A 72,089-nucleotide genomic window follows, 5' to 3' on the forward strand; every position below is an offset into this window, starting at 1 on the left:
TTTAGCCCAAACTCTATTAATCCACTAATACAATGCTAAACCCGCTAACTGTTTATCATTTAACTAATTACAAGATATCCAAAGACCAAATCTAAGCTGTTGTCACAAATATGCACCAACAAACTCCCCCTTGACAATAGCTTCATAAATAACTTTGTCTTCAGTCTTCTTGCAATCTTCAAGTAATCTTGTACTGTCTTTGGTCTTTGGATAGCTTCAGCTTCAATAGCTTCTATCAGCAACAGATACCAATTGTAGAGCCTTCAAGAGCCTAATGCTTTGATACCAATTGTAGGTCCCCTTATGACCCAATGTGGGTTATGTTTAGCCAAAACTCTATTAATTCACTAATACAAAGCTAAACCCGCTAACTGTTTATCATTTAACTAATTACAAGATATCCAAAGACCAAATCTAAGCTGTTGTCATAAATGTGCACCAACAAAAAATTTCGAAACCCTAATTTTCAGGTTTCAAAGATTTCGAAAATTCTTCCTGTTTCTGCAGCCAATTCTGAACCGAGCCTTCAAGAGTCTAAAGCTCTGATACCAATTGTAGGTCCCCTTGTTGTATGGATCTTCACAGAATTGTCAATCCAATCAAGAGTGCGGAATCCTCTTGATCAGAATATCACAGAATGAGTAGAAACAGAAATCAGCAATTCACAATCAAACCGGTCTTTATTGATTATCAATCTTCACGAATTACAATCAATCAAGACCACAAATTCATCCAAACCCTAAAGCCTTCATGAATTCACTCACACCAACTGTTTTGGCTGATTAACCTAAACCCTAATGCAAAGCCTTGTTTATATAACACAAGGTTTGCAACTTGGGCTAGGGTTTACTACATGGGCAAGCCCAATTCGTCCCCCTATGACCCAATGTGGGTTTTGTTTAGCCCAAACTCTATTAATTCACTAATATAAAGCTAAACCCGCTAACTGTTTATCATTTAACTAATTACAAGATATCCAAAGACCAAATCTAAGCTGTTGTCACAAATATGCACCAACATGCTGAAAAACCGAATGTAACTAACCCCACTATATGTGATTGCGAGCACATATCATGTGACGCGCTAAAAAGCCGAATGTGACTAACTGAATATGTTATATGTGTATTGTTTGAGATATATAGATATCGTTTCACCTGTAAGACTATATTTAGTAGAGAGTATTAAAGTTGTAAGACTATATTTAGTTAAAAACTACATCGTTTATGAAAGTGTGGTTTAGTTAAGAGCTTTCTGCCTACGTAGTGCTGAGGTGACACTTTAACTAGCAACTTTAATACTCTCCACTAAATATAGTCTTACAGGTGAAACATAGGATGAAGAATAAATCTGTCGATTGGTTTTATTATAGTCCATTTAATCATGTTGTCGCTAATAAACATGATCACCTGTAAGACTATATTTAGTGGAGAGCATTAAAGTTGCTAGTTAAAGTGTCACCTTAGCATTATGTAGGCAGAAAGCTCTTAACTAAATCACACTTTTACAAACGATGTAGTTTTTAACTAAAAAAATTAAAGAAAAATATTAAAATAAAATTTAAATGTGCGATTAGTTGGTTTTGAGTTGGCCCCACACCCCTCCCTCCAACACCCATTACTACGCTAACAATGGACTCTTTAGCGCTAGTGTGTTGGCAACAACACGTTGCATTTGTGTTAGTTTTATGTATTTTTTTTAGCATTTTAACGCGTCGTTTTGTATAGATTTATTGTACTTGTGTTGTGTTGGGTTTCTTTTTTCAGGTTTAACGGGTGCTAAACGATGGAAATTAAGCGTAAATGAAGAAATTTGGAGTGCGCAGGTCGAACGAGGACTAGAAAACAAAGTGTTGAAAAAAGGCCTCCATTGCACCACACAGGTGAGGAGCGTGGAGATATGGACGTTGAGCTTGACATAGGAGCGACACAAGACAAAAATGCCATTGTGGACCTCCATCGCGCCATGTGATAGAGGAAAAGGATCCCCGCGTGTCGCAGGGAGATTTGTCGAGGGAAAAAAACAATTTTTAACCTAAATTTCCTTGGGGATTAAGTTATATAGAAATAATCATTCTTTTATGAATCCAGAGTAGAGAAAAGCCGATTTTAGGAGTTATTTCACCACAATCTTCCGAATTCTTCATGTTTGTTCGTGCCGATTCAAGATCTAAAGCTGTGATGAATACCATGTGCGGCTAAACTCCTAGCGACTTCCCATGGATGAACGATAGTTAGGTTTTTCCATAAATACTCTATTTTTCTGATTGTTATAACTGATATATCTTGATCACTCGTGTTTTGATTTGATAAACGTTATATATATTTGAATTTCTTGTCTTTTATCAAACGTATTGGTGGTTTCTTGCTTCGTTAGCGGGTTGGTAATTAGGTGGGTAGGTAGTATATCTTAACGGATCATTAGGTTTCTACAAATCCCCAAATCGTTCAACCGGCACATCCATGGGATTGAAGAACTAATTCCACCGGAAAAAGAATTTGACACCGACAATAGCTACAACAACATCTTTCACTTTTCGTCAACACCGTTAACAACAACCTTCGTGATGGGAGTTATGATGATAAGAGGGGTGGAGAGAGGAAGAGTGGGGTGATAGTGGTTGGTGGTTGTAGGGGCGGTGTAGTGTAGAGAGAGAGATATCGAGAGAGGAAGAGTGGTGGTGGAAGGAGGTTACTGACGTGTTGCAAAACACATGCTTTTATCGTGTAGATTTTCTACAAATTTGTATATATTTAGAGTCGTTTTAGGGGTTTTTACGGTATATTTGATTAGTTTGTGTAAATGCAGGTCCCAGGAGGAAAAGGAACTAAAAAGGAGCTGAAACGATTAAGAAACGAAGAACCGGGAGCCAAGGATGAAGTCCAGGGGCAAAAATAGGAAGTTGAAGAAAAGGACCCTCCCGCGCCATGCAGGAGGGAATGATGAAGCCCGTGCAACGTGCGGGGAGGTTGACCAGGGATGAGTACGTACGAGATTACTACCACTTTGAATATTATAACAATAACCCTCTGTGCCACGCGGAGAGCACAGAGGACTCTCCCGTGACGCGCGTGAGAGATAAAAGTCTGGAAAATCGTGAAAAGTCGATTTTTGATGTGTTTTGGGTTATTTAAGGATAAATACAACCCAAATTCGCATTCATAACTCAATTGACGAACTTAGTGTAACGCCCTGCGTTGCGAAACTTTTATCTTTCGGCAAGTATCTTCATACTTCCTGTCTTGTGATGCTTAATGAAACTATTTGAATCTTAATCATGTTAAACTACGTGAAACTTTTACTCTATTTGATGCTTTTGTGATGCTTTATACATGAACGATATGAATCTTGACTCTTGTGATACTTGACTCTTGTGATACTTTGAATCTTGACTCTTGAGATGCTAGAAACTTGACACTTGATACTTATTGAACGAGAAACTTTGATACTTTGTTGAACGAGAAACTTGATACTTATTGAACGGGAAATTAGCTTAAACGCAGACTTGAAACACGGAAACCTTTGTGTTAATTATATAATTATACCATGTAATGGTTACTCATAATAATATGCAACGCTTAACCTAGCTCGCAAAACGAACCAAAGTCGGAAAATTAGCAAACGGGTCTTGGCTGTCTGAATGGACATCCGATCGGATGACCATCCGCTCGGATGACCATCCGCTCAGATGACCATCCGACCGGATGGCCATCCGACCGGATGGCCATTCAACCGGATGGCCATTCGACCACTTGCACACTTACACCGACTTAGCTGTCAACATCACCTATAAATACACGAGAAACTTGATACTTATTGAACGGGAAATTAGCTTAAACGCAGACTTGAAACACGGAAACCTTTGTGTTAATTATATAATTATTCCATGTAATCGTTACTCACAATAACATGCAATGCTTAACCTAGCTCGCAAAACGAACCAAAGTCGGAAAACTAGCAAATGGGTCTCGGCTGTTCGAATGGACATTCGATCGGATGACCATCCGACTGGATGGCCATTCGACCGAATAGCCATTCGATCGCTTGCACACTTACACCGACTTAGCTGTCAACATCACCTATAAATACACCCCTTGACCCTTCATTCTCACCTTTACTCTCTGCCATTCGACCACACGCACTCTCAGGCACTTTAATCGAGATTCAAGGCAAACTCGTAAGTATTCTTCCTTGATTCTTGTACAACTTTCATCATTTAACACTTCTACACAATATTCTTCATCAAAATCACATGAACACTTCAACTTTTTCACGAAAACTGACTGATTTGGGCCTCTTGAAGTGGTTTCCACTCAGTTGCTTATACAAGCTGTTGTGAAGCACCATTTAACCAAGATCGGCCTCAGATCTAAAGGATTTTCACAAATTTTGAACAAATCTAAAGAAATCTCACACTTTTACACCAGATCTGACGGAATTTCACATGTTTCCGGCTCGGATCTGATGAAAACCACGTTTTACAACTGATTTTCGGACTTCTCTTCAAAACATGGGTGAAATCGGACTCAAACAGACTTTCGACTCATTCCTTAGTCGAAAGCCGGCTTGAAAACTGAATTCCACCGGAAAACGGGCCGATCAACGGTCCAAACATGAACCTCGTCAGAAACGGCTCGTCGGTTCGGAAAGGGGTGGTTCCCAGCTGACCGAAGGAGCTGGGTTTGGTATGTTTCTGTTGTTTGACACATTGTTGCACCGTCTATCTTAACTCAAACTTAGAAAATTTCACAAAACTTCACTCACTGACCATCTGTTCAAATGGACATCCGATCGGATGACCATTCATCTAGATGATCTGATTATGATGACACTTGTTGTTTGTTTTACAGGACACTATGAGCACAACATTGAAAACTTTAACAGATCACAAACACCCACTATTCGAATAGCCAGCCATTCGAATGGTCATCCGTCCGGATGACCATCCGATCGGATGGAGCCCATCTATTCGAATGGTCGTCCGTCCGGGTGACCATCCGTCCGGATGACCATCCGCCAGGTAGTCTGTCAAACACTTTTACTCTATATTCGCACCATTCGACACTCTGTTCCCAACCGGGTCAGCACTTAGAGGACTTATGCTCTGTTCCCCGCACGCAGGCTGATCAACGCTCCCTTCGATCCAATCTAACAGTGTTTGGTTTTAAGCACCCACTGTGAGTATACTCGATCCCTTTTTGTTTTAAACACTTTTGGGATGCAACATGTATTCTATATCAAAAACACTTGACACTTGAAACTTATTTGAAACATACTCTATCCATTTTAACATGAAACATGAAACTTGTGATACTTGAGACTTTTATGCTATGTGAACGTTTAATCCCTGTGTGTAGTCCCGCCTTAACAATTATAGCGCTATAGGAGTAACGCCCGCCCCCTTGAGTCTTGGGGTATTGTTAGGATGAGACATATTAACCTCCCGTTATTCTTTGGGAAAGGCACTTTAATGTGTTGGAAACTTGGGCTATCACTTGGACTGCGTTAACTAGCATGGTGAAACTTGTTATATGTTTTCATGTTGGATATAAGTTTTTAAACTATTATGCTACGTATTCAAACTTGTATGCTCGCCAACATTTTTTTGTTGATTGTATTTTAATACATGTTGCAGGTTGATAGTAGCTGGGAATCAAGAAAACATGCTAGGATGATGCTTAGAAACTCATCTTAGATAATTAGTTAATTTTGAACAATGTTTGAACTATTTGAGTTGTTTTAATACAATTTTGATCGTTGTTGATTTGTGAGACAATTTAGTTTTTATTATGAAATTGATTATTATAAAAACATATAGTGTTATGGATTCTCATGAGCAATCTGATTCGCTTAGTGCCGCACCCCGATGTTTCCACCATCGGTTGGGGTGTGACACTTAGAGCTGCAGAAGGAGAGTAGAAGGCTGATTTGAATCTTTGGGAGCTAAACTTTGAAGATTCAAGTTGCAAAGTGGTTAGACTCGTTAAAGTTTCTTGCTTTCTTGTTTTTGAGTTGATGAACACGATTGTTTGCTACTTCTAAACTGAGTTTTGATCTTTCAAACATGATCAGAAGTTAACTATTCATAGCTATTTTGGTTTGATGAACTAATTGCATGTTTTGACTTTTATTTGGTTGACTTTTATTCAAGTTCTTGTGTTTTGATTTAAAATAGTGTTGATGTTGCTGAATTTGATCATGTATGCTATTGTATGCTGATTGATATTGGTTGGTTGTCATCATTGATGTGTTGGTAAAGAAGAAATTCACCATAGACACATTAGAATCACAAGTTAACTCTTCAATCCGGCCAATTATCATTTTAACCCTATTATTAGAGATAATATAGGTTAATTAATAAAAAAAACCAGTTGATTTAAGTGTGCATCCAATTCCTTTTTTAATAGAATTATAATATAATTTGGGGTTGCTAGGGTTTGTTTAGTCGTTGTTTGGTAGTTTTTGGCAATCGATAGCTCGGGGTTGATGTGTGTCGGTGTGTGTATAATTTAGGTATATATTTTAAACTTTTTAGCCAAGTTTTAAATTTATAAAACACGATATTTACTAACACTAAACACACATTTGGGCAAGTGCACCAATCGTGAGCGTAGTATAGTGTTGGTAAGATACCGAGGTCGTCCAAGGACACAAGAGCTTTTAGTACCAGTTTATCCTCAACGTCTAATCAAATCAAAAAGTTAGAAAAAGGTTTTTAAACTAGAAAAATAAAACTAACTAAGATGCTGAAAAATAAAATAAAAGTAAAAACAGATAGACAAGATGAATCACTTGGATCCGACTCGTGTGTAGTGTAACCTTTAATTATTTCCGCACTTTTGCACTTTTTAAGAGATTATCTTAGTTATTGTAGTAGGCCCCTCTTTTGAAGGTGACGTTACCCTCAACCCAGTAGTTTGAGTCAGCAAGGATACAATCCTAAAGGGTCGGATTATTCAAAGATAATTAATTAAGTTATTAATGCATAATGTGGTAGGCCCCTCTTTTGAAGGTGACGTTACCCTCGGCTAAGTAGTCTGAGTCAGCAGGGATACAGTCCTAAGTAGCCGGGTTAAAGTTTTAATCGTAGCTTAACTTATGAGGGGATCAAAGAGTTTGGACCCTCGCCATCCAATACCGGTGGGCATTGAAGGAGGTCCTACTAAATTTGACCCAGGTCCTTTGCAGGATCTATAAACTGAACAATGGCAAGACTCTTACCAAACCGTTCCCTTAACCCTCGACCAGGTAGCCAACATACCTCCATATAGACCGTGGAGATATGAATGGTGAAAATATTTTATTTTATATAGACAGTAAAATAATGCCAAGACACCACGGACAAACGATAAGGAAGAATCACCTTCAACATAAGAAACTAGTTATTAAAGTCATTAATACATAACCAAATAAAAAGTGCGAAAAGATTAAAAATAAAAAGTATTACACTAAACACTTGTCTTCACCAAGTGATGTAAGAGACTTAGGCAAACATGGCCTTTGATTGTCAAGAATTCTTACGATCAATCTTGGATCCCGAGACGACTCACACACTCTATGATGGACAATGGATGATGGTGGTGGATGATGGTGGTGTGATGGTGGTGGGTGGTGGGTGAAGTGTGAGAGAGGTGGTGTGCCAAGGGATGAGTTGCAAGTGATCCAAGCACTCCTATTTATAGGCTGAACAGAAGCTCGGGCACGGCCCCGTGTCCATTGGGCACGGCCCCATGTCCATCCTCATCTCTTTCTTCATTAATTGCAGTTTGTCTGCATTAGTTGACCACGCCCCCGTGTCCGCTGAGCACGACCCCGTGTGCAGAAGCGTATCTGTACTATCAAGATTTCCCTAGATTCTGCGAAACTTAGAGTTAACCACGGCCCCGTGTCCGCTAAGCACAACCCCGTGGTGGGTGACAGAAGCTTCTACAGCTTCGTCTTTTCTACTGACACTTGGGCACGCCCCCGTGCTCACTGAGCACGGGGCGTGTTCAGCCTTCTGTTCTCTTGTTTTGCTTGGGAAGATGCTGTCGAGAGGTTGGGCATGCCACGTTTGTTCCTTTTCTTGTATTTATGTCAGATTTAGCTTCCTTTTTGCTTCTTTTGTTCATTTGAGCTCATTTAATCCTGAAAATACAAAAGGAAGACAAAAATACACTTTTTCCAACATTAGTACTAAAAATGGTTAGTTTTATGCCACAATTGATGTAATTTATATGTTGCATTTTGTGCACATCAGGGTCTTCTAGTGTCGCACCCCAACCGATAGCGGAAACATCGGAGTGAGACGAAAACAAGATTGCTCGAGACATCATAACGCTAAATGTGACAATATTTAATTAAGAGTTAATTACACAAATGGGTCCTGTGGTTTATACCTAGTTTCACCTTTAAGTACTAACTTTTTTATTTAACAGGTTTAGGTTTTATGGTTTCAATTTTGTAACACCTTTGGGTACTAACACCAAAATTATCAATATAATGACTAAAATACCCTTCCATTCTTTTTAATTTTATCAATGTAACAACTTTGGATACTAACATCTAATTTTATTTAAGTTTAAATCAATTTTACAAAATCTATTTTTTTATTTTCATCTTTTTATTTTATCTCTTAATTAACATAAAATTTAATTAATTTTTTATAAGTAAATATTTATATATAATTTTTTAAGAAATGATAAATAATTTAGCACGATAAAAGTTGCTCAAAATCTCAAATAATTAAAAATTCAATAGGTATAATAATAGTTGGTAATGTGCAAATAAATTATTATTAAGATACTAGGTTAAAACTACGTATGTTACACTTGTTTAATGTATAAACCTTAGTTTTAGTTTTTGTAATTTTAAATATATGGGATTAAATAATATAAAACCAATAACAATAATAATAAAAGATTGTGTCTCATCAGAACTAAAGTGTTTCCTAAGCACATAGATAGAAAAATAAAATAGAGACGTCATGGTTTAATCACACCGTCTCAAAATGTACATTGATCGTGACAAACAAATCAGATTAGATTATACATTTTTACGATTTTACTACAAAATATATTAAATTAGTTGTAGTTATTTTTAAACAGTTTTTCTCGATTATGCTACATATCTTGATATATTAATTTAACTAATTTTCAGATATTATATTCATGTGTTTTCAATATTGGTATGGATTTTAATAGATACTTATTATATCATTTGTTTCATTATTTAATTTATATTTTAAAGAGTTTTTATATATTCAAAATTTTAGTCAGATATTTATCTAGTATTTTTTAGTAATATTATTAATAAATAAAAATGGAGCGGACGTTTTCTGACTTTTTTAATTTATATTTATAAATTAAAAAATTAAAAAATAAATAGATTTTGTGTTAATTAAGCGATATAATAAAAAGATGAAAATAAAAAAAATAGATTTTGTAAAATTGATTTAAACTTAAATAAAATTAGGTGTTAGTACCCAAAGGTGTTACATTGGTAAAATTAAAAAGAATAGAAGGGTATTTTAGTCATTATATTGATAATTTTTGTGTTAGTACCCAAAGGTGTTACAAAATTGAAACCATAAAACCTAAACCTGTTACAAAAAAGTTAGTACCTAAAGGCGAAACTAGGTATAAACCACAGGACCCATTTGTGTAATTAACTCTTTAATTAATTCAAATTGCATAAATGGTAAATCGAAATACATTGTTCAAAACCAAATACATCAAGTAGCAAACAACCATCATGAAACATAAATAATAGTTCATCTTTAAGGTGTATCCACCCTAAATGAGTTTCTTCATACCATCAACTAGCGACCTGCAACATGTATTAGAATAAAGATCAATAAAAGTTGGCGAGTATACAAGTGTGATAACATAGCATAATAGTGAAAAAACGTTTTCTCATATCCAACATGATGAAATGATTATCCTGTTACTAACATACTACACAAGTGTAAGCTATATATCAAACCAGAGTTCAACGCAATTGTGATTACCAAACATCGTCGAAACGAAGATGGTGTAACATAGTTTACTTAACAATACCACTAGAATACGGGCGGGGCGTTAATCATCTAGCGCTATAATTGTTAAGGTAGGCTTGCAAAGTTAATGAGCATATAGACACAAGTATACATAGCATGCGAGATTAACAAGAATAAAACAAGTCTCATGTTAATAGTGATTGTGTGTTTTTGTATAATTGTACATGTTGCACCCAATGTGTACAAAATTGAAAATGGTATCGAGTATACTCACGGTTTTGCGTAGCTTTCCACTAAACTGAGAGCCGATTAGATGAGAGTCGATACACCGCGGTTACCCTACAGTAGGTAAACAAAGGTGTGAGTATTATAAGGTGATAAAGGGTTCGGGTCAGACTTTAAATACGAAAAAGTACGAATAAATCAACTTACAGACCGTTTGTTCCTTTTCTTGTATTTATGTCAGATTTAGCTGTCTTTTTGCTTCTTTTGTTCATTTGAGCTCATTTAATCCTGAAAATACAAAAGGAAGACAAAAATACACTTTTTCCATCATTAGTACTAAAAAGGGTTAGTTTTATGCCACAATTGATATAATTTATATGTTGCATTTTGTGCACATCAAATACCCCCACACTTGAATCTTTGCTTGTCATCAAGCAAAACTCTTTATAATGTGGCTTTACACTCCCAAATGGAATGGGTAGAAGAGAAGGTTTTTGGGCTTGTCATAGAGTGTCGGGATTTCCAAGATTCTTTATTAAGTTCTATTTTTATTTATTTACAATCCTATTCGTCATGATTTATTAAAAACGTTTCATAAGATAAATTACTTATTAGGGCATAACATGCCTTTTTAAATTCCATTTATATACAAGTTCACATACCTCACGGGGGATCACTCAACACTCGGCCGAAGGTGTATTTTTAGTGAATCACTCGAGAGCGGCATGGAACTTACTCCTAACATAAGCTTGCCAAACAATCAATCCTCATCCTTTTTAACTATAAACCTTTGTAAAAATTAAGAGGACTTTTGGGTGAAGGGTTAGGCTTGGGCTAAAGGTGGGTGGTTGGGTTAGTGGTTAGTAAAAGGGCGAAAAGCGTAAAAAAGCGTCGGTTTTTGGAAGACTTTTTATTTTTCATAGCTTTTTATTTTGATGAAGCATTTCTTTCAAACAAAGTTATTTTTGACAAACTTGTTTGTTTATTTCTTTTGGCTTCATCATCTTTTTTTTCAACATAACCAAGTCATAAGAAAAACCGAGCTTTGTTACTAAAATAAAGGGTTTAAAATGAAAAAGGGTTTAGGTGGGTAAAAAGGGTTTTTTGGTTTGGGTTAAGAAATGAAAAGGTTTAGGCTCAAAGGGGTTAACTAGGGGGATTTTGGGTAGGTGGTAAACGAATAAGGGAAATAATGGTATAGAAATAAAAAGGGTTAGTCCTAATGCCTCCATCATTTACTTACTTGGGTTTAAGTTGGTAAGGACCGGGAATGTATCGTCGTGGCAAGTTCTAGAGTCGTAAGAACCAAGCGGTTATTCACACAAGAAACGAAAAATGAGCATTTAGTTTAAAGATATGTATTTGTATGCTCAATAAAGGCTCAAAACTCACTTTTGTGGGAATGGGTTTTTATGTGATCAAGTATATATAATCAAATTTTAACTAAGCTTGTCATGTCGTTCCATAATTTTCTTATGTTGGTTCTTTTTATCACGACGCTATCGGTTGTAAATTTGTAAAAATATAACCTTTTTAGAATTTGAAATTCCCAAATTAAACCTAGACAAGTAAAAAAATGAATTTTTTTTGAAAAAAATTTGGGGTGATTAGCGGTTCCAATAGAGTTTTGTGTAAGGCTTATTAATTAAGACTTGCAAGATTCAAAGTTTTAGCATCCCCCCCCCACACTTAAATTACACATTGTCCTCAATGTGTCCCAAAAATAAGTTTTTAGGTTGATTGAATATGTAAAAAGGTGTGAAAAAGCAAAATTTTATGTTACTGGGCGTCTGGACACGGCCCCGTGTCGGATGAACATGACCCCTTATACAGAGTGCCAGTAACGAAAACTTACAGAAGGTGGACACGGGGGCGTGTTGGCTGGGCACGACCCCGTGTCTGGCAAAAATCTGCAGAATTAAACAAACAGCAGGTCTGGGGAAGTGGGCACGGGGGCGTGTCGACCGGACACGGCCCCGTGTAGACAATCTGCAAAGGTGAAAAACGGGTTTCTGGCTACGGTTTTTCTGCACTGGCTTTAGTATCACTAATGTTTAGTACTCTAAGCCTCGTATGTACCTGTTTTATCAGTAAACACTACACCAAACCATAGCAAACATCCTAAATTACCAAGTTCAACATCCACATCACAAAGTCAAAAGAAAAACAAATGCAGAAAATAAAAAGAGTTAAAGGGAAAGTAAATTGTTCAACACTTCGGCACGCAGGCCAGAAATTGTTTGATAGAAAAGAGGGTTAACCTGTGGGATCACCAACCAGCTACTTCCACCTCCACTCCTCCCGCCTAGTCCATGTCCTCGTCCTCATCATCACCTCCTCCTCCATGCCCCGCCATGTACCCCCGGATGCTCCCAATGTCATCCTGAATGTCAGATATGTTTCTTTCAATTGCTCCGACCCGAGCGTACGTGTTGTTGGCGAGGTTGTAGGTGTTCCTAGTGCACATGAGGTTTTCCTGCAACAAATCATGCAAACTTTGAAAGTTAGGAAAATCGCCTCCTTGTGATGAGGATTGTCCCGGATCACCGTGAGGTTGGTACTGAGGAGGTGGTTGGAACTGTGGAGCGTGAAGGACTAGTGCCTCTTGCGGGTTCCATGCATGCCCTTGGACCCTTTGGAAGCTTACCGACCCGTCTTCGGCTTCATAGATCAAGTTCATGGAGCGGCAGATGTGTATGTCCACTCTTCCCGACCATGGGCTTTTTTCGAAAGATCGGGGCATGTTCACGAAGTGCTTGAAGAGACGGTATATCCACCCCCCGAAGAAGATAGGGGTTGGTGGAGTGGCAAGCATGTTCCAGTGCATGTTTCGAAGTAGGAGGAAAGGAACATCGAGATGTCTGCGGGTATGAATGCAATGAAGAACTATCAGATCTCTCAGCCCGACAACGCCACTGCTATCATGCCTTTGACTAAGAGAGTAGGTGAGAACCCGATGGATGTAGCGGTAAAGAGGGTCCCTCAACCTAGTGCTCTTAGTGCTGCTTGGGTTGTAGTGCCCATCTCCTATTTGTACCCATGCAGCTTGGCGTTCGTTTTCTCCTAATTCTTGTAATCCTCAAGTTTTTTCTTCATTGCCCGCATCCTCCTCCGTATACAGCCCAACTATTGACCCGAACTATGCCATTGAAATTGAGTACTAGGTTCCCCCACATCGGAATTGTACCCCATCATTATCAAATGGGTCGCACCTCGAATTGAACACGAAGGTGCTATAGAACTCCAAGTTATACTCGTGGACCGAACGATGGCGAGTGGTTAGGGTAACTCTTAGTGGGCCGGTAACGAGGTTGTTAAACCAGTCAAGTTGATTCACCGTTGCCAAAAGCTCCATGCATGCTTGTCGCGGGTATTCTTCCGGTCTTGTTTGTAGCACTTCGAATCTAGCCTTAGCATCCAACTCGTTGGCATTGAACCTTGTGAATTTCTTTGACATCTGGAAAAATACAGCAAACAATTAGCACGAAACAGTGGAATTTTCGAAAAAAACTGAAAACAGTTAGCTGGACACGGCCCCGGGTTCAGCGGGCACGACCCCGTGTCCAGGCGTCTGTTACTCAAAAACTTTTTCGACCCGGTCCCGAAAAGTTGAAAATTTTTGGTCCAGTAGGTGCGGTTTTCCCCGAAAATGAAACCCCAAGTGTCGTTTTTCCCAAAACAAACCGTTTACCCTTTGATTTTATCTTTTTTCGGTTCAAAAACAAGGGTTTGGGGTTTTTGTGAGAAATCGGGCAAATCTATGAACAATACAAGTGGATTTACTTCCTATAACACTAATCTAAACTAATGCTAACAGATTTATGCAAAAATTTGAGGTTCGATCCGGATGAAGTTCAAGAACCCTAGATTTTTCCCCGAATTTTTGATGTTTTAACTACATGCAAGTACTTAATCTAACTACTAATGGTGATAGAATCATACCTTGATGTTGTTAGAATGAGAGGAGACGTCAGAATTCTGCGGAAAAATCGCCTGAACCAGAGCGTTTTTGGGAAACGGGGCGTGTGGAATGAAGAAACTGTTTGAGAAAAGGGGTTTATCCCGACAGTTGCGCGGACACGGCCCCGTGTCCAGTGGGGAACTGTTTGAGAAAAGGGGTTTTATCCCGACAGTTGCGCGGACACGGCCCCGTGTCCAGTGGACATGGCCTCGTGCCAAGCAAAATTAAAAAAAAAATTTAGTGCTCGTGTGAGTGCCCTGTTTTCCCAAAACTTGGTTAGAAGACTTACCGATTAAGATGTCATCCCGCTTGTTCGTAACTTACCAGGTATGATGTTGATGCTTTCATTCTTTGACCGTTTAAAGCGAGATTTCTTCCTCTTCGTCCTCAATGAATCCTTGGTAGAGCTTCAACCGTTGGCCGTTGACTTTGAATGGAATTCCATTTCGAGATTTAATTTCTATTGCACCGTGTGGAAAAATATGGGTGATGGAAAAAGGTCCTGACCACCTAGACTTTAATTTTCCAGGAAATAATCGAAGTCGTGAATTAAACAAAAGAACTTGATCTCCTACTCGAAATTCATTAGGTTTAATGTGTTTATCATGCAAAGTTTTCATTCTTTCCTTATAAATTTCAGAGTTAGAGTATGCATAATTCCTTAATTCGTCTAATTCATTCAATTGACAAAATCGATTTTTACCTGCGAATTCTAAATCTAAGTTTACGTTTTTAATTGCCCAGTAGGCCTTGTGAGCTATTTCTACCGGCAAATGATGGCTTTTTCCATAGACGAGCTTATATGGGGTTGTACATATTGTAGTTTTATAAGCAGTTCGAAAAGCCCATAAAGCATCATCTAATTTATCGGCCCATTCTTTTTTATTTAACCCTACGGTTTTTTCAAGTATTCATTTTAAACCTCTATTAGTCACTTCGGCTTGTCCGTTTGTTTGAGAGTGATATGCTGTTGAGACCCGGTGATAGACCCCATATCTTGTTAAGATTTTTTCAAGTTGATGATTACAAAAATGGGTACCTCTATCACTTATCAATGCTTTAGGTGTGCCAAAACGAGAGAATAATTTTTTCAGAAATCTTACCACGACTCTTCCATCATTTGTTGGAAGTGCCTCGGCCTCGGCCCATTTAGACAAGTAATCGACCGCCACAAGTATATATTTGTTTCCTTTTGACGGTGGGAAAGGTCCCATGAAGTCGAGTCCCCACACATCAAAAATTTCACAAACAAGAATGCCATTTTGTGGCATTTCATTTTTGGAAGAAATATTACCTGATCTTTGGCAAGCGTCACATGTCTTAACAAGACTTTGGGTGTCTTTGTAAATGGAAGGCCAATAAAATCGTGAATCAAATATCTTTCGTGCGGTACTAGCGGGCCCATGATGTCCTCCGTATGGACCTTCATGACAATGGCGGAGAATTCTTCTTGCTTCACTACCATGTACACACCGTTGGATGAGTTGTTCGGCACACATTTTGAAAAGATAAGGATCTTCCAAAAAATAATGCTTTACATCAGCAAAGAATTTCTTTCTTTGGTGATGTGGCCACCCTTTGGCGACTATACCGCTAGCTAAGTAATTAGCATAGTTGGCATACCATGGTTCTTGTCTATATTCCACCATTTCCAGGAACTCTGTTGGAAAATTTTCATTGATTTGCTCGTCCCTGGTTGCCACCAAAGCTGGGTCTTCTAGGCGTGAAAGATGATATGCTGCAGTGTTTTCTGCTCCTCTTTTGTCTTTGATTTTAATATCAAATTCTTGGGGAGTAGAATCCACCGAATCAAACGGGGTTTAGCATCTTGTTTCTTGAAAAGGTATCGAATGGCTGCATGATCTGTATAGACTATTGTTTTAGAAAGAACAAGATAAGAACGAAATTTATCAAAAGCAAATACCACAGCTAGTAACTCTTTTTCAGTTGTTGTGTAATTTTCTTGTGCATCATTAAGTGTTTTACTAGCATGATAAATTGGGTGAAAATGCTTTTCTTTTCTTTGTCCCAAGATTGCTCCAACTGCAAAGTCACTTGCATCACACATGATTTCGAAAGGTAATTTCCAATCAGGCGCTATCATGATAGGTGCATTGGCTAGCATTTCCTTGAGGGTTAGAAATGCTTGATTGCACTCCTTGTCAAAGATGAAAGGGGCATCTTTTTCAAGTAATTTTGTTACAGGCCTTGAAATTTTAGAAAAGTCTTTGATAAACCGTCTATAAAATCCGGCATCTATTTTGGCTCGATCAACTTCCATTCCTTCGCTTGAGATTTTGTGACCGAGTACTATTCCCTCCGTTACCATGAAATGGCATTTTTCCCAATTAAGGGCGAGGTTAGTTTCCTCACATCGGGATAGCATTCGTTCAAGGTTATCGAGGCATTGGTCATATGAATCTCCAAAGATAGAAAAGTCGTCCATGAAGACTTCCATTGTCTTTTCTATCATGTCATGGAAGATGGCCACCATGCAACGTTGGAAGGTTGCGGGGGTATTACATAGACCGAATGGCATGCGTCGATAAGCAAAAGTTCCATAGGGACATGTGAAAGTTGTCTTTTCTTGGTCTTCGGGTGCTATCGAGATTTGAAAGTAACCTGAAAAACCATCCAAGAAACAATAAAATTTATGACCGGATAATCTTTCTGACATTTGATCAATGAAAGGCAAAGGAATGTGATCTTTCCTTATTGCTTCATTTAATCGTCTATAGCCTATACATACTCTCCATCCTGTGACGGTTCTTGTTGGTATTAGTTCATTCTTTTCATTAGTTATTACCGCCATACCTCCTTTCTTTGGGATTACTTGGACGGGACTTACCCAAGGACTATCGGAGATAGGATAAATAAGTCCGGCGTCAAGTAATTTGATGACTTCGTTTTTAACCACTTCTTGTACATTTGGATTTACTCTACGTTGTGGTTGTATTACCGATTTGTAGTCATCATTCATTAAAATTTTGTGCGTGCACATGGAAGGACTTATTCCTTTAATATCTACAAGCTTCCAAGCGATCGCATTTTTGTGTTTTTTCAAAAGTTTATTTAATTTTTCTTTTTCTAAACTACTTAACTTAGACGAAATAATTACAGGAGATTTACCATCTTTGTCTAGAAAAGCATATTCCAAACCTTTCGGAAGTTCCTTGAGCTCAAGAAGTGGGTCTTTAGGAGACCCCTTATTTAGTTGCTCATTCTGATCAAGAACTTTAAAAGTTTGTTCTATGGCGACCTCTTCTTCAACAAAGTGGTCAATCTTTTCACTTGTATCGGGTGGTTCATCTTCATCTTCAATTAGGGGGTCATTATTGCCAAAAGGATATTTCATTGAACGCTCAAGATCTATGCTCCTTTTGAATGCCCCTAATTGAAGAGGTAGAGTGTTGTACTTCCGGTTTTTCAAAGCTTCGTGAGTTTTTCCAAAAGGTCGTCCCAACACTAGAGGAGCGTCATTGAGGATGACAAAGTTAGTTGGGATTACCATTTGATTTGTTTGAACCAAAACATCTTCAACTATACCGATTGATTTCATTACTTTCCGATTGGATAGAAAAATTGGTATTTGAAGTGGAGAAAAATCACTAATACTTAATTTTTCAAAAATGTAGTTAGGTATTATGTTAACACAAAGATCTTTATCAATCGTGACATTACTAACACAGGAATTTTGAAAAAAAACATGAAACCAGTGTAATGTTGATTTCAAATGGGTCTTCTTCTATTAGCGAAGTTTGATCGTTAGTTAACTTAATACTTACCGTTTCGTCAATTTTAGCGTTAGTGTTTAACTCTTTTAAAAACTTAGCATGAGTGGGCATTAAACAATGATTTTCAAAAGAAGGTGACAAGAGATTAATTTCTTGAAAATTAGACTCTTCTTGGATTTTAATGTTGTCGGACTCACCTTTTTCGTTGTTTAACTCATGTGTCGGTTTTTCACTTATTTGTTCTTCCATTTTTACCTCTTCAACTATCTTTTCTTTATTTAATTCTTCTCTTGCGCGGGATTCCTCTTCCTTTGCGCGAGATTCTTTTATGTATCGCCCGATAGTTTTAAGGTGTTCTAATATCCTGTCGGTCACTTCAGTGATAGAGTAAGGATCGGGATTTTCAAAGCTTGAATTCGGTTGTTCGATCCTTGGTTCCTCATAGTACTCATATGAAGTAGATGGTTCATACCATTGTTCTTCATTGTAAGTATATGATGGATAAGGGTCGTCATTTTTTTCTTCATAATACTCATATGAGGTGGGTTGTTCACGCCATGGTTCCTCATAATAAGAGTGTGAAGGTGGTGGCTCATATCTTGGTTCCTCAAAGTATGAGTATGAAGGCTCATACCTTGGTTCATCAAAATATGAGTATGAGGGAGAAGGTTCATACCTTTGGTCTTCATAGGATGTGTATGAAGTTGATGGCTCGTACCTGGGCTCCTCATAGTAGGTGTATGAAGTGGATGGTTGAAATGAGTCGTAATATTGAACCGAGTGCGGGTTACCACAATTAGTACAATAGTCTTCCCTATAATCATCCTCCTCATAGGTGTAGTTGTAGCCTCCTGAGTATTGATCCATAAGAATCACTCAGCAGACCACAACAGAGTCTCGAGACCAGAAAACAAAAATAAAAACAGAAACAGAGGCTGGACACGGCCCCGTGTTCAATGGACATGGCCCGTGTTCAGAGTCTATATCTGGGCGTTTGAATAAAAGTTACTGGTTTTGTTGAGCACGGGGGCGTGTTCAGTGAGCACGAGCCCGTGTTCAGACTCTGTATCTGGGTGTTTTATGAAAAATATGCAGCACGGTCCCGTGTTCAATGGACACGACCCGTGTTCAGACTACTGTAAATGCAAACTAAACTAAAATGCAAAAAAATGTGCGCGCGTTTTAAAAAAGTTTTGAAAAACTGATTAGGCTGTCGATTTTAAGCTTTCTTAAAATCCTTGTATCCCCGGCAACAGCGCCAAAAACTTGATGTGTGTCAGTGTGTGTATAATTTAGGTATATATTTTAAGCCCTTTTTACACTTTTTGGCAAAGTTGTAAATTTATAAAACACGATATTTACTAACACTAAACACACATATGGGCAAGTGCACCCATCGTGAGCGTAGTATAATGTTGGTAAGATACCCAGGTCGTCCAAGGACACACGAGCTTTTAGTATCGGTTTATCCTCAACGTCTAATCAAATCAAAAAGTTAGAAAAAGGTTTTTAAACTAGAAAAATAAAACTAACTAAGATGCTGAAAAATAAAATAAAAGTAAAAACAGATAGACAAGATGAATCACTTGGATCCAACTCGTGTGTAGTGTAACCTTTGATTATTTCCGCACTTTTGCACTTTTTAAGAGATTATCTTAGTTATTGTAGTAGGCCCCTCTTTTGAAGGTGACGTTACCCTCAACCCAGTAGTTTGAGTCAGCAAGGATACAATCCTAAAGGGTCAGATTATTGAAAGATAATTAATTAAGTTATTAATGCATAATGTGGTAGGCCCCTCTTTTGAAGGTGACGTTACCCGCGGCTAAGTAGTCTGAGTCAGCCAATGTTTTAAAATCCGGTTTTTTAATCATACCGGATTAGGCACAAAAATGGTTTAACCGGTTGAACCGGGTTGTATCGGGCGGTTCAACCGGGTTGACTAGTTAATTGTATAATTTCATAAATTACAACATTAACTCAAAAAATAATCCAAAATTGGATTAAAATAGAAATCTGGAACGAACAATGGGGGTGATAGAAGTCTGGAACAAGTCACAAATGATGGAGTGATGAAGCAAGTTTTGAATTTTGATCGATGGAGATAAAATATTAAATGGAACAAGTCACGAATGATGGAGTAATAAAGCAAGTTTTGAATTTTGATCGATGGAGATAAAATATTAAAAGCTGTTAGGTTAAAGCTAAGAGTAAACATGGAGATGGGGTGATAAAAAGTAAAATCTCAACCAAAAAACAGACCTGAGACGGTACCGGTATAATGGTTCAAACCGGTATACCGGATTTTACCGGCGGTACAAAGTCTATGCCGTTTCTCCTACTTACCGGAATGTTTCGTACCGGATTTACATCTGAAAACGGTAATACCGGTATAACCGGCCGGTATTTACCGGTTTTTAAAACACTGGAGTCAGCAGGGATACAATCCTAAGTAGTCGGGTTAAAGTTTTAATAGTAGCTTAACTTATGAGGGGATCAAAGAGTTTGGACCCTCGCCATCCAATACCGGTGGATATTAAAGGAGGTCCTACTAAATTTGACCCAGGTTCTTTGCAGGATCTATACACTGAACAATGGCAAGACTCTTACCAAACCGTTCCCTTAACCCCCGACCAGGTAGCCAACATACCTCCATATAGACCGTGGAGATATGAATGGTGAAAATCTTTTATTTTAAATAGACAGTAAAATAATGCCAAGACACCACGGACAAACGATAAGGAAGAATCACCTTCAACATAAGAAACTAGTTATTAAAGTCATTAATACATAACCAAATAAAAAGTGCGAAAAGATTAAAAATAAAAAGTATTACACTAAACACTTGTCTTCACCAAGTGATGTAAGAGACTTAGGCAAACATGGCCTTTGATTGTCAAGAACTCTTACGATCAATCTTGGATCCCGAGACGACTCACACACTCTATGATGGACAATGGATGATGGTGGTGGATGATGGTGTTGTGATGGTGGTGGGTGAAGTGTGAGAGATGTGGTGTGCCAAGGGATGAGTTGCAAGTGATCCAAGCACTCCTATTTATAGGCTGAACAGAAGCTCGGGCATGGCCCCGTGTCCATTGGGCACGACCCCGTGTCCATCCTCCTCTCTTTCTTCATTAATTGCAGTTTGTCTGCATTAGTTGACCACGCCCCCGTGTCCGCTGGGCACGACCCCGTGTGCAGAAGCGTATCTGTACTATCAAGATTTCCCTAGATTATGCGAATCTTAGAGTTGACCACGGCCCCGTGTCCGCTGAGCACGACCCCGTGGTGGGTGATAGAAGCTTCTACAGCTTCGTCTTTTCTGCTGACACTTGGGCACGCCCCCGTGCTCACTAAGCACGGGGCGTGTTCAGCCTTCTGTTCTCTTGTTTTGCTTGGGAAGATGCTGTCGGGGGGTTGGGCATGCCACGTTTGTTCCTTTTCTTGTATTTATGTCAGATTTAGCTGCCTTTTTGCTTCTTTTGTTCATTTGAGCTCATTTAATCCTGAAAATACAAAAGGAAGACAAAAATACACTTTTTCCAACATTAGTACTAAAAAAGGGTTAGTTTTATGCCACAATTGATGTAATTTATATGTTGCATTTTGTGCACATCAGGGTCTTTTAGTGTCACACCCCAACCGATGGTGGAAACATCGGAGTGAGACGAAAACAAGATTGCTCGAGGCATCATAACGCTAAATGTGACAATATTTAATTAAGAGTTAATTGCACAAATGAGTCCTGTGGTTTATACCTAGTGTCGCCTTTAGGTACTAACTTTTTTTATTTAACAGGTTTAGGTTTTATGGTTTCAATTTTGTAACACCTTTGGGTACTAACATCAAAATTATCAATATAATGACTAAAATATCCTTCCATTCTTTTTAATTTTATCAATGTAACAACTTTGGGTACTAACATCTAATTTTATTTAAGTTTAAATCAATTTTACAAAATCAATTTTTTTATGTTCATCTTTTTATTATATCTCTTAATTAACATAAAATTTATTTAATTTTTTATAAGTAAATATTTATATATAATTTTTTAAGAAATGATAAATAATTTAGCACGATAGAAGTTGCTCAAAATCTTAAATAATTAAAAATTCAATAGGTATAATAATAGTTGGTAATGTGCAAATAAATTATTATTAAGATATTAGGTTAAAACTACGTATATTACACTTGTTTAATGTATAAAACTTAGTTTTAGTTTTTGTAATTTTAAATATATGGGATTAAATAATATAAAACCAATAACAATAATAATAAAAGATTGTATCTCATCAGAACTAACGTGTTTCCTAAGCACATAGATACACAAATAAAATAGAGACGTCATGGTTTAATCACACCGTCTCAAAATGTACATTGGTCATGACAAACAAATCAGATTAGATTATACATTTTTACGATTTTACTAAAAAATATATTAAATTAGTTGTAGTTATTTTTAAAAAGTTTTTCTCGATTATGCTACATATCTTGATATATTAATTTAACTAATTTTCAGATATTATATTTGTGTGTTTTCAAGATTGGTATGGATTTTAATAGATACTTAATCATCTGTTTCATTATTTAATTTATATTTTAAAGAGTTTTATATATTCAAAATTTTAGTCAGATATTTATCTAGTATTTTTAGTAATACTATTAATAAATAAAAAATGGAGCGGACGTTTTCTGAATTTTTTTAATTTATATTTATAAATTAAAAAATAAAAAAATAAATAGATTTTGTGTTAATTAAGCGATATAATAAAAAGATGAAAATAAAAAAAAAATAGATTTTGTAAAATTGATTTAAACTTAAATAAAATTAGGTGTTACATTGGTAAAATTAAAAAGAATGGAAGGGTATTTTAGTCATTATATTGATAATTTTGGTGTTAGTACCCATAGGTGTTACAAAATTGAAACCATAAAACCTAAACCTGTTACAAAAAAAAGTTAGTACCTAAAGGCGAAACTAGGTATAAACCACAGGACCCATTTGTGTAATTAACTCTTTAATTAATTCAAATTGCATCAATGGTAAATCGAAATACATTGTTCAAAACCAAATACATCAAGTAGCAAACAACCATCATGAAACATAAATAATAGTTCATCTTTAAGGTGTGTATCTAAATCCACCCTAAATGAGTTTCTTCATACCATCAACTAGCGACCTGCAACATGTATTAGAAGAAAGATCAATAAAAGTTGTCGAGTATACAAGTGTGATAACATAGTATAATAGTGAAAAAAAGTTTTCTGATATCCAACATGATGAAATGATTATCCTGTTACAAACATACTACACAAGTGTAAGCTATATGTCAAAACAGGGTTTAGCGCAATCGTGATTACCAAACATCGTCGAAACGAAGATGGTGTAACATAGTTTACTTAACAATACCACTAGAATACGGGCGGAGCATTAATCATCTAGCGCTATAATTGTTAAGGTAGGCTTGCAAAGTTAATGAGCATATAGACACAAGTATACATAGCATGCGAGATTAACAAGAATAAAACATGAGTTAATAGTGATTGTGTGTTTTTGTATAATTGTACATGTTGCACCCAAAGTGTATAAAATTGAAAATGGGATCGAGTATACTCACGGTTTTGCGTAGCTTTCCACTAAACTGAGAGCCGATTAGATGAGAGTCGATACACCGCGGTTACCCTACAGTGGGTAAACAAAGGTGTGAGTATTATATGGTGATAAAGGGTTTGGGTCAGACTTTAAATACGAAAAAGTACGAATAAATCAACTTACAGACCCTCCATGCGAATGGAAGTCTGTTCGCGCGAGTGGGATACCCACTCGTGCGAGTGGAGTATCCACTCGTGCGAGTGGAGTATCCACTCGTGCGAATGGACTTCACCTTCGCGCGACTGGACCTGTTTTGCAGAATTTGTGCATAAAACTTTAATTGTAAACTGTTTTAACGTTATACAGTAATTATAATTGTCATAGAAAATAAAATAGTTAAAAAATGTCTAACAGTCAAATGAGGTGGTGGAACTAGGTTAGAAAGCCAAGGCTCCCATAGTTCACACTTCGTCATGACTCATATTCATCCATACTAAGGATGGTGAATCTGGGATGACTTTAACATTTGAACCACTGATGAACTCGAATCGAACAGAATATAAAAATAAAAAACGTAACACGTAATACAGTCCCTTCGTGCGAAGGGGATGCCACTCGTGCGAGTGCGTGAGTCCCTTCGTGTGAGTGGGTGAAACTTGTCCAAAACGACTTCTTGATTCATTCAAAACAGATAATTTCTTGGTGAAAATTAAGCCTAACGCAAACCCACAACTATGGACTGAGTTGTGAGCCTGGTGAGTACCAGATTCCACCAAGTTTTGTAATAAAGATATAATATAATATGCAATAACAAGATCAAAATCAAGGTTTTTAAATCTTTGTTTGTACCTCAAAAGTGGTGAGGTTTCACCATCAGTTTGCCATGGCAAACTTGTGAAAACCATCCAAAAGGTGTGTCAAACAAGATGATTTTAGAGAAAGAGTTAAAGAAACGAAATGAAAAAAATGCAAGAAATGTAAAGGAAGATGAAAGGAAATGAAAGAAGATGATTACTGAAATGCTTCTTCTCGGAAATGCAAGTTCAGAGCGTCTGAGAGTGTCTTGGGCGACTGGGAAAGTGAAATGAGTGGGGTTAGGTACGTACTTATAGGTCGAGAAGTGATCTAGAGCGACTGGGCCTTTCGTGCGAAGGGCTTCAGGCGACTAGGTTGGAGCGAACTGGCCATTTGCACGAAGAGGGATGTCCCTTCGTGCGAAGAGGCTCTTTCACTCTCTCGAAGGTTCAAGTTCCGTTATTTCGCTTATTTTAATCGGTTTTCAATGTAACATTATTGTGAATATACGTGTGAATTTCATTATGATCAACAGTCTCGGATTATAAAGTTGAAAAGAAAGTACGGTACAATACAAGTACAAATTTTCAAAAATAGAATTACAACAATACTTTTAAATAAGGAAAGTTCAGAAATGCAAAGCGTTACATCTAGCTTATTCGCGTCTAAGTGATTCTAGGTTTTCAGTGTATTGATCTAAGACTAACTTGACATTTAGAAGGTGTTAAAGTGTGTGCTTTTTTATGTCTCTAGTTGTGTGATTCGGTTTCGATAGGTCGAGTCGTTTCATTTAGCACTTCATTCACTATCTGATTGCACGCCATAGATCAATTTTTAGGCTTTTGTGTGTGGTTCACGTTCATCTTGCCTAATTACTATAGGATTTGTCTTCTCTAACGAGGGGGGGTAGTCCGTCTAAAATTAGAGAACTTGGTAATTGTCAACCGTAGACGTCTTGCATGTGGTTAAGGATTCTTGCCTAGGTAGTTTGTTCATCATTACTGCTTTCACTCTTGTGTGTTCTTTGCTCTCGTCTTTATCTTTGTTCTAATTTGGATAATTTTAGATATTAGTTAGTAAAAATCACAATTAAAAATCAAATCAATTTTAGGCTATTAATTCAGTTACGTTGAGTTTTAGAGTTGCTAGTAGAGTCCCTAGGTCTTGCTTTCTATACTATACTCGTCCGGTATAATTTCCATTTGTGTTTAGTTTTTTCATACTTCCATCTTTTAAAACTTGGTCTTATTTTGAGTACACATTCATTCACATTAGTTGTGGTGGTGAAAGCTTAGGAGGTGGTAGCACAAAGTGAGAGTGGAGTAGAGAGGGAATGTTAGTCTAAAGAGAGAACGAGATGAGTTAATATATATTATTTTCATTTTTTCTTTTAAAATATTTTTATAAACAATAGGGTAAAATGATAAAAATACCCTTATGTGCCTTGCCATGATCTGATTTATCAGAAAAAAGTAATTGGGTTAGAGCCAAAGGACAAACCGTGCAGAATTTGAAAACAATAAGTACAAAAATCTTCAATTTTAAAGACAAAGGACACTGTCTGAAATGTGGTATATAGATAAATGAAGAAACTTGTAATTCACTCGTATATTTATATATAATATAATAATTATAGATAACATATCTCTAATCACCTATCCTAATTGCAACTTATTAAAAATTTTGCATAAACACATTTTCAAGTTAACTTTTTTTTTATTAAGGATGCTCATTATTATTGTCATTTATATTGCACATTCTAAGATTAATAACTTCATAACCAAATTGGCTATGTACTTGAATTCACAAGTGTTACGTTTATAACCAAATGTACCATCTCAAGTCTTTGGTATGTACCTAAACTTCAAGTGAGCTTTTTAAGGGAATTCAGATTTAATATCTACATGTATTCTTTGTAACTAAATAATTGACTTTGATGTCAATGTTCTCCTAGTTTTGTAAATTTAAGTATTTTAAAAAATTGATGTTTAGCATCCTGCAAATTATCTTGATTGTGCCTTTTTATCTCTATACATTCTCTAATCCGTGAAAGTTGACATTTGAGGGAGATCAATTCTAGAAAATAGGTCAGGCACCTCGTCTAGTGGTTAGTTAACCGAAACTGAACCATAACTGATTAACCGAGCCAAAGTTCGATTATGGTTAAGAAAAATCCATTACCGATGCTAGCAGTTATGGTTATAGTTAATGATAAAAATAGAATCGAACCGTCATTTGCCAAGCCCCATTTAACAATGGTGTATTGATGTCTGAAATGTGAAAGAGGTGATGTGACATGGCTTTCACGTCCTACACTGTTTCCGAGTTCACTTAAGGAAGGAAAAAAAGAAATTGAAAGAAAACAGAAATATGTTTGTGTTTTTGAATTTTTCTCTTCCTTTCTTTTACTTTCTTTTGTTTTTCCTCTACACTGTGTTCCCGAGTTAAATTAAAGAGAGAAAAGCAAGGATTCTTTCATTTTCTTTTCTCTCCGGTTCTTTGCAAATTAGAAAGATTAATTTTAGACAAAAAATCTATCATTTTATCTTCTTTGCTCTTCTTTAATGAAACTCTGAAACACAACTAAAAATTATTTTCTTCCAAATTAAACTCGGGAATATAGCGTTAAGTGAACTCCGGAAGAAACTTAAGACATGGTCATGAATGTATTTTCATCTGAATACCTACACTTTTAACTTTATACAAATAAAGACATATCCAAACAACCAAACCATCACTCACAACATTTATACAACTTTACACGGGCTAAACTTGTAACTACATCAATAATTCAGGGACCATTTATGACCTTCACCCAAAAATACAAAACTATGTCGTTCTAGGTATTCATCAAACTGCAGACATCTATCTTTTCTCACCGTCGTCTCACAGTGGCGTCCCGTCGTTGCACACACTTTCCGGCGAATTTTCACCGCCAATTCCTCATATTCCGGCGAACAATCGCCACCGGCGGCTGATTCTTCCTCAATCATCATCAATTTCTCCCTCTAGAGACTCAATTTCATACATTAACCCCCAAAATCCCCTAATTTACAGTGAGTGTTTTCTGTTATCAATGTCAATGTAGCAGAGAGCCAGATATTCCGATTTACAGTGAGTACGTTCATTATTTCTGATTGTTATACATTCGTACGGTTGATTTTTGTTTAATTTTGATGATCGTTATGTTGTTGATACTAGTGATTGTTGTTGCTTTTATTAGTTTATGTATGCATTTTTGTATCTATATGTTCGCATGTGTGATTAGGAGTTTGTGATGAATGAGGTTCACTGATGGATTTAGGTTTTGAATATTGTGTGATTATTGACTTTTCATGATTGTTATATTGTTGATGGCAGTGATTGTTGTTGCTTATTGAACATATGCTTTTATTAGTTTATGTATGCATTTCGGTATCGATTTGTTCACATGTGTGATTAGGAGTTTGTGACTAGTTGCGGTTTTGAAAGAGGCTCACTAGGAATATATGTCGTGATTTAACTAAAAAGAGCATAACGCCCTGCCATGTAGGCAGTGGGGCTTTAGCTAGCTCATTTTTAACTAGTGCGTTGTGGTTTAACTAAAAAATGTGTGTGGCAGTGGCACCACGTGCTTGGTTAAAAGAAACTCTCTATCTCTCTCTCTCACCCTCACCATCTCTCTCTGCATAACGCTTGTTAAGGGGGGTAACGCCTCCTCTCTTGGCGGCTCCCCCTTTAACGGTCTCGTTTAGGTGTATAGCGCTATATCAAGGTGAGGTGGCATGGGGCGCCACCCCACATGGCTTTTAGTTTTGAATGTTTTGTGATGATATCTGTTCATAGGGCACATTTGGCTGGTTGTAATGATATTGGTGATGTTAAATATTTATCATTGAAGATATGGATCACATTTAACAAGTAGTTAAAGCTAGGTTTTGATTGGTGTGATTCTAAATAAAAGGTAATGGAGGTTGTGGAAAGTTTTTCGTTACAATTCTAGTACATCCAATAAGTATGCATTTCTGTATCTATTTGTTCGCATGTGTGATTAGGAGTTTGTGATGACTGATGAGTGCGGGTTTGGTTTGACAGTTTTTTGTAAGTCTCTAATGTAGCTAATTTTAGAAGAGGTTCAGTAATGGATTTAGGTTTTAAATTTTGTGTGATGATGCTCATTCAAATGACACTTTTTGGCTGGTTGTAGTGATTTTGGTGATGTTATTTATTTGTTATTGTAGATATGGATCACATTGGCTGGTTGTGTGCTTTCTGTCTGGTTAAGTTAGGTTTTGCTCGGTGTGATTTTAACGAAAGGCAGAGGAAATTTTGGTTACGCTCGTTGTACATACGACAAGTAGTTATAATTATAAATAGCAAAACCTATACTTGTGTACTTGTGTCTCACTTCCCCAATTTACTGTATATAGAGGAGTTGGAATCTGTAGATGCCTGTTACCTTTGTTCTTGTTGCATACTTGCATTTGTAATCTAAGGATGGACTACAACAGACAAAACCATATGGAAATATTGAGCGAAACAGATAGAAACCATATGCTTGGAATGTTGTTAAAGACGCAAGGCGCAGGCGAGGCGCATCGGCCTCCCCCGGAGCCTAGGCGCAAGGCGCAAAAAACGCGTGGGCTTTTTTAAGAAAAGCGCACATAGAGAAAAAAATATAAAAAATATGTTATGCTTTGAAAATAAATAAGATTCCACATATAAAATAAAAAAACTATTATATATGCCATTTAAGATCATGTAGCTAATAGTTAGTAGCAAAAGTTTAGGACTTATATGTTGAAAGTTTTGGGTGTGTGAATGAAAGTCTCAAAAGGTGGTAAATACTTTGTCCCACATTGGTGTGGGAACAAAGTGAGTGGTTGTTTATAAGGTAAAGCCTTTACTACTCCATTGTAACTTTATGACATGTTTTACCACAAGTCCTACCGGGGGGGTTGCAAAAGATGAGTTTCTGAACTGGAATTTAGTTGAACTCGCGTGCCCGCACGAATGCAGCTCCGAAAACCCGGGCCCGCGTGAGGCTCGGTTTTGCACTCGTTTTTTTGTGAAACTGCTTGTTTTTTTCTGGTCGTTTTTGCGTTTTTTTCACTGCGCCCCTCGCCTAGGCGCGCGCCTTTTGCACCTGACAACCGTTTTTACAGAAAAAGCCCATTTTTGCGCCTAGGCTCCCACCAGGCGCTATAGGCTCGCCTCGCTGCGCTCGAGTGCCTAGGCGCGCGCCTTTTGCGCTTTTGACAACTATGGGACTAGCCAGTGTTGTTCTAAACGAGAGACTAGCATGTAGCATAAAACATATGTTGCAGGTTGTGATGATAGTTGACATGATTGAGAAGACAGTTTCATTTTCCTTAAGTTTTAGTTGTTCAATTGTTTTTTTACTTAGGAAAAAACAAAAATACAACGAGAGGTGGAGATTGAGGGAGTGGCAATAACCGTGTGGTTGGATAGACCCTCGGTGCTCAGTGTAACCGTGTAAAGACTTGCCTTGAAGGTTGATCCAAAGGTATAAGAGCATAAAGTAGTCGTGTAGATTGGAACATTAACCTTAACGGAAGCAACATAAAATTTTACCAACAGCACTATCATAATGTGACCTTGAGTAAAGTGGTCAAGGTCCAGACTTGAAACTTTTCTAGCACACTTAGTAACGAAAATTGACAGTCTACACCCATTATCTAATCACTTGTTTCTTCTTTAATTGGTATGGGAACGAAACCTCAACAAAGGTGTAGGAGGATTTGGCCTTAGATAACTGATAAGAACACGTTGATAATCATACACTTTCCTTTTTCAAGGGAGAAGTTGAACTGTATCCCTATTGTTTTGGTCCATTGTTTAGAATCAATTAGCTTCATTTGTTTCAAAGTATTGTGTTATTTGGCCAAAGAATGTAAAAGATAATGGCAACAATGCAAGAGCTTTAACGGTCAACGTAATCCATCTCAACCCATTTTCACTTGTAATCCAATACAACTGGACATGCCCATTTTGCAACCAATAGTTTATGGAGTGAAATTATCTCACATAGCAAAGTCAAACCAGAACAGGCTTTTCTCTACATGGGACGGAACAAATAAAACAACCAAATTCCGAAGTTACATTTAAGTAAATAGACGTTATATGTGGCCGCCATTCCTGTGATTTATTCTAAGTTATTACTTATTTGTGAGTACTATGAATGTAACTTAAGGCGAGTTCTGGAAATATTATCAAGTCCAAATCTTAATGCATGATTATGCACTTGTAATGGTGTTACCTTTTTTCTCCTGCTATTTAATGTTGACAATATCAAGCTCTATCAGATTGGTTCAAACTTATCTTCATTTTGCTAGAAAGTTACATTTTTATTTCTTGTGTTATCTTATAAACTAAGTGCTTGTTTTTAGCTTTGTTCTTCAGCTAAGATATTCAACTTTTCTACATGTTTTTTGACTGGATTGAATGAACTCATGTATTTAAGTTGATAAGTTTTATGGAGCTCCATCTATTGTGCCAACTTATTTCTTTAAATAATTTTGCCCTAATTTTATGTATATTTGGGCAGTTCGTATATTATCAGAGACCATGGACTTTTATGCAACCAATCCTGGACCTATCGATGATTCTGTATTGTATGATCAAGAAAAGCATGTTTCATCAGCAATTTGGGAGGGTCAGGTAAATTTTTACTGGCTCCAAGGTTCTTGTTTTACTTCATAGCAAAGGTGGCAATGTTTTTTATTTATTTATTTATTTATTTATTTTTGTGGGGGTGGGTCAAAATGGTTTGGGTCTGGCTGGGTTGATCTGCAATCACATTCTGTGAATTTTTTAGTTTCTTTTATAAAAAAAATGATATGTTAGTTATGATTACAAGAATAACATTGTTACTAAAATAGTATGAATCTGTTAATAAAACGATTTAGAAGGGGACACAAAAATGGACTTTGGGTGACTTTCAACCTGTTTGACTCTTTCCCTTTCGAAGCTTGGTTTTAAATTACATGATGCGCTCCCATGCATTTGGTCCAAAAATCTGATGCGTGATGCTACTCTTTACAAAAAAAAACTAAAAAATTATTTATCAACTTATAAAAACATACTTAAAACTAAAACAAGTGACGTAATAAGAGGATAAGAGTTGTACTTTTTGGTTCATATCAAGCATACTAAAATGTTTCTAGAACCACAAAAAGTGTTTAGGAACCATAATGGTCCAAATCAAGCATACTAAGATATTAATTATTGAAAAAACCCAAGCCATTTCATAAAATCTTAAAACAAACAATGTTGCGTGCATTGGGGCACATTATGCGAAATCGGCACAATATTCTCGCATCACGTAAACGCAATGCATCAGCTGTGGCGATGCGCTCTCATTAGCGCATCACGCATTATGCACACATTTTAAAACCAAGTTTTGAGGTAAACTTTTGAAATGACTATTTTGAAATAAAGCTCTCAACCCAAATCAACGAAATGATAGGTAACTGGGTCGAAATTGCAACCTATTTTTAAAAAAGTTTTTAGTTACTTGTTACAGTAACTGTTATTAACTCTTGTTTTCTACATCAACAATCACAGGAGCGTGGTGCACTAAGATGTCACGAGCACACATCAAAGCTCGATCAATGGGCACTCACATCAAAACAAATCGAACTAGTAAAACGAGCAGGATTCGGCTACTTACGATTAATCCCCGCAATCAGTCTCGACAATCCACTCATATCCGCTCTTGTCGAAAGATGGAGGAGAGAAACAAATACATTTCATTTTACCGTAGGAGAGATGTCAATAACTCTCGAAGACGTCGGTTACCTTCTCGGGCTCCCAATTGACGGTGAGCCTGTCATAGGCGTAACTTACACCACATGTGATGCTGTTTGTATGAAGTTTTTAGGCCGAATCCCTGACTCTGGGTCAACAAGTGGTGGGATGGTCAAACTTAGTTGGTTAAAAGAGACGTTTTCTCGGTGTCCTTTTGATGCCCCAATTGAGGAAATTGAACGACATACACGTGCGTATCTTTTATATCTTGTTGGTAGCACGGTTTTTTCGACCACTACCGGTAATAAGGTCCCGGTTATGTATCTTCCTCTGTTTGAGAACTTTGATCGGGCTGGGAGGTATGCGTGGGGAGCTGCAGCGTTGTCGTTTTTATATAGAGCACTTGGTAATGCTTCTCTTAGATCCCAAAGCACCATTAGTGGCAGTTTGACTCTTTTACAGGTTCCTTTTAACTATATTTTTTCTGTTTCCTTAACCCCTAGGGGCACCCCACGTAATTTAGGGGCTGTTTGGATGTGCGTTAACAAACTGGTTATTTGATTCTTGTGACTTTATGGTGCGGTATTTAGTTTATAATGTTGGATAAAGGGAACTCGGTTAAGAAAAAAAGTGATTGGGGGAATTATGGTTTACGCAAAATGTTAAAATTATTAATATAGTTGATATGGTAAAGGATAATATCATAAAATGAAAACCCACTGAGTTGAAAATACCTGTGAAAACCTTATGTAACAAACTGTTTTTTTTTTTGTTTTTTGTTTTTTGTTTTTTTAGTAAAAATTTTAGGGCATGTAATATACATATATCTAAGCGTTTTGAGCCAAAAAATCCCTCGGCGCCTTATTGTTTTTTTGGCTCAAAGCGCTTGAAAATATGTATATTACTTGCCCTAAAATTTGTATAAAATAACGGTTTGTTACATAGAGTTTTCCTTGGTTTTCTCAGCTCAAGTGGGTTTTCATCAGAGCCCAACCCTAGTTTGATATAATGTAAGTTTGTGTATTTAAACTCAAATATTTCAGTCATATATAACCACTTCCAAACACACTATATGCTACAACACATTTTATTACAGTTATTACAATTGATTATATTGTTCTGATACCTTAATATCACATAAAGAGTTTCAAAATGCACATTATGTTTGTGAAAAAAATCACATTTTATTACAGTTACTACAATTGATTATATGATTTTGATACCTTAATATCACATAATCAGTTTCAAAATGCGCATCCAAACATCATGCGAATTATGTTTGTGAAACGTTTATTTACAAGTGTTTTCATTGCGTAGTGCTGGAGTTACTTTCGGCTGAATATTGGCCGGCCGAGGCTTAATCATGATCCGATCCATGATCGCTTTCCGTTTGTATTTAGATGGAAAGGGAAACATACTGGTCCCTCAACCAACCGGGATGTAACCTTTTATCGTAAAGCATTGGACTCTTTAAAGCCCTCTGAAGTAAGTTATAAATGCACTTTGTTTATCATTACCAATGGTGGCATTTTTTAATCGTTTTACTTATGAATGAGTCAATTCTGGTTTTGCATATCTTGAACAGGTTGAATGCTTAAATTTAAATATTAGCTCAAACGGGATGAGATCAGATGGGTGGAACATGTTAAAAGTTTGACCAAAATGTGTTTATAAAGCGTCCTAACTCATTGTACTTAAACAATTAGATTGGTAAACTATTGACTTTTTTTAATTAATTATATTTGAGGCACTAATTCTTTGTAAAAAAAGATCCGAGTAAAGTACACACAGTACACAAATGGTCCATGTGGTTTACTGAAAAATTTGGATTTGGTCCCTAGCTTTTCAAAAGTACACGGATGGTCCCTGTGGTTTGCACTTTGTAACGCAATTAGTCCCCAGCCAACAAATCTAAATGTTTTGGTAGGTCCAAGTTAGGGACTAAATGCGTTACAAACTGCAAACCACAGGGACCATCCATGCACTTTTGTCAAAGTTGGGCACTAAATGCGTTACAAAGTGCAAACCACAGGAACCACACGGATGGTCCCTGTGGTTTACCAAAATTTTGGATTTGGTCCCTAGCTTTTCAAAATTACACGGATGGTTCCTGTGGTTTGCATTTTGTAACGCATTTAGTGCCCAACTTTGCCAAAAGTGCATGGATGGTCCCTGTGGTTTGCAGTTTGTAACGCATTTAGTCCCTAACTTGGGCCTACCAAAACATTTAGATTTGTTGGCTGGGGACTAATTGCGTTACAAAGTGCAAACCACAGGGACCATCCGTGTACTTTTGAAAAGCTAGGGACCAAATCCAAATTTTCAGTAAACCACATGGACCATTTGTGTACTTTAGCCTTTTCAAAATTATATTTGAGGCACTAATTCTATGTAAAAAAGATCTTTTTGAACAAAAAGTGTTCCAGGTCACCCTGATCTGACCTGTTTCAACCTCTACCAAAAATCACATGTTTCGTATTGTTTACTGTTTACCCAAACTGCCGATTCTTCCAGCTCTACTCAATATCATACTTTGTTTTTGAAAAAAGATGACTTATACATTTGTGAACTGTAATAGGTTGAGTGGTGTCCGTACAGAAACATTAGTGATGCGCTGTTACCAGAAGATATACGGGATAATCTTATTCTCGGAAGATCAAACACAATGTTAATATGCTTCGACAAGGCTGAACGGCACCTGCCAGATCGTTGCCTGCGGCAATTTGGCTTGCGACAACCTATTCCTCTTGATGTCCAACAATGGGAAAGAAAGAGCCGTGGAGTTGATGGCGGGGTTGACTTATCTGGGAAAATGGAAACCGAACTTAGTGAATGGTCAGATCGTCATCTCCGTGTCGTTGATGTTGATGATGATGTTGAAGAAAGTCAATACTTGCATTGGTTCTTGAAAATCACCCGCAAGTTGGTTGGAAGACCCGTTCCCATCTCTTCTGAGTTTCAAAGAATGGTTGGTATATAAACTATGACTCATTAATTACCTATGTTTTTATACTTCTAAAGATGATTTACATTTTACTCTGACTGGCAAGTGGCTCGGGTGAATGTGCCAAAATGGGTTCCGGTCAAATCACATAACTTTCTGATGCGGGGTGGGTTAATTTTTTTATATATGGCTTATTATGAAAGTTATCCTGTTAGATGCATATTTATTTTGTTTTTTTACAGTTAACAAATAATGGATTAAATATGATAACGGAAACTATATTACTGAAGTAATAACATAGTTTCATTTAATTATAATTAGGATATCTCAGCATTTAAATACACTTTAGGTGACTTTTGACCTGTTTTTGGCTAATTATTATATTTCATCTATTTAATCTTTTCCATACAAGTTGGTTTAAATTGCTACGTTTAGAATTTTTCATCTACTCATCTGTACTATACTAGTATAAAATTTTAAATAGTAGGTAGATGTATGTATTGTATATGGCCATATTGCTTATTATCTACAAGTTTTTATAGGCTAAAATGTTCACGAGCATCTTTTATTTATTGAACGTAGTCTGTTTATTTTAGTATTTCTTTTTAACTGTTATTGTGCTTCAAAACTACAACCTATGACAGAATGCTGCCTTGAGGGACATAGCAAATGTAGCAGACATGTTGTCGACACACGGGATGGATGATCAGCAAATGCACGCCGTGACTAGAATCCGGTTTCTCGCCCATGAATGTTTGAGAGACCAAATCGGAAGCATGATGATTGCTGACGTAACCGATTCCGACCTAAATGAAGTCGAGAAAAAAATACGAGGGAAAGAGCGGATAAGAAGAAAAGGCACGGGTGTGAAACGTCGGCGAAAAGACGACGTGGGATCACACTTTCAGAATCATTCAGTATCCAGTCAGCAACAGTTTTGTATAGCTACACCGATTGATATGCTGGACCCCACTGCATCCATGTGTCACGTTGAAAACGATGACATGGACATGTGTGCGGATGATTCTCAGTTATGTTACATGCCCGGTAAACTGGATGAATCAACGCAGCTTTCTGATGCTGCAAATGATATAGATGACTCGAGTTTCTGTAGAACGGTTGAAGAAATGGATCATAATTTACTCTCTGAAAATGGTGACATTGGTCAGCAAAATGATTATAGTGTTTTGGTTTAGAAGATGAAGGTTAAACGATTTGTTTGATGTTTTAACGTTTACAACCTTTCAAGATCTGTATGACATCATGGTTAGCATTGTTCACAGAAAGAGGTACACAACTACATTTCAAAACTAAAATTGGTATCAATTTGTTTAAAATATTTATACCATAATGTTTATATCGATAGCTTATGTGTTCAACAAGTTTTTTCTCGAGTATTGATGGATACATATTGGTTTTGGATGGCCTGCTATGGTCACATATTTGATTCGAGTGAGCATTGAACATGACTTTATTTGTTAGAAGAATTTTATAGAAACACTAATCAGGGTCCTTCACTGTTTCTTCCATGAAATCCATCATTGATGCTTCGAATGCGGTGAGGAAATCGAAGTGTGGGATTGGAATCCTTTGGTTCCTATAAAACTTAACACTTTTGGGTGGAGATTATTATTGAATCGGCTTCCGACTGCAGACGTGTGTTAAGAAAAAGAGGTATATTAGTTGGCCCGTCAATGTTCCCTTTATGCAATATGGCGAGCGAATCTGCGGACCATATTTTTGCGTCCTGTTATGTGGCTTTGGTGATCTGGAACACGGTAAGTAGATGGTGCGGGTTGGATCCTATTAATGTCTCCTCAGTTCGTGATATCTTCGAGATTCACCGTTCAGCGGCCGGTTCAAGTTGTAAACGTCAGGTGATCCACGCTATCATTACGACGACATGCTGGACCTTATGGAAAACCCGAAACAACATCATCTTCAACAACGGTTTGTTTAAAGTGGATGGCATTAAAGGCGAAGTCAAATCGTCCAGCTTTCTTTGGTTTAAGCATAGGGCTAAAAGGATAAATATCGAGTGGAATAGATGGATTTCTTTTGAGCTGTAATTTCCTTTCCTGTTTGTTTGGTCCCTTGTCTAGCTTCTTGTTAGCGGGGATTGGTTCCATGAAATTTGCCGTTAAAAAAAAGATCAATGGGGTCCTACCCGGTCTTAGTTATGGGAAAGCTTGGATCGATCAAGTTTTTAGGATAGCAAAAGGTTTGGGTCACCGATAAGCGGGTTCACTTGTGTTTTTGTTACGCGAGTCATTGGGGTTCCATTATTTATATTTTCACGAGACGTGGCTGTGTCGATCATCGTTGATCTCATCTTAGAAATAAAAATATAGATGATACAAGTTTTTGATTTAGATATATCTTTATATTCTGTATGTCATCTATACGTATTATATTAGCAACTTCCAATAGAAATGGAAATCGAATGAATTGTGTATACGGACGTGTCAACTTATTTCGGTTTAGGGTGTTACATAAAAGTTGTTATGCTATCTTGGTGAATAATTCCTTCGGTATGTGCCACATGCATAATCTGTTGTCTACTACCTGTTAAAGCATAATCTGTCTACTAGTCAAAGCATCTTTAATCGCCCATTTCATTGTTCCATCATGATCGGTTACAACAACCATGGGTTGATGACCAAACAGTTTTACGAAATGGCCTCTACAATCTTTTATATGATTCACGTGTTAGGATTAAACGAGCACACACATACAAAAGAAATAGCAAAAGCAATCAAACATGAGGATTTACGTGGTTCGGCCTTAGTATGGAACCTACATCTCTAGGAGCAACCATCATATTATATTATTTTTTGAGGTATTAAACGTTACAAATACAAGAGACTAATTTATAGACTCCTAATTAGGATTAAAACCCACATTCAACCAAAAATAAACCCAATGGGCCGAGGGCGAGGGCCGGCTAGACCCTACTGAGCTCCCCCCTTTCTTGTGTCGCTGGGAGCCTACAAACTCAAAATCATGTTTCGAATGATACTAAAGTGTTGCTTAAACATAATCTTATGCCTGGTTGTAGAAAAGAGTTGCAAAAATTAATTAGTGATATAACCAAAAGCAATGTAAGAAGCATATAGAAACACAAACTTGTTTAATCGACATAAAAACACAATCTTCGTCGTTGTCGTCGTCATCATCATCATACTCAGTATACCCCATCAATAGCAAAACTAAGGTAGTGTCTGAGGAGGGTAAGATGTAGACAGCCTTACCTCTACCCCGTAGAAATAGAGAGGCTGCTTCCAATGAGACCCCCGACTCAATAGTAATTTTGTATCAAGCCTTGAACATGAGGGGACAAAGGCCGATTTGTGCATGTACCCCCTTGTCTTTCGGCTATCAACGTCACCACATGATACATGATTAGTCGTCCGCCGCTAAGCCGCTTATAAAGTTATTTTCACGAAATTAGTAAAATAATAAATTAATGCAATTTCACTTTTGCCCCGTGAGGGCCCACACATATATACATTATATGTGTATACTGCAGGCAGGGCGTAAAATCCCAGCGAACCTGAATATGTCAAAGACGATATCCCTAAACAAATCATGTCGGTACTTGAAACCCGAGAGCTCTCTACAATGCACTGCATGCTCTCCAAATGAGTCCAAACACGCCTTATGACAAACCGAGCATATCTCATCAACGGGAAATAATGGAATCAAGAGTTGCTGGATGTGATAAAATGGAAAAGACCAAGGTTTTTCCCTGAGTTGCCGTCTTAGTCAATAGCTGAAGTTGCCAAGTTTTGATTGTTGAAGGGCTAATCTGCAAATGGGTTGCGTTCATTCACATCTACATAATACATCACCACTACACAAAATTCTTCGTGGCTTCTCTAGATCGTTCAGATTAAGGTTTAGAGAGTTTGTTTTGTGTTAATTAGAATGTGTATATTTGTTTCGTTTATCCTTTCCTCATCTTGGTGAAAAGTGTGTATTTTTTATTCTCTTGTAATTTTAGGGTTTTAATAAAAGGTTTGGGTAAATTTATGTGTTTGCGTTATTATACTGTAGTTTTGATATTATCATCACTCTTTGAGCTCAAAATGTTAGTAAATTATCATTTTAGTACCTGAGTTTTTGTCTAAATTGTCATTTTAGTTAAAATAGTTTTTTTTTTCTCCTCTTGGTCTCTGACTTTTCTTTTTTCTTGCCATTTTGATCACATTGCCTAACTTGGTCTAAAAACCAGGTTATAATCAGGGATACTTTTTGCATTAAATTATTATGAGGTTTATAAATTATGTTGTAAACTACTCCTGGTTATCACTACACAACAGTTATGCCAAAATACCCCTAGTTATAACCAGATTTTTAGACTGAGTTAGGCAATATGATCAAAATGGCAAGAAAATGGAAAAGTCAGGCATACAAAGGAGAAAAAAAAAAAAAAACTATTTGAACTAAAATGGCAATTTGAACCAAACCTCAAAGACTAAAATGGCAATTTACTCATCTTTTAATAATTTGAAAATATGTGGCTATGTTGTCTTGTAAACACGAAACAAGTTATAAATATCACCCGAAAACGTTGGTAACAGAAAAAAAATCATATAAAACCCAACTTATTTAGAGCAACATTGGTAAACAAACAACTATTACAACCATCATCAAACTCGACTTATTTAGAGCAACACTGGTAAACAAACAACTATTGAAGCCATCATCAAACTCGACTTATTTAGAACAACATTGGTAAACAAACAACTATTAAAGCCATCATCAAACTCGACTTCCAGTTTTTCCAGAACCCCATCGTAGAAGCGCTATACTTCAACTTGGTGTCCTGACACGCGCATTAAGCTCGCTTCCTGAAATAGAAAGTAAAACTAGTTAACCATCATCACCATCAAAACTTGACTCTAACCCATGCCATTATAATCTTGGATAAAGATTTATGTGTAGCTCTATTTTTTTTGAACGGCTAACAAATCAATCCCGAGTACTCTCGGGCACCCACTGGACAAACGGAGTACTCCGAGAGTAACCCGAGTGGTCCAGCACCAATTCCGGAGAAAACCCGGTAACCCACCTGCCCGTAGGCACGACGTTAAATTACCAGTAAAACCTGTTTGACTCAAGGATCGAACCCATATTTCCCTGAGTCTCCTATCACTGTCCACCGAGCTAGAGATCATTGGCTTGGGAATATCGGGTCAAATTAGTAAATTTGGTGAAAAGCAAAAAAAAAGTCTCAATCTTTTTCTTTTTAAAAGAAAAATATAATATCATGTTCACGAATGAACTATTAAAAGCCGCTTAGGATTTGTCATAGGGTATTTGGAATTGCTTATGTAATTTAAAATGTGTTTTTTTTTATCATTTAAAGTGATTATTAACTTATAACCTTTTTTATTATGTTTTAAAAAAAGTGTTTGGATTAGCTTTTTGGTGAGAAAATGTAAATATAAGTTAGGAAAAATTACAAGTTTTGTCCTTTATCTTTATACCACTTTTCAGGCGGTGTCATTTTTAACGAATGTTGACAGATGGTGTCCTTTACTAGGTATTTTGTTGCAAGTTTAGTCATTTACACCCAACCCAGTTAAAAAACTCTGTTAATTGTTTGGTGTAAAGGACTAAACTTGCAACAAAATACCTAGGTAAAGGACTAAACTTGCAACAAAATACCTAGTAAAGGACACCGCCTATCAACAATTAGCTGGGTTTTTTAACTGGGTTGGGTGTAAAGGACTAAACTTGCAACAAAATACCTAGTAAAGGACATCGCCTGTCAACATTCGTTAAAAAGGACACCGCCTGAAAAGTGGTATAAAGATAAAGGATAAAACTTGTAATTTTTCCTATAAATTACATAAATAATAAGCTCGTTTAGCTTCACAAGCGTACTCGGGAGCTCGATAAGGAAATCTCACACTCATTTGTTAAATGAGCAGCACAAGATGATATATGCTGGACTAGATTCAAGGTTATTAGAATGAAGAGAAAAGTACTTTGAGTTGCAGAAGGTGATAATATAATCAGCTCCGGAACAAGTAAAAATGCTTGTTGGATCGTCGTAAGCATAAGAATACGAAGTCGGGCATACACGCTTAAACTTCTTGGAGTAATACGTTGGTTGGCATGTCGCCGGGTTTCCATAAACACCACGACAACAATACTCATCGGTATTAAACACATCACAAGCGCTTCGGCAAGCGACTACCTTGCCACCCGCCTTGACAGAAAGTTCCGAAGGGCAGTTTTTCCGTAAGTCACCCACACAACCCGCAACGCTGCAGTTTCCCTTTCCATTAACCGGTCTAACGGAGATTGGTAAATTAAATCCCTCGACGAGGCTAACATCGTAAAAGTTCAATGTGGTGAGGGTAAATTCAGCAAGTGTCGCTGGGGTTTCACCCGAGGCAGAACATTGGAGAGACGAACCACATCGCCCCGTTAGACATGTTCCATTGCCATTGCTATCGAACCTGCAGTTGGTTCGACCCCATATTCGACCTGACCAACCAACAGGTGCGGTGTGGACCCTCCACTCCTTTGCTCGTAACTTGTATCCTCCACCACCAAAGCTCTCACCAGGGGTGAATTAGGGATGGCAATGGGTCGGGTTCGGGTCGGGTATTGGTAATCCCATACCCATACCCGGTTATAGAATCGTGTCCCAAACCCGACCCAATACCCGTCGGGTATTTGTCGGGTAATTACCCGTCGGGTATCGGGTATACCCGCGGGTACCGGGTATACCCATTAGTTTGTTAAAAGATATACGTTGGGATTTCTAAATACATTTTTTACTATAATAATTATTATATAATTTTATTTATACAACAACTATTATAAATTAAAAATATACATTACATACATATAAGTTTTATCATAAATTAATAATAACTTTTTTATACTTATACACTTACATGTATATACTTCACAACATACAAAATATAATACTACTATCAAATGCATATAATAAAAGAAAATTTGTTTTTTCACATTATGATCATACTAAAATAAATCAACAATAAATAAGTGTTAATGAAAAAAAAAAATATAAATTAAAAAAAAAACGGGTATATGATCGGGTATATAGTTCGGGTAAATGGGTATGTGGTTTCGGGTAATCGGGTCGGGTATCACCTAATCCCATACCCGACCCATACCCGCGAAAATTTTTAAAACTAAACCCATACCCGGCCCAATACCCGTCGGGTATCGGGTATACCCGTCCCATTTGTGTCGGGTATCGGGTATACCCATCGGGCTCGGGTATTTTTGCCATCCCTAGGGTGAATATTGCTGGCCAAATAGTCTCCTCACAATTGTTAATTATGGTGAATACTCTTGCACCATCCGATAATATATTTCCTGTATATATTTATCATCCATGCATAAAACTTATAATTAGTTTTCTATATGTGTTGAAATGAAATAAAAGTTATGATAATTTAAAGTATACGAAAAAAACACTTTTTTCCCTCTCTTTCCTAAATTGTTTTATCTTTTGCCATTTATATCACATGCATACTTCTAAATCCATCCTAATTAATTTTATCAACGTCAATCTATGAAACCAACTTTCGGACACATGTCATTAATTGAAGGTATCCTAAAGTTTATAGTTATCTTATATTAACTAAATAAATTATAAATTAATATTAAATCTTATCCTACTTTAATAAAATATTATCCTCAAATCTAAATTGTTAATTTAATATATTTTTAAAACAAATACCCTTCTTTCCTACTTATCTTATATTAAATATATATAAATAGTAAATTAATATTAAATGCTATTCTAACTCATTATAAATATAATTTTTTTTTAATTATTTGGTATACAAAATTATATTTATTCAACTCGTGTAAAACGTGGGGTTTTTAACAATATTTTTTTATTATTTACTATTCAAAGTTACATTTATATAACCCGTGTAATACACAAAGTTTTTAAGGAAATAACTTTTTATCATTTGCTATATAAAATTAGATTTATTCAACACGTGTAATATACAGGGTTTTTAAGGATGTAATTTTTTTTATTATTTAGTAGATTTATTCAACCTGATTATACACGAGTATTTTAAAGATATGAAGTTTTTTGTATTTAGTATACAAAATTACATTTATTTAATCTGTGTAATACACATGGTTTTAAATATATAATTTTTTTTATTATTTAATATATAAAATTACATTTATTCAACACGTGTAATAGAAGGGTTCTAACCTAGTATTCTTTTTACAATAATGAAACCATACATCACGCTGTAAATGAATCTAGGCGAATTAAGCGATGCATTGAACGGTTGATGAACATATAACCGCATGAAACTTTGTGTTCGTATTCATTCATAAGGATATGATATTGTAAGCATGTATAAACGAACACAAAGGACCATAAACAAACACAAACGAATATATATGCTTTATCTCATGCATTAAACATAATAAGCAAAAATAATTATAAAGTGAAGTGCATTTCATAATCATAGAAATTCTTCAACACAATAATATAAACATCATAAACATAGTTGCTTAAAAATAAATGTAAGATTAGTAAACTAAAAATAAAAAAAAAACTAAAAAAACATAAGAAGTTGAAATGTTTGACTAATAAGCTAAAAATAAAAATAACATAAAAATATAAAAACCTTTAATCAGTAAACATAAACAAACGAACGTGAACGAGCTTTAACGAACAAACATTTATGAACGCATTACCAAACGCTCACAAACATAATTGAACAAACAAACAAAAATCCTTAAATGTTCGTTCATTTAGCAAATGAATGAACATAAACAAACTTTCCATCGCACAGTTTGCTGAACGTTCGAGTCATTTATAACTGTAACTAACCATATATATGACTACGCACGCAATATGGCTTATGGTTTTATAAGTACTTGTGTGATTCACCCGCGCTACGCGGTGGGAACACATGTTACAGTACCAACACTCGTTATAGAAACCGAAAAGAAAAACCCAAAAAACAAAGTCGTGGTATACACAAGAGATCTTAACACATGTTTTACTTTATTCAAAAACCATAAAGAATATCAGTCGGTACTATTTCTATTAATACCGATATTGGTACCTATATTGTTCGATCGGAATTAGTTCGAATCATCATGGCACCGATTCAAATAATTTATAACGGAAAATCGAGTAAACAAATTAAACACATCTACTTATCTAAATGTTTTTTTTTTCAAATTTTAATAAACACAAATTATAAAATTATAAGAGGATTAAATGACAGAGAAAATATTATTTAGAAAAGAAAAAACAATAAAAAAAGTTCATGACCATTCAATTTAAATATGTATAATAATAATATTTATTAACTTTGTATAAATGTATATGAAATAAATGGATTTGAGCACAATAACTCTAGATCAAGTGGTGAAAGACTTGCATTTCCCTTGAGAGATGCAAATTCAACTCCCATTTGGTGTAGAGTGAGACACTGGTGGGGCATTGGTAGGAGACTCAGGGAAACCTGTGTTCGATCCTTGAGCCAAACGAGTTTACCGGTAATTTTCCTGTCGTGCCTACGGACGGGTGGGTCACTGGGTTTTCCCTAGAATTGATGGTGAACTCGGGTTACTCTAGCAGTACTCCGTTAGCTATTGCTGGGCTAAACGACAAGTTCGGAATAACGGAAGAATATTTTGCAAACCATAAAAGTCAAGTGGCTGAGTTTCAAAAAACCGTATGTACACTAGTGGAAATGGAAATGTATTATGACTTTAAAATATATATTATGCTACTCGATCTTATGTGTAAGAGAATAAACATTTGCATGCATTTTAAAAGTGGTAATACCTGATGAAAGAAGCAAGGTCCATAAGAAGAAGACATGTATAGAGCTTGTGATTAGTGGTGCCATGATTAGCTCTCTTATCTCAACTTTGAAAAATGATTCTATCTATATATAGATATACACAACCTTGTGTTAAATTACTTTTACTAAAGAAGAATTGCATCTTTCCAACATGGAATCCACGTATAATATAACTAAAGTTACATGGTGGAGGTTTTCAAGACTACTTTTTATCAAAAACTAGGGATTTAACCTCACGCGCGTTGCGGCGTGCAAAAACAAACTGTTACAAACATTTTATACACAAATTACATCCTGAATGGGTACCGGCATGAATGCGCTCAAAGCCCTGAGTGGATCAGTTTGGGTAACGGGTCGAAATGGGCCGCCTAAAATTCATGTTCAGTATGGTTTGGATGAAACGGGGTTATGATCAAAATAGGCTCGGGTGGGTTTAAATGTTTAATTAGTTGAGCATTACATTCTGGTCCACGGACGACAAGCATAACTCACTCGTCTGGTCAGGGACCCACTTTTTATAACTCGTATTATTACAGATAAATATGAAGTCTCTTTGTTTGAGCTTTGAAATTCTTTTAGATATCATTGGACCTGTTATGTTACAAAGTGTAGCGGAAAAAGTGTTAGCCTCGATAAAATGTAATTCGATTTTATGTCTGTGTAAGAATATATGTTAATTTTTAATGGGAAATGTAAATGGCGTAGAGAGATATACAATAATTTGAACCAATAAAAGTACAAACATAAAAGTTACTCTTAAATAGTTTTAAGGAAAAGAGCACAATGTAAAATAAGAAAATATATAATATATGAATATGAATTATATATTTTATATAAGTCATTCAAAATAAATCAATGAGGGTTTTTCATGAAATATCAATGGAAAATGTATAAGTTGTGTTTTGGTACATCATAGTTAATAACAATCTAGTTATGTTTAAAGTTTTATGATGATAAAATAACATGAAGCTTCGATAAACAAAAAAGGGAAAAATAATAAATATAGCTCCATGAAAGTAGAATTGGTGTTCGATGAGAGGAAACTGATATTATAAAAATGTTTGAACCATTAAGAATAAACTTGTTTATATACATTCTTTTCCAAAACAACAATCTGTAGAAAAAGAAAATAGAATCACGTTAATGATTTCAATTATAGACTCAATTACCTGAACATTCACTGCAGGGGATTTGCACGGACCACTGAATGTAACAGGGCCTATTTGAAACAACTTCCTTGGCGGCATGACCATCGTCGGGGTTGCGCGGGCTGTTGTTACAAAAACCAACCCATGCTCAAAAGAAAGCCTGCAGAAATGAACCTAATTAGAAAACATATAAGTGGCATGTGGTTTTATAGCATGCAATGGAACCACATTCTCTTTAACTTAAAATTATAGACGTGGTTTACAACAGTGTCGTCTGTATTTCCATCTCCTTTTGGCCCATAAGCTATGACTTCGAAAATGGCTGCACTTGCGCTTTGTGGGCTAAACGAAATGTGGCAAAAGCTGAAGAAGAACACCATCAAGAAACCATTCAAAGAGGAGGAGAGTATTATTATTTGCTTGCTAATAGCCAAATCAGTTCTGAAATCATCCGTTGCAGAACCAAAGTCCGAAATCTACAGTTGATTCATCATCAAGCTCAGAGGGTCCAATGTGGCATACTGAAATATTGAAATTAACCCAAGCAAAGGCGAAGGATATAAGGGGCGGGGAGGGGCGCCCGACCCCCCGAACTTTTCGCTCAGTAGTGTTATATATGTGGTTTTTGTATAGAAATTTTTAGGCATATACGTATTTGACCCCCCGGTTTTATAGAAATTTTTGGGTATATACGTTTTCGACCCCCGCGTCATTCAGGTCAAGCTTCGCCACTGAACCCAAGCCCCTACATAACTACGATAATTCCAATTAGTAATATTCTATACGAAAGAAGAAACAACATGATAAATATGGCAAAAATCATAAATAAAAAAATGTTAATATATAAAACAAAAATAAGAAGCAATATTTAACTGAAGTGAAAGTGACAGGTGGAGCTATCAAACCTAAATCCTGAAGAACAGAGCTGCCAATAAATCCCCATCTATTCCAACAACCCATCAAAATCTTGATCACTTCATATACATGTTCTTGACCTTGTTTTTGTCCTCTTTTGAGTTGATAACATGAATATTAACTTCCAATTAAGAAGCTGCAACTAATTTAACACATTAAACGAATCGGCTCAGATTTGGCAATCGGACCTTCGTGGCTGCAAAAAAGGTTGCAGTGGAGAATATCACACTTACCGTCCTTGATTATGCCAGCCAAGCAATGGCGCCTACCAGTCATCACAGCCTTCGTGAGTTTTTTACAGCTTATGAGTCTAAAACTGAAACTGGAACAATATTTTGCCTTGAACTTCGGTGACCAAAAACGAAATCACCAACACCAATAGAATCAGATTCGAAAAGACCGTCATCGTCGCTGTAAAAGAGAAAAAATGTCACACTTCCTCATCGTTGTCAAGAGAAGTCGGCTCAGTGGTGCTATGGTTGCAACCGGAGTTGCCATACCAAATAGCAACTCACCATCATCACCGGGTAGGTGACAGGCCAAAAATTCGCTAGAACCCTAGACGTCGTCACCTAAAACACACTTGCTAAAACTCCAGTGGTCGAATGGAGGTTGAAACCCCCAAAAAGGACAAGAGGGCAGCTGGCCGGAGACCATGGCCAGTTCCTCCATCACCGCCACTCTCTCTCTTTCTCCCGTTTTTCTGTCCACTGCAAAAGATTATGGAACAGGAAGCAGTGGAATTTTAGCAATGTGGCTTCACAGCCCAAATAAGCCATTGCCCAAATCACAGCGAATACCAACAACCCACACATTAATAATCATCTTTAGAGAATAACATCACAATCCCAAATACATGCTAATTAATTACTCATGAACATCCTTCTCCTTGCATTCCAAAACTAACACAAAAACATTCATTTTGAGAATTAAATAGACAAATTTCAATAACAAATTTGAAGACAATTGTTTATGCTTATGTTAAATACACAGAATGTATTACTCTCACTGCTAAAAAATTACGAAAAAAAGGAATAAGAAAATTAAACGCTTCAATTTCAGAATAGAATTAGTTGTTTAACTAAAATGATCAAAAACTTGTGGTAAGTTTAATATCCAGATTTCTATTTTAGTTACAACTCATGTATGCATGTTAGAAATACCTAGCAATTCGACAAGTTATGGTCAAAAAACAAAAGGAAAAAAGGTATCGTTTTGCTTTGAATTTGGGGAAAAGTATGACAATAACAAACACCAGAACTCAAATCATCATCACTTTTTAGTTGCTAACACAGCAAATGACTGGAAACCAGATATTGCTATACGAATATAATACTATTCATCTTGACACAATCGCATCATTAAAGAAAGAGTTAGAATTAACTAAAATTGAAAATGAGCGAATAGATAAGAAATTGATGAGCTATGTTACATCGTCCTATGTCCTTGAGTAGATTGTTCCACAACAGCCTCATGCAACACCAGTCTTTAAAAGCGTTCCACCCCCAATGTGGAATCATTATACTCAAAAGTATCCAGATGGGGTGGAAGCTGCATTGAACCTCAAGTTAAGGACAATTGAGAATGAGTTGCCAGAGAGCATTGACGTTACATTCTCTCCGCCAGACACAGACAATGAGTCACAGGTCATCAAGACTGTTGTCGATCAGTGTTAGATGAAGAGAGTGATAACTATGAGGTTGAGACCATGAAATCTCATTCTGAGAAGTCTGTTACTGATTCTGAAGATGCGGGTAACTTTTTAGATCGTTTCATACCGAAATCAGACAAAAGTGCGAATGATGATCCGATCATGGTGGTCTACACTATGATTAGAACTGACAAGCTTTACTCTGATTTCGAGTATCCTCTTCAGAACGCAAAGACTGAAAACGTTGAGAAGGTTTTCAAATTGGTCGAAATTGACATTGATATGGTAAACAACAAGGAATTCATTTCGAAACCAAAAAAGTCGTTTGTTACGTCATGTTCTAACAATTCGGGTAAGAAAGAGTGGGAAGGGAATGGTAACAACAAGAAGAATGGAAACAACTTTAAAAAAAAAGGAATTGGTTTTGAGAAAAAGATGGCTAAGAAGGTTGTCAAGCCAAAGGATAACATGAAAGATGTTTTTGTCACTGGACCAAGTGTTGATGAAGAAGAGGAATACATTTTTAGTCAGAAAGCCGTTGACGATTTCAATGCGGCGAAGAACTGAAAGAAGAGTCATTCAAGTCAACTTTTGTCGAATATGACAAAAGAGTTTGCTATCGCTGTAGTGAGATCGGACACATGGCAAAACAATGCAAGAATGTTTTTGAAAAACCTGTCGTTGTAAAACCTGTTGTTTAAAAACCCCGACCTAAGTCACCAATTGACAAAAAGGGTAAAAAACCAATGGTTTCACCAATCCGCATCTTGAAAAGGGGTGAATCGTTGAAGTCCGAGGATAAGCCGAAATCGACCTTCGAGGTCGGCGAATCTTCAAAGACCAACAAGACTTCGAAGATTTATCCGAAAACAAAAATTTTTGAAAATCAATCATGGATTGTGAAAACAAAACCATCGGTCGAGGTGAAAAAGATGGAAAAGATTTTGCAAAATGAAACAAGAGTTTGTAAAGAAAGAAGTCAAACCAAAAGTAAAAACTGATGTTCCGAATGTCACGTTTAATTTTCAAAAGATTGATGTGCCGTGTGATTTAGTGTTTGGGAGTGTTTCAGCAGTTAAAAAGTCTTGGGCATCATTGTTTGAATGATTTACTATGATGTTTGCAGGGGCTGCCCATGTCTATCATTTCAAAATGGAATATGGATAGTGGGGCCTCTAGACATATGACGGGGATGCTGGCACTGCTCTATGATGTAAAATCAATCAATGGAGGTTACGTGGGATTTGCCGGAAACCAGGGTGGCAGGATTGTGGGCCAAGGAACCCTGACGAATGGAGTGAATTCTTTTGAGAAAGTGAGCTACATCATAGAATTGGAAAACAACTTACTTAGTATTTCTCAAATCTGTTAAAAATCGTTTACTGTACATTTCACGAAAAAACGATTGTCTAGTTTTAAAACCTGGGTTTAAAATCCCTGATGAAATAGTGTTGTTGCGAGCTCCGCGCAAAAACGATTTATACATTCTTGACATGAGTGTCGCAACACCCACCAATCATCAAAAACAATGTTTTGTGTCGAAAACCAAAGCAACAGAAAAGGAGTCAATTATGTGGCATCGTAAGATGGGCCACATTCATGTTAGAAAAATGAATTTTCTGGTGCATAATGATTTAGTCAAAGGTGTGAATTTAAAGAATTTTCATTTGTCTGATGATTGTGTAGCTTGTAAAAAGGGAAAGCAGACTCGAAAGACACACCCACAAAAGCTGCTAAATTCGATCAGAGTACCGCTTGAGAGACTCCACATGGATCTCTTCAGGCCGGTCAATGTGAAGAGTATTAGTGGTGATTTATACTGCTTGGTTGTAACTGATGACTATACAAGGTTTTCGTAGGTAGTGTGCTTGGAAAGAAAGGATCAGACGTTTGAGTCGCTGATGGTTCTGTTCAAAAAGATGGAGACGCTGTATAAGCTGCCGATCCGAAGAATAAGAAGTGATAACGGAACAAAATTCAAGAATTACAAAATGCTCGAGTTCTGCAATGAAAAGGGGATTCTTCATGAATTCAACGCGCCTTACACTCCACAACAGAACGACGTTGCTGAAAGAAAGAACCGCACCCTAATTGAAACTGCTCGAACGATGTTAGCCAATTCAAAGTTACCGATCTTCTTCTGGAGTGAAGCAGTGGCTGCAGCTTGTTACACTTTGAACCGTGTGCTCACCGTCAAGAAGTACAAGAAAACAAGTTTTGAGTTGCTACACCGATATAAGCCCAATCTGAAATGTCTGGAGCCATTTGGATCTCCATGTACTTTTATTGATGAAAATGGTAAATTCGGTGCTAAGTCAAATGATGGTTTCTTTGTAGGTTACGCGAGCCCATTGAAGAGGGTGTTTGTGCCGTGCCTGGGAAAAGTAATACAAGTTCAGCATGTGGGTTGTCAGAAGTACACAATTCCACCACAATTTCCTGGACAAAGATTCTTGTTCGACTATGATAAACTCTAGGAGTCCTTCCAACTACCGGATCAGCTGAGTGACGAGGCACCGCCTTATCCAAATGCCTATATCAATATCAGAGTCAAAATACCACTGTTTGAGTGGCGGAAACAAACAGTGTTGAATCAGAGAGAAATGAGTAGAAAACAGAAGAATATCACTTTTAACACTTGTTTCTCATTAACTTTCACTTGAAAATCCGGCAGCAGTTCAGTTACAACTTCGAGATTCCGTGCCAAATGAGAAACACACACCACTATATATAGGCCTTCTAATTCCGCTTGAAATGACACCTTGTCATTTCGAGCGGAATCACAACCTTTTGATTTCGCTTGAAATGTCAAAGTGTCATTTCAAGCGGAATCACAACATTAACACATCAAATTTACATTCAGCCCCCTGTACTATACGTAATTGACATATTTGACCCCTAGACCCTATACAAGCATGACCTAGACTAAGACGTAGGCTTTAGACATCGTGCATTAACAAACTCCCCCTTGGATACAGCCGGAGTCTTCAGTCTTGGTCTTCGGGTCTTCATCTCTTCATAGCGACTTGAAAGTTTCTTCTCTTGACTTAGGCTTCTTCCTAAGCAAGTTCCTTAGCCTTTCGTTCTCTTTCTTCACTCTATTAGCTTCTTCAGCCTGTATCTACATCCACTTTCCTTTGTTTTCTTCAAGCTTCTTTCATTCTCGTTCAGCTTTCCTCTTTTCTTTCTCCTCAAGCAACCACCATTTCGAATTCCATTTACTTTCAGAATTTATGCCTTTCTAAAAGCAAATAGTTACAACTCTTTGAAATTGCATGGCTTGCTCTCTATCTTCAGCCTGGAAGTGGATCTTGTTGATAAACAAACATTCAATATCCTTTGCTGATTAGTCCATCCGTCCGAATGGACCATGTCCATCCGTTGGATAGACTTTGCACTCACTCCAAAATCTTTTCTTCTATTTAAAAAACATCAGTTATACACCAAAATTATTTTCGTTCCAACAAAGTAGCCTATATGTCCGAATGGACAATGTTCATCCGTCCAGATAGGCTAAGCCCTACTCGTCCAGATGAACAAAGCCCCTCCGTCCAGATGAACAAAGCCCATCCGTCCGGATGAACTATGCCATCAGCCTGAATGGACTATTGAACACTCAACCTGTTTTTACTCCACTCGACACTCCGATTTTGACCGTTTCAACCATTAGGAAGACTTATGTGTCTGTTCCCATTCGCAGGCTGACCCGACGCTCTCTTCAATCCAACCGACCGTGTTTAGCTGTTAAACACGCATTGTGAGTATACTCGAACCCTTTTTCGCTTAACGCACTTTTGGGTGTTACTTACGTTCTCCATCAAAAACACAACACACAACGCTTAACACTTTTATAGACCCCAACCGCTCCTGCATGCTATACGTGGTTTGTTGAATGCTTGTTGCTTTGCTTATACAGTGATTACTTACCCGACCACCTTTAGCAAAGATAGTACTATAGTTTGGACTCAGCACCTGTTTGTTCAGGGGTTGCTAAGGATCACATTTACTTCACGTGTTCAAATTGGTGAACATGTGTCGTGCATACTCTACTCGCAGTCACATTGTTAGGTTGTATCATTGTTGGTAGTTGACATGCATCGCCCGTTACGTGTTACATGCTGGTTATCCGTAAACACTTTTATATTATATCTATGCAAACTTTTGTACTCACCTTTACTTTATGTATTGACATTCATTTAACATATGTGACAGGTTGATGAATTGTTATGCTGTAAACGAGATAGGAAGTCTAGAAACTCACCAAATAAAAGTCTAGGTTGTCGGATCAAGTTTTGTTTATGAGAACTTGTTATCTGTAATTACTGTTTGTTGAATATTTGTTCGTTGGTATGGGATGATGAACCTTTTGTTGGATCGGGTTTTCACTCCGTAACAATTGCGAACCGACTCGTGTAACGTGCGGAATTCGTACACGAACGTGACCGAACACACTAGACGTAATTATAACCGTGATACTGTTGAATGATCTGAAATCATACAACACCTGAATCATGTACACAACACTTTCTCTCTCTAGCTTCTCTCTCTAACACTAGAGCTCTCCAAAGTGCAAATGGCAAAAGTCTCTAAAGTCTAACACTAAACAACTATATATAAGCAACATCTAAGGTCACCTGATCGAGTAGGCATCCGATCGGGTGGTCATCTGATCGGATTGCCATCCAATCGGTTAGCCTTTAACTAGTTAAGTTTCCGTTAAACTTTCCGTTACGCTACGCTACGATTTGGATATTGCCGCAGTCAATCTCAAACATTGAATCAATCTCGTAGCGTCTTGTTTTTCTCTCTCTCTCTTTGAGTCTTCTTGAAGCTTTAACATCTTTAGCAACATAGACTTCTTCTTGCTCAAACAGAATCCCTGTGGATCTGTCTTCAGCTTCAGCTCCCCCTTTCAATAGACTCTTTCTTCAGGCTCCCCCTTTCGTCAAGCTTCCGTGCTTTTGGGATCGACACCTGGCTTTCCGGTTACAACCTCCTTCAAGATAGTTACCTGGCTCCTTGAATGCACGCTCCCCCTTGCATTGAGCTCGTCTTCAGACTCCCCCTTAGACTCGGCTATCGGGATCGTAGTCTGGCATAATCATCTGCAATTCTCAAACATTTATCAGTAAAAGCATCTTGAACATCTAGGATTAAAACCTGGTACTCTTAGCATAAGCTAAAATATTTCGACAGTGAAAGCTTTTTCGATTGTCCAGGAATCGTGACCTGGATCTTACAAACTTTTAATCAAGATCCTGGCTTTAAAAATATAATAATATGAATATATCCAGGAATACTTGATTCTCTCCCCCTATCAACAATCTTCATAGATTTGGCAGTATTTAAGCAATCAAGATCAAAACTTAGCTCTTTACAACAGATTTTTAACAATTTAAGAATCCAAATCCCTCACAGATAATCATCCAAGTCCAACTTAATGACCTTGGAGATTTCACAAACTGTTTTTGATTTTTTTTAAAAACAACAAGTTTCAACTTAATGAACTTGTTTATTTTCAGAAACACGATTAGCATATTTAGATTTTGAAACTCAGCTTTCAGACATCGGTTTTCGAAAATAAAGTGGAATCAAAATCTTTTTGTATTTTTCTGAAAGATAAAAGCAGTAAAGAAATATTTACAACCATATTTACAGACAATATTTTTTAGTTCGTGTCAGAGGATCATACCAGTTTTGACAAATCACTAGCACCGTTGAGCTTTAAACACTCTAGTTCTAAACGATTCACTTAGATTGTTAGTATACTGATCCACTTAAATTTTCACACAAAGTTCAACTGATTCGAGATATGATTTAGTGTTTTAAGGACTTAAACTTATTCGTGTGTCCCACCTCAGAATATACTCCTGTATCAAAATTCCCTAGATTCAGTCTTACAGGTGAGTATACCAATCTGATATCTGTATCTGGGTTAGTGCGAGACCTTGAGAGCTCAGGTATGAACTCCCGTTCAGTCAAAGAGATGAAGGCTTGACTTTAGGTGTGTTCCCTTTAGAGAATCTTTTCTTCAACTGCAATTGATTCATATCCTTCGATATTTTCAATTTTTATGCAGAGGGTAAGCTTTTAAAGCCTGTAAAGTATTATACGAGGTCTAGGGCATTGCTTCCGCAATATCAGAAGACCAGGTATAACACCCCAGATATCAAACAGTATAAAGACCTAGTATCTCAGAATCAGGCAATCTCTCACACAAGATTTCGGGGGTTACCCATATATCCGAGAGATGTTCCCCACGAGATAAGTAAGTATTGATATTTAGGTTTATATCTCGAAAACAATATACTAAGCGTGTAAAAACCTACTGGCACATCATCAGTGAGACCGTTTATCACATTTGACATTCCATTTCGTTAGCGTACTGTGATTGTCTAACTGATGTACTATCATTTCCTCTTTTTACACAAAAGCTCATTTTTGAATTTTATCATGTTTTTGGCTTTTTCAAATTTTCTAATGTTTTTGGATTTTCTGACAATTTCTTACTCCCCCCTGAAATTCAAAACCAGTTAAAGAAAATTTGACAACCTGATACTGACAGCTTTGTCTCGCCATCCATTTTCTGCATCTCATGCTCTGTTTTGCACAAAATATAACATACCCCCATGATTTACAACCATTGATTTTCGACAGTTTGAAAACCGTTTTTCAAACTTGCGAAAGTAATCATGTTTGTTCAGCCGTGAGGGTTTCGGCATATTCACTAAACATATTTTTGAATTTTTGATTTTTGAAAATTAAAAACAAACATATTTTTTGGTTTTCAAATTTTCAGTTTTTAGGGTTTTTGAAATATTGTTTATTTATATACAAACTCCTTGTTTTTCAGTTGCAGGGTTCAACAGCCTTCTCCTCTCGTGCCAGGCTGCTTCCTTCGTTGGTTTGGCTTTCATTCTCTTTCTGAAGCACCTGCACATTCAAATTACTCAATTACTTGAATAAGCTAGCCCAGGTCTGTTTGACCTTAGGCATTTCAACACAATATGCTTCTTTCAACTTCAAAAAATCTTTGTCATTCTGTACAAAGACTTTTTCAATTGTGACATCATCTTTTTCTTTATTTACCGAAGTCATTTGTTTCTTAACTGTCCATGTTTGACCTTTTGGAGTACCTATTTTGTAAAAATGTGAATCTTTTTGAACATTTTGATTTTCAACAACTTTTGTTTTCCAAAACTGATTTAGTTTCGTTGCATCGACAGTTGTTTTCCAACTTTGTGTTTTTCTTAATCTGTGTGAGAATTCCAAGTTTGTCTTGAATCGAACCTATTCGTGTTTGATTTCCAGGTTTGATTCGAAGCAAACTTGTTTGTGTTGTACCTCCAAGTTTGTTTTGAATCAAATCTGATTTTCAGATTTTCAGATTTCTGTCTTTCAACATCATCAGACTTCTTTTTCGACTCAACATCAACAGGTTTCAGATTTGGACACTTGAGAGCAAGATGTCCAGTTTGATCACATTTAAAACATGTTCTCTTGGACACATCTTTGACCTGTTGTTGTTGCTTTTTCTGAGCATAGAACTCTTCATTAGACTGTTGTCTAAATTAAAGTTCTTTCTCTTCTTCGGAACTTGTTCTGTGAACAAAATTCATTTGTGTCTGATAATTTGGCGTTTCATTTCTTTTCTTTTCCAGTTCTGTTTCTTTTTATAACCCAACCAAGCCATCATGTTTTTCCTTTTGTAACCAGGTTTGTTATAAAAAGTTTTGTGACTCTTTCCAGCAAACTTTGAAATCTCAGATTTTTCAATCTCAACCATTTTGAAAACTTTGTCAATCTTTTCTGAAATCACATTCTGAATCGGGAATACAATATCTAAGAATAATTTGTCCGATCCAATCATGGTATAAACCAATCCTTTTGAATCATCATTCAATTTTTTCTCAGATTTTGAGTTTTTCAGATATTCTTCATGAAAACTACCTCCATTTTCATCCTGTGATTCAGATTTACCTGCTTCAACCGACTCTTCTTTCAACACACTTTCAACGACCTTACCTACCACCTCCGAATCACTTGAATCATCAGATTTGGAATAGGTTACGTCAATGTTATCTGGCAATTGATCGACCATGTTGAAAGCTTTTTCGACTTTCTCATCATCATAAAATGCAAACTTTTCCGGTGGAGGAACTTGATGATACTCAGAACCAATACTCTCTTTGTTTTTCTCAGAATCATCATCACCCGGTATTATGTTGAAAATTCTTTCAAGCACATATGATGACACATGATAACTTTTTAACTTGTTGTTATCCTGTTCTAAATCAGCTATTTGACGTTTCAACTTAGCAACATCCTCAATATAAGAATTAACAACTTGTTGCTTTATTGAATACTGTCTCTTTAGCTTATCAGTTGTTTCAGAACAGTATCTCAATCTAGATTGAACAAGTTTCATTTGACTCTTCACATCTTCATATGATTGTTTTGTAATGTGATAAGCCAATTTTATTGAATCATACTCCTTTTTCATTTCCTGACATGCATTTTCTTTTTGAACACATTCTTCTGTCATTTTCGAAACCTTTTCTTTCAAAATTTCATTTTCTTTTTCTAAATTCTTGCACTTTTATGTTAGTTTTTGATCATTTTCTTTTAAAACTTTTTCATTTTCTAACATTTTTTTGCATTTAATTTTGAACACCTCTTCGATTTTATTAAACTCTAGATTTTTTGTTCTGAACTTTTCATTGTTTTAGTACAAGCACTGCATGTTTCGATGCATTTCTTGCACTATTTAATTTTTTCGTTTAAGTTTTCAGAATCAGATTTTACCTCAGTGATTGGTACTTCGGCTTTCATTTATGTCTGTGTCTGATCAGTTTCACTCTTCTTCTGTTCCTCACCAACACCAGCATCATCATCCACTTCAACTGAGCTTTCAATCTTCACATCATCTTCTCCTTTCTTCTTCAGAACTTCTTCATTCTGCTGTTTTTCGGTAACAGCTTTTTCTTCAACAACTTCTTTTATCACCTTCTCTTCTTCTTTCTCATCTTCCACTTTCTACTTTTCAGCAACCCTTTTCAAATTAGTTACCAATTCATCAACATTCTTCTTCATTATTTCTTCATCCCTCTTCTTCAGACTTGCTGTCATTACATCACGAATTATCTTGTCCAGTCTTTTCAGATAAGTTTTATCTTTTTCAACATTTGAATATTATTCGCCGGACAGAGGAATTACTGCAAGAACATCATTGAAAACCACATCGTTTCTGTGAACAACAGGATCACCATTTTTGTTGATATAGCTATCTCTTTTCTTGTCATATCTCCTACAGTACTTTGCATCTTCGTATTCTTCGTGCATTTTCTCAATTCTGCAACCTGCAAAGAATCTTTCTCTTCCGGTTTTCTCACTCAGAATTTCTTCTTGAGATTTCTTCTTGATTTCAGCAACAAAGGCTCGATGTTTGCTCTTTGATACAGTTCTGCCATGAGCTGTGATATGGTCATCAACAAGATCATCTTCTGGAAGGAATTCGCTCCAGTCAAACCCTTCATCATCATGGATTACTGCACATGCTCTTGACTTCTCTTTGGGATTATTTTCAATCAATTTCGGCTCTTCTATGATACGGTGGTAAATAGCCTTTCGATAATCATCATTGAAAGGTTTTTCAGTTTCGTCAACTTCAGAATTTTTGGATTCTCTTTTGAAATGACCTTTTTGCTTACATTTGAGGCAGGTCACTTTAGATTTATCGAATCCCAGCTTTGTTGATGGACCACCGATTGTCTGTTTCCCAGTAATCTCCATATACCTATGAGCTCTTCGGATGCAACTTGCTAGACACCAGCGTATGTCAATGAGTTCCATTTCTGCTGGATCTATCTGGTCATAGTCTTCCTTTGTTAATTCTGAGTTTCCAATTTTTCCAGACACTAAACCTTCGTATGACTCTAACACAGATGCCAGAAAACTCATTTGTTGTTTAGCTGCATTGATGCTCATAGCCGGAGAATTCTTCAGTTTCAAAGCGATGTTGCAGAGAGCTTCTTCAGATTCTTCAGGATTTGCTTTTCCAGAAGATGAATGATATCCTGGATTGTAGCTTGATGAGCTTTTCTATGGTTCTTTTGATTTTTCAACATTGAATGCTGTCTTTGGTGATTCACCAACTTTCACCGAAGGTGTGCTACCTTTGTAATAAAGACCAACATTCTGTTGATGTGAAGAACTACTCATCTTGCTCTGTTTCTGCAATTCAAGTTCACGAGTTTCAATCTTTTCAATCAATACATCGAGAGTGATTGTATCATATAACACATCGTTTTTCAAAATAAATACAAACGTTTGACACTGATCAGCTCGTGGTAATGCTTCAATGATTTTATCAATAATTTCCTTTCATGTTTTCACGATTTCACTACGTCTGTCGACTACGTCTTGTATCGAGTCTAGTATTGTATAGGTTAGAACAGGGCACAAAATCCTAGAAATATGTGTTAGTCATGGTTTCACTTATGTGTCAATGTTCTAGGTTCGCTTATGTGTCATAGCCTAGGTTTCGCTCATGTGTAAGAGTGATGGTTTCGCTTATATGGCATGTGGAGGTTTCGCTCATACGTACATGTCCATATGAGCGAAATATGTGTCCCTATATATAGGTTGTATGAGCGAAACCTAATGCATAGTTGTAGGTGTTGTCTTCCGGTAAGCCACGAAGTGCTGCCGAAGTGCTGTCAGGGCTTGTAATTGCATTCAAGATCAATACAACAACAGTTTAAAGTGAATCTAGCTGAAATCGCACCAGAACATTAGTTTCCGCCTCTTGTTTTGGATAGGAATTCTTCTGATCGACTCAAACAGGGCCGAGAACGATCCTACAAGTGGTATCAGAGCTCAGGAGGAAGAGTTCTTGCCATTTTAGCTGCATTTATTCTAATTTTCTACACTTTCTTCAAAATTTTAAAATTTTTCATGGTAAAACCAGCTCAAAGTCACACACAGCACTCGTATGATGTATTGGTAAATCCTTGAAAGTTTCAAAGCTAAAATCGATCTAGAACCTAGGATTTTCAAGGTTTCGCTCGTATGGACTCGTGCAAAAAGTGACGTCATCAACTTGATTTCGCTCATCTGTACAACGAGTGGTTTCGCTCCAAGATCACTATAGGTTTCGCTCCAAGGTCACCTATAGGTTTCGCTCCAAGATCACTATAGGTTTCGCTCCAAGGTCACGATAGGGTCTCGCTCCAAGGTCACGATAGGGTCTCGCTCCAAGGAACACTCAAGGTTTCGCTTTTGTGACATTTTGGAGGTTTCGCTTTTGTGACAACTAGGTTTCGCTTTTGTAACACTTCAGTGGTTTCGCTCATAGTAACATTCAGGGTTTCACTCCAAGGGTCAACTTTGCCTAAGCTTGGAAATTTGTAAACTTTGGACAATCAAACAATGGACAACGCATTCTATAACGCATTTGCTAGCCCAATCACAATCACGCCATAATGCTTTACTTGAAAACAAAACCGGGACGTCTCAGAAACCGCCTAAACTCATGGATATTCATGATTATAATGCGTGGTCTGAAAGGTTTGGATATTGGGTTGAAGCGTATCATTTGGATGCGTGGGAACATACTGAAGAACCTTATGTTAGACACATAACAAATGGCGTGCAACAAACAATTAGAGAGATGAGTACGGGAGATAAAAAGAAATATCGAGATGAGAAACTGATGGTGAGTTTGCTACAACAAGCGATAAAAGAAGATATCTTGATACTGCTTCAACATGATGGAACTGCTTATTCTATTTGGACAGAATTGGAAGCAAAATTTGTTGGAAGTGATGATATGCTCAAAAACAAAACGTCTCTTATGAAGAAAGAATTTGATTTATTCCGTGGTTTGAAATCTGAAAACACCAAGCAAATAATTGATAGATATTGTAACTTGGTGAGAAATATGACAAAACTTGGAATTAAGAAAGATACTGATGAATTTATTGAAAAACTTGCAGATGCACTACCACATGAAACATGGGGAACATTGATGCTGAGATCCAACAGAAAAGATTATAAAAATATGACACTGGGAGACTTCATCAAACACCTGGAAGCTCAAGAGATGGAGCAGAGGAAGATTGCCAGGATGAAGAACTACGATGGAGAATAGGATATCAGTTTGTATTACAAAGGTGGTGTCAACGAAAAGTCATATTTTTCTCCAAAAATTGAAACTGCTTACAGTGTGAAAGATTCTTCTGAAAAGAAATCATCCCAAGGATCAAGCAGCACAAGATTTTCATCATTTGATCCAAATATTTCAGTAACAAAGAATGGAAGAAAACTTCAGTGCAATATTGTTCTAAGTCTTGAAAATGATCAAGATTACACTGAAGAGGTTGCTAAAAATCAAATGTCTTTGTTGGGAATGATTTTAGAGTCCTATAGTAGTTTTGTGGCCTGAAAGATCGGTAATCTAATGCTTACGAAAGAGGATTATGATCAAATCGATGCTGAGGAAATGGAATTGATGGACATTAAATGGTGCATGGCTAGCGTGTTGAGACAAGCTGAGAAGTTTAAACAAATTACGGGAAGAGATGATTTCCGTGATGCAAATGTTTCAACTTTAGGCTTTGATAAATCTAAAGTTACATGTTTTCGTTGCAGGGAAAAGGGGCATTTCAAGAGGGAGTGCAAAAATCGTGAAGCTAGTGGAGCCCAGAATCCTTTTGGAAACAACGATTATCATAAAAAGGCGATTTATCATCAAGTCACACCACCAGCATCGCATCAGGCACAAACTGCACATGGAAGAGATGTGATTGAAGGTTCAAAAAGAGCATGTCTAGTTAATCAGGGCAAATATGATAATTTTACCTGGGATAAATATCTTCCAACAAACAGCAAAGTGTGCTTGGCAGAACAAGATGATGAAAAGTTGGCTGAAGGTTTCTGTTGGGACAATTTTTGCCCAGATCAAGAACTCATGGCCAAAGAGATGTCCAAAAACACTTCAAATGTTAATGTTTTCATTGCAAATGCCTACGATCTGAAATGTGCAGAAAAGTAATGGAAGCTGCTGAAGCAAGACGGAGAAAGCTTGAAGAAGAGGAAGAGAGATTAAAAGCTGAAGCTGAGAAAAAGAGAAGAGCTGAATTTTTACGATCAAACAGAACAGTCAAAGAGGTTCCTGAATTTGAAGTCAAAGTTGATGCTGAACCCGTCAAAGTTCCTGAAAAATGCATGAACTGTGATTCTTTAATCAAGCAGAACAATGAGTTGCTGCACAATATAAACAGATTGAAAGAATCCTATGATACAATGAACAGAGATATCAACAAGTATACTGATTCAAACGGTGAACAAGTTGTGGCAATGAATACGCTAAAGAGAGCTTACTTAAGACAGTTTGATGATGTCAATTTTCACATAAAGAAATGTGCCTTGATCTGGAGTTGAAGTTGGCAACACAAAAGATAGAAACTGAGAGAGTCAACAAGTTATTAGAAAGTTACCCATGTTCTACTTTTGTTGTTGACAGGATTTATCCGGTTGTGGAGAATTTGAAGACTTTTGAAGAAGTAAAGACTTCAGTAGAAGAGAAATCTGTGATAAAAGACGAAGATAAAGTGAAGACTTCTGGTAAGAAACCAAGTGTGATTTACAATAGATGTCCGCCCCTGGTCGAAAATGGATATTCACCTCGAAATCCAAACTCCGAAAGAGTTGAAAAGGCAATAAACTTACAATGGGAGTCTGGGCCATCGGATAACTTGCCAGAAAATATTGATGTCACATACACGTCATCCGACACTGATCATGAGTCAAAGTTGATAAAAAGTGTGGTCGATCAGGTGTTAGATAAAGATGACAGTGAGGAGTCAAACATGGAGTCCAAACCCGAGTCAAAGTCTGAGTGTGATACGTCAAAGCCAACAATCAAAAAGGACAAACGGGTTTATGACAAACAATTTTTTCTATGAAAATCTAATTTGAGTGATGAATCAGTCAAAGTGGCATATACTTTGAAAGATTCTGACAAATTATATTCTGATGATGCTTTTCCAATAAGAAGTGTTAGACTTGAAATGATTCAAAAGGTTTTCAAAATTACAGAAATTAATATTTCTGAAATAAAAGATTTAAATCTTAATGGAAAACCTAAACAATATACTTCAAGAGATCAACAAAGAATCAACAAGAAAATGGGTTACAATTGTGGTTACAGTTTCCAAAAGAAACCAAACTATAATTGTAATTTCAAAAAGAAAGGTTTAGGATTTAATCAACCGAAAAACTATAAAAATGAAAAAGTTTATAAATCAAAAACTGTATTTGTTTCAGGGAAAACAACAGAGGCTGAGAAAGAACAAGCATTCAGAAAGCAGACCAATCTAGAATTTCTTGCCAAGAAGAAAGAAGAACTGAAGAAGAATGTTGTTCCAAAGAAGATTGAAAAAAGAACCTGTTTTCAGTGCAAGATTGCTGATCATGTTGCTAAGGATTGTCCGAAGACATTCAAACCAAAACAGGAAGTCTCTGGTAAATTGAAAGAGAAAGTTGTGGATAACACTGAACTGAAAACCCGAAAGTTTACAGGTTTTGAAAATTCAACTTTTGAAAAAGGAGAATGTTCAAAGAATGTTTTGAAAAGAAAAGAAGATTTGAAAAATCAAAAATGGGTTGTAAAAGGTTCAGGTAACAGTTCTGGTGATGATTTTGATTCCACAAAATCAGAGGAGCCACGTGTTGAGAAAAAGGTTGAAAAATTAGTTCCAACTATGAACGATGAAAATTTTCCACCTTTGCGTGCTAAAAATTTTATGAAGAAAGTTGGAAAAACAGAAATTTCAAATCAATTTTATTCTGATAAGAAGAAATTTGATGTTGAAAAGACTTTCAACGGAAATGTGAAACGTATTTTTGGACAAATGGTCAATGGTAAGGCCAAAAGTGTCAAAGAATTTTATGCTTCGAAAAGACATGTTCACAAGTCTGTTGAAAGAAAAGTTGAAGAAGAAGATGATGATTCACCCAAGGAAGGTCAGGTGTAACACCCCGTGTTTTCCAAATGTCAAAGTCAAAGTCAAGTGTTGACTTTTATTGTAATTAGTCTATTTTAATTTTTGTATTATGTGGAGTAAGTGTTGTATAATCAAAATGAATCGAATGTTAATCGAATGCGAATCGTTAATCGACGTTGAATAGTAGGAAGTAACAATGCGATAAAGTTAATCAATCAATAATCAAGCTAATCGAATCAGTCATCGAACATGAAGCTCTAATTATGCGAACTTTGGTACTTTTATACGTGTGTGCGTGTGCCTTACGAGTTAATTGTGCATGTTTACTTTATGTCGTTATGTGTGGTGAATCAATCGAATCAAATCGAAACTCGAAAGGTAATCGAACTCAATCGAAAATCGAAATCGAATTATGAAGTAAGAATGCTTATATGTTAGATATAGTGGTTGGAATTAAAATTAATTTGATTAGGAACTCCATCATACTCAAATCATCGTTCAGCGAAATCGAAATATCGAAAATCGTCGCGAAACACTCAAAGGGTTGTGCCAATCGAACAGGATACCCTGATCGAACAGGCCAACCGATCGAATATGCTATTCGATCGGACAGCCCACTCGATCAGCAACCCTGGCCGATCGGACACACCTTTCCCCTTTTGGAAGCCTATAAATAGGGCTGTCCTTGTCTTCATTTCCACTTTTGGAAAGTTCTGACCGGCCAGCTCCTATTCTTCACTATTTCTCAGATTTCTCTTCGATCCGGTAAGTTTTTACTCTAAATCTTGTACGTTCTTGTTCGTTTAATGATTCTACACCTTTCTATCTTTCAAAACTTGGATTCTAACCGTGAAATCACCAAGATCTAGGTGTTCTTGGGTGATGTCATCATGGTGTTCTTCAGGAACATCATGTTTTGGCATCATTCAACCGTGAATAGCTTAGATCTAGCCGATTTCCACGTAAATAAACTAAAATCTATCATAGATCTTAACATTTCACGGTGTGAAAGATTGAAAGACGGATTTTCCAATTTCCTTTCAACTCTTTTACACTCAACACACTAAAACGGTAGAAATGGAGCTTGAACCAGCTCACAAATCATTTGTTAAACACAAGGTTCAAGGTTCGGATTCTAACTACGAGGTTCACCGCTTTCGGGTTGAACACTAAACTACCGTTCCGAACAGTTTACTGGCCGGACCTGGGTGATTCCTGCCCGAGCCAGTGAAACAAGTAAGAACCTAAGTTCCATGGTTAAACTCGCTGTCAAAATACCTCAAAATCACATCAAGAAATCAAAACAACCAAGTGTTAGACGATAGGCCAACCAGGTCAGAAATGCTGACCGAACGGTTAGGCTGTTCGAACGAACAGCCCAACCGAACGGACTTCCCAGCCGATCGACTGGGCCAGCCGATCGGCTAACATATGGTCCCACATCTATTCAATTTCATGAAGTGTAGTATTGATGAAGTGATGTTCGATCGAACCTACCACTCGATTGGTAACATTACTCTTCGGATCATGAGATACTATGCTTCAACACTTAACCATTTTTCAACTCGTTCAAAGCATTGGAGTGCCACCCGAGCGAGCATGCCACCCGATCGAGTGACACCTTGCCAAGGGACTATATTGAGTGACTAACCCGATCAGTTGGGCTAACCGATCGAACGGGCTGTTCGATCGACCGACCTGAAAGGTAAGGATATTTCAATGTGTCCAGATAATGCTGCAAAAACTTCAAAAGTTCAAACCATCGTACACAAACACATTTTTCCCTAAAGGAAGAAACAATCCACTCGAAAGGACCAGCCGATCGAGCCTATTGGCCGATCGAATGGGACAGTTCAAACGGACTTTCAAACCGAACGAACAGCCCGTTCGATCGAACCTGTTGTCCAATCGACCGGACCAATCGACCCAATATCACTCGTTTGCATTTCCGCGTTACTTATCGTTATGCTATCGAACTATTCAGGCTAACCAACTCTCAGCGCTCCCTTCAATCCATAATCAATCACTGTGAGTATACTCGATCCCTTTTTTCTTTTAGCACTTTTGGGTGTTACATACGTTATCTATCAAATCACATTCAAACACAAACTATTTGAACGCTAACCGATTGCATGTGCTATTTGACTAAATGAATGCTGTTTATTATGTTTACACGTGGAGTGCTATCTACCTGCCTTAGCAACATAGTACTATAGTTTGGACTCAGCACCCGTTCACACGGGGGTTGTTAAGGACAATTACTTGCATGGATTACGGTGGTATTCATGTATTGCGAACTGTCTCGGACAGTCAATCCGTAGTCGTTGGTATCGATGGTCCCATGTCAATAATTAACATGCATCGTTTTCCTCTGTGTACGTGCCAGGTTATGCGTAAACTATTCGAAATCTATATGCTATTATCAAACTTGTGTGCTCACCTTTACATTATATGTATTGACTTTATTTTAACGTATGTGACAGGTGTTAGCTTGCTAGGAAAGCGAGGCAATAATAAAGCTTTAGAGCCCAACAAATAGTTGTAGGTAGTGGTCTACCTAGGGGTCTCTAAAAGCAAATAAACAACTGCCATGGAGCCGTTGGAGTTGTCTAATCAGGAGACTATGGCATTAGTTGTCTGTAGATCTTGTCCAGACGAGTCTTAATGACTCTAGAACATTATTTTATTCGTTTTGTTTGTATTAATTGAATCTGAGTTGTCGAAACAGTGTACTTGTTTAGTTGTTATCTATGATAACTTGTTTATTTATTTGGGATACGGTATGGGACGTATCACTTAACTGAATTTGTAATAATAGTTGTTGTGGAAACTTCTGAACAATCTGTTTCGCTCAGTGCCGCGCCCCGATGATTCCGCCATCGGTTGGGGTGTGACAGATTGGTATCAGAGCCATAACTATAGGGAATTAGGTGTGACAACTGTGATCTGTAATCATCGTATTATGTAAAACAATGTCCGTTATCAATAAAACAATATGCTTTGGTGTTATTATGTGTATTTTGGTGTTACTATATGTGCAATTGTGTTTATTAATTTTACAATTTGATTCGATACCAATTTCAAGCTTTAAATCACTTTCTGGAAGGTTATACACAAACTGGTGCTTAAACGCAATCAGTTTAACGCAACATACACTCCGGAACTGTGACATAAGCCAAACATACCCTAAATATCCCTTACATAACTTTGAAATAAGTTTCGAAGGATTCGGTATGGCGAAAACATGTTTATTTGAACTAAAGAACTAATTACGACAAAACTGCGAAACGAACGATGGTGACCACCCGGATAATAATTAAATCCCACAAATATTCTATTATGATTAAAATCTTATTTTAATCAGGTTCGTGTTGAAAAATAAATTAAAACGCTTAAAAACGTTATTTTTCAAGTTTAAGCGCGTACCGCGTGTTTCTGCGTGACACAGTGCTTTTACTGCGAAACGCGGACAACGCAGCCAGTCTTGGCAACTGAAATTTATTTCAGTAATATTTTGGTGAGATTATTTTTATACAATAATAAAAATAATTTAGAATGCCATAAACCGTGATTTAAATGCTAGATAAAATACCCGGTACCCAGTTAAATACCTGTTTTTATCTAATCTACCATTCAAATTTACATTTAACCCCCCCCATATGAATTTTCAGTCATATTATGGGTGACCCCACCAAATATTTTCAAGATTCTACATGATCTAACTTGATCTACCTTGGATCCTTTAAGATATTATGCAATCTCTAAAGCTTTGATTTTTATTTTATTAAGATTTTGCTTGATTTTATTGACAAATGTATATGCATGTAATCTCTTGTGGATCCTCCATATCTCTATAAAATCTTGCCAAAATCCTTTAGGATCCATCTTGATCTTTTTTAGATTTATTTTGATTTTCATGGATTTTATCTAGATCTTATGAGATCTCTATAGATTTTATGTGATCTTGTCCCATAAATACACCATATCTCCTAGATTTCATTCTTATTTTATATTTAGATCTTGCTTGATTGTATGAACAAAATATTGGGAGAGATCACTATAAGTATGGCACTTAGATTCTACAAGATCACTCCACATCTCTTTATATCTCCCAAATCTCTACAAAATATTTCCAAGATCTTATAAGATCCTTCATGATGTCTCTTGGATTTTATTTAGATATTACTTGGATATTATTAGATTTTATCCTATAAATACACCACTAAACTCCATCATTCCACACTCAACTCTACACTCCATCTCCTCCCTCCTTTCCCAAATCGGCAGCCATCAACCACCACCCTACACTCCATTTCCTCCCTGAAGTGTAACTAACTAAAGATGGAGTATGGTTAAAGTAGTGTTAAAATGATGAAATATGATATTGCTTGATAAATCTGATATAAATAAGTAATAATCTGCTGTAAGTATTGTTGTGATCGCTAAACATGTTAACGGAATCAATCGAACGCACTTTATGATGATAAAAGACTGAAAACAGCATGCTGATCTGCTTTTCCAACCACCTTTAACTGGCTGTAACTGCATCGTAACTTAACAAAAACTTTATTTTCTTAAGTCTATAATGTGTTATTATAAAATACGGTTCTAATGACACCGGAATCGTAATTTTTGGACTCCGTTTACTATTTTTAAAGTGTCTTTCCATAACAGCAGCTTAAGCTAAATTTTTCTGCTGAAAATGTGCGTCCTATTTTCTGTCATAACTTGGATTCTGTGTAGGATTAGATCAAGAAACTAATACTGTAGATGGTCACTGTTGTCGCCGTGATCCTCCAACTGGAATTACGTTAAATGGACTTACGATTAATTTTTAATGAATTATTCCGTATACTGCGATCAGAAAGTATCAAATATGATTTGCAGTCAGGAAAATGTATTTTTATAAAATACTGGTAATGAACTAAACTCCGATATTTTTACACAATAATATTTGGTTCGTGTAAGACGTTCTGTAAAAATTTGGGAATTTTTGGAATAAGTTAACCATTTTACTTAAATGTCCGAAAACAGTCCAGTTTCATATATATTAAAACAGAAATGACCTAAGTAGTATTTTGCATGTCAAAGTGTGGTTTTTGATTATTAAAAATCATTCTTATTTAATTTAGGGCGGATAAACAATTGAGGGATTGTGTTAACATTTAAAAACGCACCCGAAGGTGAGTATATAGTTCCCCTATTTTACCGTTTTCAATTGTTTTGGGGTGATTCATATGTATCAAAATGATTTCGATGTTTTAACGATGGTTTCAAAACGAGTAAGATGGTTTATATTAAACTAATAACGATTTCGATAATGTGAACGAGCTTGTTGGTTGTAATTACATAACAAATGAAATTCATTAATTTCGGCCAAACCGACCAGTATTAGGTTATGGTACCATAGGATCCGACAAATCCCGTTATCAGACCGGACCCATGGTTATGTGTGGGTTAGGTGGGTAACGACCGAATCTGATGATTGTTAACTTACCCTTTGGAGGTTTGTTAATGCGAAAACGAGTTGAACAATAAACGAGTCACACAGGTTTGAATGTTATTAGCGAGACAACCAAAAGTAGTTTCACGATCTAAAACGAGAATGATTTAAACGACTAAAGAGATGTTCAACGAATTAAACGATCTGGGTAAACAATTGGAAGCGATGTCACACAAACGAGGTTTTCGAAATGATATAAACTATACGAATTTTATTACGAAAATGATTTACGATTTGGTTTACGAAAAACAAATGTTTTGGGTAAAGATTCATGGCTTCGAGGTTTATAAATTATAGCCAAACTATTTTGATTCGATTATTCATTTTACGATACAAACATTTTATAAAACAAGGTTTTCTAATGAGAAATAACAAGGTTGCATAATTTATTCCAACGTATAAACGAGCCATGAATCTGACACTCTCACAAAACCTATGTACTCGCCAGCATTTCTTTACTGACTTTGTTTTTACATATGTTTCAGGTGAAGTTGCTTAGTCTTGATTGCGAATAGGAAGCATGCTCACTTAGGACCGGACGAGGCCTTAGTGATTTAATAATGATATTAGTCTATGTTTGATTTGCTTGTTTAACTTTAAAACAATGTTTAATATTTAATGGAATGAAACTCTTCGTATCCACGGTTTGAAACAATAATTCTGTTACAACATTCCCCGGCGTTTCCGCCACGATTTGTCGTTTTACGTGGTCAGGGTGTGACAAAAGAGTTGGTATCAGAGCCAATGGTTATAGAGAATTAGGTTATTAGTAAAATTTCGACCTAGACTATAACTTTCTAGGACCCCAACGCAAGTTGATTTGCGTTTAGAATTTTAAAAACGAAACACGAATCTGCTTCGAAATCGTCCGTTCTAGGATGATTAATTACTAGGTTTTGAACTCTCCCATTTTGATTCATTTTTGGCTTAGTGCCTTTTGAGTTTTCAAAATCTCGTCAAAGTTGGGTCTAAATAATGTGAACATGTGCAAACTGGAAGAGTGAATGCATGTACCCTGAGTTTTAGGTCTAAGGCTAGAGTGTTCGTACAAATCCACATAATCGGACCAGTCACTCTTACCTGGGAACTCTTGGGGTGAGTGTTCACTTATAGGCGAGCATGTCTTCGCGATACATTATTTCGATTCATTACTTTGATTAGTAACTGCGTGTCGTTTGTTTGTTCGAGGTAACGAACAAATGATCGCCTTCCTTATATTTCGTCGATATTTTCAAAACCTCTTTTGTTTTTCCTAATCGTCGACCTCACACGTTTCTCATATTTTCTTGTTAGACGATCCCTCCTCGACGTGATGCACAACCTTTTACTGCTAAAGAAATCGCAGCCCTTCTCTCTCAGCAAATGGCTGCTGTGCTTCCAGGCGTTGTGACCCAAATCCACGAGCTGTACAACAACAATAACAATGCACAATGCAATTTTAAGAGTTTCAACTCCGCTAAGCCGCTAAAGTTTTCTGGGTCACAAGGAGCGACTGCACTCCTCCAATGGTTCGAAAGTATCGAGAACACATTCATACAAGTGCAATGTCCGAATGGGCGTAAGGTTGAATTTGCATCAAGTGTGTTCGAGAAGCGTGCCCTTACTTGGTGGAACGGAGTGATGCGCGATAGGGGTGCTGAAGTAGCGTTGGCACAAACCTGGGAAGAGCTTCGAGCTCTCATGATGAGAGAGTTTTGTCCCCGTCACGAAATTCGAACTTTGGAACGAGAGTTTGACGATCTCAAACAAGATGGGGGAGAACACCGTGCATACATGGATCGATTTGAGGAACTCAGTCTTTTGTGTCCTACTGTGGTTACCCCATTGGAGAAAGCGATAGAGAGGTATATCGATGGGTTACCCGATTCCATACAAGACATTGTGACTGGTGTTAATCCTACTACTGTTCGCCAAGCGATCGAGTTAGCTGCTACCCTGACTGAGTCGCAATTCAGGAAGCGTAAACTTACCTGCAAGGGTGATAAGAAGAAGTCAACTGATTCTGCTAAAGACAAGGAAAAGGGTAAGGGTAAGAAGGGTGAGTCATCGAAGAAGTCGAGGAAGCGAAAGGGTGCTCAGAATTTTGAAGTAACTGCACAAACTGCTCAGAACCCTTAGAACCCACCAGCTCAACAGCCTACGAAGAAAGTGTATGCTGGTACCGCACCCCATTGTGCTCGCTGCAACGGTCATCATGTTGCGCAACAAGCTTGTAGACAATGCACAACGTGTGGTAAGCTTGGGTATCTGGCCAACGTCTGTCGTTCGGGTCAGAATCAGTTTGTTCAGAATCAAGCTCCAGTTCAGGGGAATGCTGCTAGATTCCCACCGGGTTCATGCTTCAATTGTGGAGAGTATGGTCACTTCCGCAACAACTGTCCGAAGTTGGCAAATGCAAATGCAAATGCAAATCCGAACGTGAATGTTAATGTCAATGCGAATGCGAATCCCGCTCGTGGACGGGTATTCAATCTGAATGCAAATGAGGCGTGAACTGACAACCTCGTCGTCAATGGTACGTTTCTTGTTAACAATCGACCTGCATCCATTGTTTTTGATTCTGGTGCCGATAGAAGTTTTGTTTCATTATCTTTTGAGCCTTTGCTTGCGATACCTAGAACTAAACTGAGGAAACCCTTATCTGTCGAAGTTGCTACTGGTAAACCCCTTGTGCTCAATTTTGTTATTCGTGATTGTCAGTTAAACCTGAATAATCATCTTTTTTCCATCGACCTCACGCCGATGCAACTTGGGAGTTTCGATATTATCGTGGGGATGGATTGGCTAACCAAACATCATGCTGAGGTGGTTTGTTTCGATAAGATTGTTCGTATTCCTCTTCCGTCTGGCGATATTCTGGAAGTTCGTGGAGAGAAGGCATCAGGAGGTTTGAAGCTTCTGTCGTGTACGAAGGCTCAAAGTTATTTGCGAAAGGATATGTCGCTTTCCTGGCACATATCAACGAGGAGAAAGGCGAGAGCAAGAGTATTCAGGATATTCCGATTGTTCGGGATTATCCAGAGGTGTTTCCCGATGAACTGCCTG

The 72,089-nt window shown here is 36.9% G+C and overlaps 3 protein-coding genes and 2 long non-coding RNA genes across 9 annotated transcripts; 1 reads left to right on the top strand and 4 right to left on the bottom strand.

The window, feature by feature from the left end:
* Nucleotides 1-22,910: 22,910 nt before the first annotated feature.
* Nucleotides 22,911-24,733, bottom strand: LOC110874337. Of its 2 annotated transcripts, none has more exons than XR_002555854.1 (3): nucleotides 24,502-24,733; nucleotides 23,512-23,576; nucleotides 22,911-23,073 (listed from the first exon to the last, which is right to left on the bottom strand). It is a non-coding gene; the product is annotated as an uncharacterized LOC110874337 (long non-coding RNA). The 2 variants fall into 2 exon arrangements; XR_002555853.2 differs by lacking the exon at nucleotides 24,502-24,733 and adding an exon at nucleotides 24,336-24,482.
* Nucleotides 24,734-27,126: 2,393 nt separating this feature from the next.
* Nucleotides 27,127-36,353, top strand: LOC110875697 (protein MAIN-LIKE 2). 2 transcript variants are annotated; one of them, XM_022123902.2, is made up of 6 exons: nucleotides 27,127-27,399; nucleotides 30,829-30,941; nucleotides 31,848-32,492; nucleotides 33,348-33,515; nucleotides 34,609-34,998; nucleotides 35,619-36,353. In XM_022123902.2, exons 2-6 carry the CDS (start codon nucleotides 30,849-30,851, stop codon nucleotides 36,168-36,170), a joined length of 1,848 nt encoding a protein of 615 aa, XP_021979594.2. In that variant the 5' UTR covers nucleotides 27,127-27,399; nucleotides 30,829-30,848; the 3' UTR covers nucleotides 36,171-36,353. The 2 variants fall into 2 exon arrangements, with proteins under 2 accessions (XP_021979594.2, XP_035833125.1); XM_035977232.1 differs by having other exon boundaries at nucleotides 27,127-27,395.
* Nucleotides 36,354-39,551: 3,198 nt separating this feature from the next.
* On the bottom strand, nucleotides 39,552-44,874 carry LOC118481905 (pathogenesis-related thaumatin-like protein 3.5). Its single transcript, XM_035977233.1, has 4 exons — nucleotides 44,801-44,874; nucleotides 42,268-42,339; nucleotides 40,971-41,562; nucleotides 39,552-39,827 (listed from the first exon to the last, which is right to left on the bottom strand). The coding sequence occupies exons 1-4, from the start codon at nucleotides 44,862-44,864 to the stop codon at nucleotides 39,815-39,817; spliced, it is 741 nt and encodes a 246-aa protein (XP_035833126.1). The 5' UTR covers nucleotides 44,865-44,874; the 3' UTR covers nucleotides 39,552-39,814.
* Nucleotides 44,875-45,385: 511 nt separating this feature from the next.
* LOC118481906 (polygalacturonase-2-like) lies at nucleotides 45,386-46,507 on the bottom strand. 3 transcript variants are annotated; one of them, XR_004866330.1, is made up of 3 exons: nucleotides 46,234-46,507; nucleotides 45,989-46,127; nucleotides 45,386-45,410 (listed from the first exon to the last, which is right to left on the bottom strand). XR_004866330.1 is itself a non-coding variant. In XM_035977234.1 (3 exons), the coding sequence occupies exons 1-3, from the start codon at nucleotides 46,345-46,347 to the stop codon at nucleotides 45,402-45,404; spliced, it is 288 nt and encodes a 95-aa protein (XP_035833127.1). In that variant the 5' UTR covers nucleotides 46,348-46,507; the 3' UTR covers nucleotides 45,386-45,401. The 3 variants fall into 3 exon arrangements, 1 of the variants encoding a protein (XP_035833127.1); XR_004866329.1 differs by having other exon boundaries at nucleotides 46,231-46,507; XM_035977234.1 differs by having other exon boundaries at nucleotides 46,208-46,507.
* A 195-nt stretch (nucleotides 46,508-46,702) lies between these two features.
* On the bottom strand, nucleotides 46,703-47,838 carry LOC118481907. The gene is made up of 3 exons (XR_004866331.1): nucleotides 47,116-47,838; nucleotides 46,873-47,024; nucleotides 46,703-46,720 (listed from the first exon to the last, which is right to left on the bottom strand). It is a non-coding gene; the product is annotated as an uncharacterized LOC118481907 (long non-coding RNA).
* Nucleotides 47,839-72,089: the final 24,251 nt, after the last annotated feature.

The sequence above is a fragment of the Helianthus annuus genome, chromosome 9 (assembly GCF_002127325.2).
Source record: "Helianthus annuus cultivar XRQ/B chromosome 9, HanXRQr2.0-SUNRISE, whole genome shotgun sequence".
Taxonomy (NCBI): Eukaryota; Viridiplantae; Streptophyta; class Magnoliopsida; order Asterales; family Asteraceae; genus Helianthus; species Helianthus annuus.

Excerpts from the sequence above, each read along its gene's own strand:
- LOC110875697 (XM_022123902.2), top strand. The coding sequence starts at position 30,849 with ATGGACTTTTATGCAACCAATCCTGGACCTATCGATGATTCTGTATTG. Across the intron at positions 30,942-31,847 it reads CAGCAATTTGGGAGGGTCAG|GAGCGTGGTGCACTAAGATG; the intron begins GTAAATTTTTAC and ends CAACAATCACAG. Across the intron at positions 34,999-35,618 it reads CTTCTGAGTTTCAAAGAATG|AATGCTGCCTTGAGGGACAT; the intron begins GTTGGTATATAA and ends AACCTATGACAG.
- LOC118481905 (XM_035977233.1), bottom strand. The coding sequence starts at position 44,864 with ATGGCACCACTAATCACAAGCTCTATACATGTCTTCTTCTTATGGACC. Across the intron at positions 42,340-44,800 it reads GACCTTGCTTCTTTCATCAG|GAAATATATTATCGGATGGT; the intron begins GTATTACCACTT and ends AAATATATACAG. Across the intron at positions 41,563-42,267 it reads GGAGACTATTTGGCCAGCAA|TCACCCCTGGTGAGAGCTTT; the intron begins TATTCACCCTAG and ends GCCATCCCTAAT.
- LOC118481906 (XM_035977234.1), bottom strand. The coding sequence starts at position 46,347 with ATGGTGTTCTTCTTCAGCTTTTGCCACATTTCGTTTAGCCCACAAAGC. Across the intron at positions 46,128-46,207 it reads AACCACGTCTATAATTTTAA|GCTTTCTTTTGAGCATGGGT; the intron begins GTTAAAGAGAAT and ends TCATTTCTGCAG.